Here is a 72,089-nt window from a genome sequence, read left to right on the forward strand (position 1 = left end):
AAGCACAAGAGCATCTCCACGGCATGGTGAAAGGTGGCTACACTGAGCCACAGCGCCAAAAATCGCGCCAGAGAGTATTGTACCGCCGCCTCCACTGGCAGTGATTATTGAGACGTAGCGGCAAGCAGTGCTTGCCGAGAAGTTGTGGTGGACACTGCTTGTCGTGAAATCACAGTGAGATGTGGTAGTGGAGAGTGTTGTCCCATGTTTTATGCAGTTATTTGATGGGAGAGATAGCAGATGTTATTCCAATGGAGATATTGTAATGATCTGAGTGCTTTTCGTCAATATATATGAAGGTAATAAGTATTATGTTGTTTTATTATTTGAGTGTCCTGAAAAGTGTGTCATTACAGGTTCAGTCAACAAAGCATCTGGCGTGTGTTCTTGTATTAGAGTGTAATTCTGGTTTTCTTGCGCAATTATACTATTTCTAATTTTCTTTTATCACGTCAGTATAATTGGTATTTAAAAATTCTTGTCTTGTTGAAGTAGAACCGTGCCAGATGTGCGTTGAGTCATACTACCACATACAGAACAGCTACACTTGTGCTTTGTTGGTTTCGTAGGTTTTATAGTTGCTGGGGACTTAATTAATTAACTGTGTTAACGAAAATTTTCTTACATTCTTTGTTGTCATTCTAAGCAGCCAGATTGCGTACTAAAACTAGTAAGGGCCAGCCGTTTACGAGACTTGCGTAATCGGACTTACAGCTACTAAAAAATATTTGCATTCTTATATCTTTATTTAAATTAAGCCCCCATGCACGTTGTAAATTTAACTCTGAAAATTTCTGTACTATCACGCGATCTCTTTCTTCCTGTTCTCTATCCTGTTCCCTTTGTCTAATCTCTACTGCACTTAATCTATTATTGTGAGAATTCAAAATCGGTTGTACTTCTTCTCTGATTTCTTTCTTTAATTCATCTTTCATATTTTTGAAACATGTCCCTATTCGTGAGTCTAACCGTGTTTCCATTGTTCCCATATCATTTTTTAATTCAGATCCCAAAGTTCCCATCTCAGTTTTAATTGTTCCTATCTCTGTTTTTAATTCAGATCTAAACCGTGTTTCCATTGTTCCCATATCTGCTTTAATTGTTCATATTTGTGATTCTAACCGAGATCCCAAATTTAATATTGCACTCATCAACTGCTCCGTGTTAAGTGGTTCGAAATTCTTTTCGCCCCTAACATTTCCCACATAACTAACTTCCTTCTGCATAGCTGTAAGGCTATCTGCGTTCGATACTACTTCAGAATCCTCTATCGTTAATCTCGTATTCTGTGAATTTTCTGATTGAGAAAAATTTTGAAATGGTTCTGGACTATTTTCCCGACTTATTACATTGTTTTCCACTTCATTATCCATCATACTGTTTTCCTCTGTTGGCGAGTTCGCCATGTTAACAATTTCGTCATTCTCACTATTCATCATTTTTGCCTTTTTCATCGATCGCGTAATCATTTACAAAACATACAAAACTCGTCACTATATGAAAATTACACACAATGACACTTTATCACCAACAATATCAATCACACGAAATGCTTCCTTCAAACACGATTAACGAACAATTGAAGGATGACAATTACCAATCTACACATGCAAAATAGACTACAATTACTAAACTACAAATTACTACTACAATACTACTGTCTACTATTTTTACAATCAGAAGATTCCAAGGGACGATCCGAAGCAGCGGTCGCCACGTGCATGGGGGCTAAATTAAAATTAAATATGAATGCAAATATTTTTTAGTAGCTGTAAGTCCGATTACGCAAGTCTCGTAAACGGCTGGCCCTTACTAGTTTTAGTACGCAATCTGACTGCTTAGAATGACAACAAAGAATGTAAGAAAATTTTCGTTAACACAGTTAATTAATTAAGTCCCCAGCAACTATAAAACCTACGAAACCAACAAAGCACAAGTGTAGCTGTTCTGTATGTGGTAGTATGACTCAACGCACATCTGGCACGGTTCTACTTCAACAAGACAAGAATTTTTAAATACCAATTATACTGACGTGATAAAAGAAAATTAGAAATAGTATAATTGCGCAAGAAAACCAGAATTACACTCTAATACAAGAACACACGCCAGATGCTTTGTTGACTGAACCTGTAATGACACACTTTTCAGGACACTCAAATAATAAAACAACATAATACTTATTACCTTCATATATATTGACGAAAAGCACTCAGATCATTACAATATCTCCATTGGAATAACATCTGCTATCTCTCCCATCAAATAACTGCATAAAACATGCGACAACACTCTCCACTACCACATCTCACTCTGATTTCACGACAAGCAGTGTCCACCACAACTTCTCGGCAAGCACTGCTTGCCGCTACGTCTCAATAATCATTGCCAGTGGAGGCGGCGGAACAATACTCTCTGGCGCGATTTTTGGCGCTGTGGCTCAGTGTAGCCACCTTTCAATGGTTACCTGTTTGCTTCACACGTTTGCAACGAACAGAGCCTCCTGGCTGCAACCATCCCCTGTTGAAAGGTAGACACAAATGGCGCTCTGCTAGCTATGTCACTACGCTATCTATTGGCGGACGACTTTGAAACATTTACCAGTACATCTGGTGCCCCCCCAGTTGGTATATGCCGTCTTACTTTTACTTTAAGTGTGCCACGGGCATTATCGATCATACGCCTGCTATATGAGCCTCTTCCACTTCTGCCTGTCCAATGCGCTGTTTGTCCAGTTGCTGTTCATTCTAGTTGTGTCCTCCCGAACGTTATCCCGCCATCTGATTCTGGGTCTCCCTCTTTATCTCGTTCCATCTATTGTTCTGCTGAATGCCATTCTATGTAGTCTACTCTGTGTCATTCTTGCTATATGGCCTGCCCAATTCAACCTTCTCCTCTCGAGCACTTCGACCATGTTACGGTGTTTGTACAGCCTTCTTAATTTTTCATTTCTTCTTATTCTCCATTCCTTGTTATTTTCGTCGTATACAGGTCCAAAAATCTTCCTTAGTACTTTTCTTTCGAATATTAACATTTTTTCTTCATCTTTCTTTCCAAATATTAATGATTCACATCCATATAACATCACTGGTATAATGCTGGATTAATATAAGCGGATTTTTAAGTTACTGCCAAGTGATCTTTTTCTTAGAATTTTGATGAAATTAAAAAGTGTCTTGTTTGGTTTTGATAAACGGGCATCTATTTCTATAATTTTGATGAAATTAAAAAGTGTCTTGTTTGTTTTTGGTAAACGGGCATCTGTTTCTATATCTGTTTCGTTGTTATTACTACAAAGAGTTCCTAGGTACTTGAAGTGCTCAACAGTCTTGAAACTGAATCCATCTACAGTCAGAGGTGCATCTTTTCTGGTTTTCTTACTTATGGGCAGGTATTCTGACTCTTCTTCATTAACATGTAATCCTGTTTTCTCAGCAATTTTATAGTAATTTTGCGTCATTCTGATTAATTCTCTTTTGGAACTACTTACCAAAATTGTCGTGGTCTTTCCGAGGCTACTAGCCTTTTTCCGGCAGTGTAACTCGGAAAGGCGCAACGTACTGAATTTCCTCTTCAAAATTATTTCTCAGTGCAACCTCGCCAGCAACGCCCTTACACGCTTGTCAGACTGTTTACGATCACCCTGTATATATCTGTTCAACTTTTGTGATCATCCCTTCTATGCGCGCCCATACCTCTTCAACAGGGACGACTACTGTAGCACTCATCAACGCCGAATCTATGGCCTCAGTCTCAGAGAACTTCAAATTCACGTCGTAGTTCCTCAATACGAAGTATGCAGCTTGTGTGAGCACAGAAGAAAAACCAGTGTTCTGCACTTCAACTTCTTCCATAAACGTGGTGATCCTAGAGCGTTCTGCACTTGTCCACTTGTTACGGGGGCCAAGACTCCGAGCTTGGCCACGTAACTCTGGCAGTATCGACGCAGACGTCGCCGCCGCTCCCGCCCGGTAGCGTGATGCCGGGCCGTGTCAGCGCAAGAAAGGCCCGGTGTCTCCTTACAGTATACCCCGACGGAGACAGCTTTACCGAGCGCCATGTCGACATTTCAAGTTAATTAGCTCCCCTTTTTAACGATGTGTTGATTATTTTAGCATATAATTTACAGCTTAATTAATTGAGTGGGTACTTAACGGCAGCTGATAGGCAGATAAAAAGCAGCAGGACTCTTTTTTCCTTCCACCGTGCTCTCTCTTCTCTCTCGCCGTCTCTTGTCTCTAACGAACGACTTCGACAGCGGTCTCTTGTCCCGTACATCGCTTATGAATCCGACATCTTGTCGCGCCTGAAATATGTACTCGGCGGGAAATTATTTCGCAGTCGACTTACCAAGTGTATTTTTTTATTGTTCCTCGGAGCGGTACAGTAGTCGAGGAGACACGGAGCGTAAAACGTTCTGGCAGGCAATTAAAACCCCCGGCTACTGCACCAGAGTAAAATTCTCACTCGTCCCGCCAGTGCAGCGCGTTTCTGTGCGTTGTTTGTTGGCGGCGTGCGAGGTTATCTTTTTCATTTCGGCCCTGTTTATCTGCGGCTGTAATTCATCTCCAAGGCCAAAGGTCTGAGAAGAATCGTTCCCACATGTGGCGCGTTCTGGATCCTCACTGTTAGCGTGCGTGCCTGATTTATGTACTCGTTAATTGGTCTAATATAAATTTACAAGGCAAAAAATTATCTCCGGTTCCTGTTCCAAGCTTTCTTGCGTTCTATCAGCTCTTTATCAGCGCGCTAGCCCCATTATGTATGGCAGTCGCACGAATAGCGCTTAATCTCAACACTGACTTTCCGAGATATCGGGAAAAATGGGGCGTCTGTTTTCTGGGTGTCTAATATTTTTCTCCTGAAATTCTCCGTCATTAATGTACAACGCACCACAGTGATTCAGTTCGTTTTTTGTTGTTTTCATATCTTCGTCGCGCGGAAATTACGACACCGCGTTACGTATTAGGGCAGAAGCCTAACGCATGCAAGAAAAAACTCAGCGAGAGATCGGGTAGTGGATGTTAGTGAAAAAGAGATGTCTTTTTTTTTGCTCGCATTTTGTATTCATGACTTAACATGATTGTGGAGCATAAAGGGACGGCTTTTCCATCATACCAGACCACCACGCTTGTGAATTAGAGATGCTGCCGAGTAAGAACAAGTTTAAAGTGAAATCACGTGCTGCTGAGTGGAAAACCTGTCACCACAGCATAATTATAATAAGGATGCTTCATCTTTATGTAAGTGCAGATGTATTTTCGACAAATGCTGCCTTGCCACTTACAACTGTTCGACTTGTATCTGTTTAGTCATAAGCAAATAATTTTCTTTGTATTTAAACTGTGATCTCCAGCAATATAAACATGTACCTGAATTTACAAACACCTGAGGATGGGCACAAGCCCGAAACCGGTCGTGTGACGAATGAATAATCTTATATTCTGACTGGTAGCCCACATTTTTCTACACTCTATAAAGGTACAGTCGCGGAGTTCAACAGCATCCACTATGGATAAAATTCACTTAAATCATTTTCTGCTCACAATCGCTTCGATCCCGTAGAGAAATTTCTGAACACCTGAAAATCTCTCTCCCTGTCTCTCTCTCTCTCTCTCTCTCTCTCTCTCTCTCTCTCTCTCTATGCGCGCGCGCGCGCGTGTGTGTGTGTGGAGTGTGAGCGTGTGTGTGTCCACTTACGTGACAGTGCATGTGTGTCCATGTTGCAGTTATTCAGCTTAAATACCGATTAAGGAATATTAATCACAATTTAAAGCCATTCTCCTAAATACAATCAACATTTTAATTAAGACGATGTATGGTAATAGCAACCAGTTCACACACTCTGCTTCTTCCACTTCTATTTGCAATCGAATATTAAAGCGTTAATTCTTGTTCTTGGGGGGAATTGTCATACATTTATCTCCATCACATTTCAAGAGAACGCCACTCAATACGCCAACTGAAAATACTGTATAAAACATTCTCAATTTCTCTACCATCGTCCAGGACTGATACTTCCTGGTAGACGATATCATAATGAACAAAGATTAAAGAGCTTATTGGGAATTTTAGTGATGCTGTTACGTCCACTGAAGGGGAACCTAATGAAAATAATCACTGTCCGTCATAATTTACAAAGCTAGTCAAATATTTAACGTTACAGTCAAAATTTGTGACTATTCGCACTCCATCAGCTGTCCATTACAACTTACTGAATTAATCAAACACTGTCTGGGCCAATCAGAATTTGTGATGATTCTCCGTAAGACTCCGTAAAGCAGTCTATGGAGTTGTACTTAGTGGTCTGAGACGTGCGAGTACGATATGGAACACGGTACAGTCTGACTTGTTCACTTATGTAGACCGAAATGTGAGAGACGAAACTCACGTTATGTGACAGCAGAAAATGTGCTAAATTAACTATAGCTCGAACGTTTGAGCTCAAGGTTACACGCACGGATTAAGGAAAGGCTTATCACATATTTATTCTACTTATTTGCGAGAGTAGAACGCAATTAAACGCTCTTCATCCCCAAAAATGTAAACACTAAACAAAGTCATTATAATAAACCCACCATCAGTTCTGGCAAACTACTTCCAACTGGTCGGGAGCTGCGTCGTTGTTTGCCATATGCGAGACGGACGTCATTGACGAGGGGCAGATAAGTTGCACACCTCCTTCCAGATCAAAAAAATGGTTCAAATGGCTCTGAGCACTATGCGACTTAACTTCTGAGGTCATCAGTCGCCTAGAACTTAGAACTAATTAAACCTAACTAACGTAAGGACATCACACACAACCATGCCCGAGGCAGGATTCGAACCTGCGACCGTAGCGGTCGCTCGGTTCCAGACTGTAGCGCCTAGAACCGCACGGCCACTCCGGCCGGCTCCAGATCAATGAAGCTAGTTTTCATACCGCATCGGTTACTCCCTCTCTATTAAATTCTACTAGGCTTACTCTAAAAGAAGTGTATAGCGTGTTTTTAAACAGCCAGTTAACTTTTCATACCTTTGATATTTTTACAGTACATTGATACATTCTTGAGAGACAAAATTTCGTTTTCCTGCTTAATCTCTGTCCCTTTAACTCTTAGTTCGTAACATGTGAAAAAATGGGGTTTAAGGTAACATCCGTCTGGGAGACTAAGATGACCAAATTTTTCAAAAAATTTTTCACTGTAGTGAATAACGAAAATAAATAACAATTTAAAAGCTTGATGAAAAGGTAATACTAATATTTTATTGTCTTTCAATCACAGTTTGCAATACAATACGAAAAAATTATAAAATTAAGTACTAGTTTTTACATAAAATTTTTAAGGGATATTATTCTTTTGCAAAATTCACAAAATTTAATATTTCTGTTTCAAATGAAATAGTTTCTAAACTTGACATGTGTTTTGTCAAATATCTTGATATACACTCCTGGAAATTGAAATAAGAACACCGTGAATTCATTGTCCCAGGAAGGGGAAACTTTATTGACACATTCCTGGGGTCAGATACATCACATGGTCACACTGACAGAACCACAGGCACATAGACACAGGCAACAGAGCATGCACAATGTCGGCACTAGTACAGTGTATATCCACCTTTCGCAGCAATGCACGCTGCTATTCTCCCATGGAGACGATCGTAGAGATGCTGGATGTAGTCCTGTGGAACGGCTTGCCATGCCATTTCCACCTGGCGCCTCAGTTGGACCAGCGTTCGTGCTGGACGTGCAGACCGCGTGAGACGACGCTTCATCCAGTCCCAAACATGCTCAATGGGGGACAGATCCGGAGATCTTGCTGGCCAGGGTAGTTGACTTACACCTTCTAGAGCACGTTGGGTGGCACGGGATACATGCGGACGTGCATTGTCCTGTTGGAACAGCAAGTTCCCTTGCCGGTCTAGGAATGGTAGAACGATGGGTTCGATGACGGTTTGGATGTACCGTGCACTATTCAGTGTCCCCTCGACGATCACCAGTGGTGTATGGCCAGTGTAGGAGATCGCTCCCCACACCATGATGCCGGGTGTTGGCCCTGTGTGCCTCGGTCGTATGCAGTCCTGATTGTGGCGCTCACCTGCACGGCGCCAAACACGCATACGACCATCATTGGCACCAAGGCAGAAGCGACTCTCATCGCTGAAGACGACACGTCTCCATTCGTCCCTCCATTCACGCCTGTCGCGACACCACTGGAGGCGGGCTGCACGATGTTGGGGCGTGAGCGGAAGACGGCCTAACGGTGTGCGGGACCGTAGCCCAGCTTCATGGAGACGGTTGCGAATGGTCCTCGCCGATACCCCAGGAGCAACAGTGTCCCTAATTTGCTGGGAAGTGGCGGTGCGGTCCCCTACGGCACTGCGTAGGATCCTACGGTCTTGGCGTGCATCCGTGCGTCTCTGCGGTCCGGTCCCAGGTCGACGGGCACGTGCACCTTCCGCCGACCACTGGCGACAACATCGATGTACTGTGGAGACCTCACGCCCCACGTGTTGAGCAATTCGGCGGTACGTCCACCCGGCCTCCCGCATGCGCACTATACGCCCTCGCTCAAAGTCCGTCAACTGCACATACGGTTCACGTCCACGCTGTCGCGGCATGCTACCAGTGTTAAAGACTGCGATGGAGCTCCGTATGCCACGGCAAACTGGCTGACACTGACGGCGGCGGTGCACAAATGCTGCGCAGCTAGCGCCATTCGACGGCCAACACCGCGGTTCCTGGTGTGTCCGCTGTGCCGTGCGTGTGATCATTGCTTGTACATCCCTCTCGCAGTGTCCGGAGCAAGTATGGTGGGTCTGACACACCGGTGTCAATGTGTTCTTTTTTCCATTTCCAGGAGTGTATTACAACATCTTGTGGTGATGTTTCAATGGATTTCACGTGTGTTGAGACCAAGCATGAACAGAACTGTACGACAACTGTAGTGACTACCTCCATTTATGATTAAAGAGAATATATAACCTTACTTCGTGCAAAATTTTCGTGACCTTGTTTAAAGCAAAACCGTTCCTTGAATGTAGCATTGTTGAGTTGCCAAAAATCCGATTGAAACCAATCCCGTAACTGTCAAACCGATTAGCACTTATCTATTAGGTCACGATTATTGTACAATAAAGGTTACGCTGCTACATTATTCGACGGCTAACAATAATATAATTAATCGGGGTGTTTCACATCTTTGTCAATGTAAAACGTGCAGACGCAGTATTCTCTCATTCTCATCCATTTCAAATGGCTATTAAAAATTCTTGCTCTGGAACAAAAGAATGGAAAAATGCCAAGCATTCAAAAGAAGAAAGACCATAGCTGATGCCGTGCCGTACTTCATTTCAATGACCACCACGTTAATCAGTTGCAAAACGGAAAGACTTGTTGACGATGTTATCATTTCTTCCTCAAAATCACAGAGAGTTGGCAACATCTGGTCCCTGGAATGGAGTTGTGAACTAAAGAGTCGTCAATACTGAATAGATTTGTTTCTTGAATTTAATTTTGTTATTGTCTTGCAAAAAATGTAAAAGACGTGAGAAATGTTTTTGTTAGTAACAATTTTGCTAGTTAAAATATTACCGCTGTATTTCTGTACTTATATTATCACAAATAAAACGTGGTGCCCAGGTATTAACGGCACTTGAAATAAAAGCTGCCATATTGGTGCAGTTATTGGCAACAGTGAGCTCATTGGCGTGGCTCTTAAATGTTCTTAATAATTAATTGTTTTCTAATTTATCTCATTATTGTTTGCAGTGGCCGGCCGCGGTGGTCTAGCGGTTCTGGCGCTGCAGTCCGGAACCGCGGGACTGCTACGGTCGCAGGTTCGAATCCTGCCTCGGGCATGGGTGTGTGTGATGTCCTTAGGTTAGTTAGGTTTAAGTAGTTCTAAGTTCTAGGGGACTTATGACCTAAGATGTTGAGTCCAATAGTGCTCAGAGCCATTTTTTTGTTTGCAGTGACGGGTGAGCAACATAATTTTGTGATATCAGAATACGTTCTAAAACATTTGGATACAAATAAGTTAGTTGCAAAAGGAAAGAGAGTTGTAAGATTTCTAGTCTATTTTTGATATTCAAGAAACGTGATATGAGCTCAATATTGCCGGCCGAAGTGGCCGTGCGGTTAAAGGCGCTGCAGTCTGGAACCGCAAGACCGCTACGGTCGCAGGTTCGAATCCTGCCTCGGGCATGGATGTTTGTGATGTCCTTAGGTTAGTTAGGTTTAACTAGTTCTAAGTTATAGGGGACTAATGACCTCAGAAGTTGAGTCCCATAGTGCTCAGAGCCATTTTCGAGCTCAATATTATCATTCATGTTACTTTACATCAGTACACTCGACATTTTCTTAACGGAGATTTTCAATAGTCGATATGTTACGCCACAGAGGTTCTCAGAACAGGCAATGTGATCTTTGGTTGCCACCAGCATTGTTGTTGCCGTAGCATTCTATGAAATGGTAGTGAGTGAGTCGGTTGTTGATGATGCCACTGAGCGGTTTCGAAATTGCTTGCCGATTATAGTGATAAAGATACAGGATATGATGAATTTTGGAAACTAGATTTATTAAAGATTAATTTGAAGCGAAGATTCTTAGGTAACGTTGCTGCTGCATTGCTTGCATGCGCATAATTTATGATGCGTTTGGAAAGCGGATTTTTCTTTATCGGTTCGGGTTAGTTGGTAAGGTTATTAGCTCAAGTGACGTACACTCAGAAGTCATATATTTCGCACTCGTTTTCTATTTCAGTAACTGATTTCACGGCAGGGTCATAGTTTTCAATAGGAAGTAATTTTTGTGAAGATGATTGTAATAGCGAAAGAATGAGCTATATTATTGAGAAAATGATTGTCTCCCGTCAATAATTCAGCAGATTTAAATTCTACCACCGGCTTCTCAAGAAAGTTTATTTTCTGATTATGTATGTCATCGTACAGCACTTTGTGGACCACAGTGACTAAAGCATGATGTCCTTAGTATAATTTCAAGTCCTTGCATTGCACTGTGTAAGGCTTTTTTTCTTATTTAGCTGGTTTCCTGTCACTCCGAACAGTACCGAGTTTCCGTTGCCACAGCCGGTGAGCCATGAAAATTAGTTACGGTCAGTTTCACTTTGAAATCAGGCTACACCTAAATCATTCACAGTTAGGCATTGCATTTTAAAACTATCAGTAGGTTCAGTTTAGATAAAGTTTAGTTCCAAATTACATTTGTTACGTAGACAGTCTTATTCTTACAGCAGGTGTGTATCATTCGGTGTCTAGAATTTTATACACTCAGTTTGTATCTTTATAGAAACGTTTTGGTTATTTATTAGTTCAATATGGAGTTTGTAATTTTATGAAGAATTTTTATTCTCTTATTTTTCTGTGTTAGACTTGTAAGTCGCGTAGAGTGACGTCACGCATTGTAGCACTGTTCACTACATTGAACAATATTAAGTTTTAAAGGACAGCTCATTTAGTTTACAGTTTTGATTTTCCAATTAATTTGGTAGAAGCTAAATGCAATACATGTATACTGTTGTACAGTTCCAGATGTTCGGCGACTTTCGTTATCAGATAGCGTTTTCTACATCTACATCTACATCTATACTCCGCGAGCCACCTTACGGTGTGTGGCGGAGGGTACTTATTGTACCACTATCTGATCCCCCCCTTCCCTGTTCCATTCACGAATTGTGCGTGGGAAGAACGACTGCTTGTAAGTCTCCGTATTTGCTCTAATTTCTCGGATCTTTTCGTTGTGATCATTACGCGAGGTATATGTGGGCGGTAGTAATATGTTGCCCATCTCTTCCCGGAATGTGCTCTCTCGTAATTTCGATAATAAACCTCTCCGTATTGCGTAACGCCTTTCTTGAAGTGTCCGCCACTGGAGCTTGTTCAGCATCTCCGTAACGCTCTCGCGCTGACTAAATGTCCCCATGACGAATCGCGCTGCTTTTCGCTGGATCATGTCTATCTCTTCTATTAATCCAACCTGGTAAGGGTCCCATACTGATGAGCAATACTCAAGAATCGGACGAACAAGCGTTTTGTAAGCTACTTCTTTCGTCGATGAGTCACATTTTCTTAGAATTCTTCCTATGAATCTCAACCTGGCGCCTGCTTTTCCCACTATTTGTTTTATGTGATCATTCCACTTCAGATCGCTCCGGATAGTAACTCCTAAGTATTTTACGGTCGTTACCGCTTCCAATGATTTACCACCTATGGCATAATCGTACTGGAATGGATTTCTGCCCCTATGTATGCGCATTATATTACATTTATCTACGTTTAGGGAAAGCTGCCAGCTGTCGCACCATGCATTAATCCTCTGCAGGTCTTCCTGGAGTACGTACGAGTCTTCTGATGTTGCTACTTTCTTGTAGACAACCGTGTCATCTGCAAATAGCCTCACGGAGCTACCGATGTTGTCAACTAAGTCATTTATGTATATTGTAAACAATAAAGGTCCTATCACGCTTCCTTGCGGTACTCCCGAAATTACCTCTACATCTGCAGATTTTGAACCGTTAAGAATGACATGTTGTGTTCTTTCTTCTAGGAAATCCTGAATCCAATCACAAACCTGGTCCGATATTCCGTAAGCTCGTATTTTTTTCACTAAACGTAAGTGCGGAACCGTATCAAATGCCTTCCTGAAGTCCAGGAATACGGCATCAATCTGCTCGCCAGTGTCTACGGCACTGTGAATTTCTTGGGCAAATAGGGCGAGCTGAGTTTCACATGATCTCTGTTTGCGGAATCCATGTTGGTTATGATGAAGGAGATTTGTATTATCTAAGAACGTCATAATACGAGAACACAAAACATGTTCCATTATTCTACAACAGATTGACGTAAGCGAAATAGGCCTATAATTATTCGCATCTGATTTATGACCCTTCTTGAAAATGGGAACGACCTGCGCTTTCTTCCAGTCGCTAGGTACTTTACGTTCTTCCAGCGATCTACGATGAATTGCTGATAGAAAGGGGGCAAGTTCTTTAGCGTAATCACTGTAGAATCTTAAGGGTATCTCGTCTGGTCCGGATGCTTTTCCGCTACTAAGTGATAGCAGTTGTTTTTCAATTCCGATATCGTTTATTTCAATATTTTCCATTTTGGCGTCCGTGCGACGGCTGAAGTCAGGGACCGTGTTACGATTTTCCGCAGTGAAACAGTTTCGGAACACTGAATTCAGTATTTCTGCCTTTCTTCGGTCGTCCTCTGTTTCGGTGCCATCGTGGTCAACGAGTGACTGAATAGGGGATTTAGATCCGCTTACCGATTTTACATATGACCAAAACTTTTTAGGGTTCTTGTTTAGATTGTTTGCCAATGTTTTATGTTCGAATTCGTTGAATGCTTCTCTCATTGCTCTCTTTACGCTCTTTTTCGCTTCGTTCAGCTTTTCCTTATCAGCTATGATTCGACTACTCTTAAACCTATGATGAAGCTTGCTTTGTTTCCGTAGTACCTTTCGTACATGATTGTTATACCACGGTGGATCTTTCCCCTCGCTTTGGACCTTAGTCGGTACGAACTTATCTAAGGCGTACTGGACGATGTTTCTGAATTTTTTCCATTTTTGTTCCACATCCTCTTCCTCAGAAATGAACGTTTGATGGTGGTCACTCAGATATTCTGCGATTTGTGCCCTATCACTCTTGTTAAGCAAATATATTTTCCTTCCTTTCTTGGCATTTCTTATTACACTTGTAGTCATTGATGCAACCACTGACTTATGATCACTGATACCCTCTTCTACATTCACGGAGTCGAAAAGTTCCGGTCTATTTGTTGCTATGAGGTCTAAAACGTTAGCTTCACGAGTTGGTTCTCTAACTATCTGCTCGAAGTAATTCTCGGACAAGGCAGTCAGGATAATGTCACAAGAGTCTCTGTCCCTGGCTCCAGTTCTGATTGTGTGACTATCCCATTCTATACCTGGTAGATTGAAGTCTCCCCCTATTACAATAGTATGATCACGAAACTTCTTCACGACGTTCTGCAGGTTCTCTCTGAGGCGCTCAACTACTACGGTTGCTGATGCAGGTGGTCTATAGAAGCGTCCGACTATCATATCTGACCCACCTTTGATACTTAGCTTAACCCAGATTATTTCAGATTCGCATTCGCTAATAACTTCACTGGATATTATTGAATTCTTTACTGCCATAAATACTCCTCCACCATTGGCGTTTATCCTATCCTTGCGGTATATATTCCATTCTGTGTCTAGGATTTCGTTACTGTTCACTTCCGGTTTTAACCAACTTTCCGTTCCTAATACTATATGCGCACTATTTCCTTCAATAAGAGATACTAATTCAGGAACCTTGCCCTGGATACTCCTGCAGTTTACCAATATTACGTTAACTTTTCCTGTTTTTGGTCTCTGAGGACGGACGTTCTTTATCAACGATGATAATGTCCTCTCTGGTAAGCCGTCAGGTATTTTATCGTTTCGCCCAAGGGGGGGTCCCTCTAACCTAAAAAAACCCCGTGTGCACGCCACATGTACTCTGCTACCCTAGTAGCTGCTTCCGGTGTGTAGTGCACGCCTGACCTGTCTAGGGGGGCCCTACAGTTCTCCACCCAATAACGGAGGTCGATGAATTTGCAACCATTATAGTCGCAGAGTCGTCTGAGCCTCTGGTTTAGACCCTCCACACGGCTCCAAACCAGAGGACCGCGATCGACTCTGGGCACTATGCTGCAGATATTAAGCTCAGCTTGCACTCCGCGTGCGATGCTGGTTGTCTTCACCAAATCAGCCAGCCGCCGGAAGGAACCAAGGATGGCCTCAGAACCCAAGCGGCAGGTGTCATTCGTTCCGACATGTGCTACTATCTGCAGCCGGTCACACCCAGTGCGTTCAATAGCTGCCGGAAGGGCCTCCTCCACATTACGGACGAGACCCCCCGGCAAGCACACCGAGTGCACCCTGGCATTCTTCCCCGACCTACCCGCTATTTTCCTGAGGGGCTCCATAACCCGCCTAACGTTGGAGCTCCCTATAACTAATAGGCCCGCCCTCTGTGACTGTCGGGACCTTGCCGGAGAATCGGCCACTGGCCCAACAGGCGAGGCATCCTGTGGTGGCTCGGAAACGATGTCATCACCACTAGGAAGCACCCCGTACCTGTTGGAAAGGGGTAAGGCAGCTGCCACGCGGCCAGATCCCACCTTCGCCTTTCGGCCAGGCACGCGCGAGCCCACCACTGTCCGCCATTCACCCTGGAGTGATGGCTGACCGGTAAGATGCTCACTGCCGGAAGACGCAGCGACATCAGGGGTTCCATGTGATTCCAAGGCCACCGAAGTAGGCATAGGTCTCACCACAGTTGCCCCAACGCCACTACGAGCCGACGCCTGCGCCTCGAGCTCGATGAGCCTAACAGACAAAGCCTCCACCTGCCCCCGAAGAGTGGCCAATTCTCCTTGCGTCCGCTCACAACAACCACAGTCCCTACACATGACTATGTTTACCCTACCCTATACGGTGACAAATTCCCAAGATAATCTTCTGATGAGCTACTCTGATAATCAAGAAACACTCACTGAAATACGAGACGCGAAAACTACGCTAGGTTTTCCCAGAAAAACTATTTAAAAGCTAAGCGCAGCAAATAAGTACAAAAACGCTTTATACAAACAGTACTCGCTGCTGCTGGTGCTCTCGCTCTGGCTGTCACAAGACAACTCAATCGTAATCATACCACCTACATTTTTTCTGGACAGCAAGATACACGAAGTTGAAAATGCTAAACCAGTCCAGTGCAGGATTATTTCACAACAAATAAACATTTGATTCAGAAAAATTACAGTGATTTTTGATAGTCCAGACTAATGTGAAGTTCGGCCTTAAGGGGGGGTAAGACGTCAAACGGGCCAACTTGGAGCAGGAGAGGCACCGCAGGAAATTTTAATTTCCACTGTCTATACTTTTACAAATAAATTCATAAAATCTTAACAGCATGACCAGGAAGGATTCAGGATTCATACTCATAGCAGTGGAAGCTCAAAAACGTAAATAAACACTTTTTGTTTTGCATGTGAAATTTCATTATTTTTTCACTTACTACTAGCTGCATTTGTTGCTTTAGGTACACTTTTCTTCCTAAGTAAGAGAGATTCTTCGGTTACTTTTGCACAGCATACAAACCATAGTTACAGGTGTATGAAACTCTAGAAGTTATTTAATTTGTGAAAAAATGAATGAACTGTTACATTTTAAACATCATGTTTAGAAAAAAATTCAAGTTTTATAGTTAATTATCTCAATTTTTTACACAGTTTTTAATAGATTTGGGAAATTCTAGAGTTTCATACACCTGTAATTACTGTTTGTATGCTATGAAAAATTCATCGAAAAATCTCTCTTACCTAGGAAGAAAAGTGTACCTATAGCAACAAATGCAGCCTGTAATAAGTGAAAAAATGATGAAATTTCACATGTAAAAAAGGTGTTTTGCTACGTTTTTGAACTTCCACTGCGATGAGTGTGAGTCCTAAATCTTTCCTGGTCATGGTGAAAAGGTTTTATGAATTTATTTGTAAAAGTATAGACAGTAGAAATTACAATATCCTGTGGTGACTCTCCTGCTCCAAGTCGGCCCGTTGGACGTCCTACTCCCCTTAAAACGTTCGACGTATCTACTAGCTCTATAGGGTTGCTACTAATTTGGATATGAAGAATAAGGAAAATTTTTCATGCTGATATTTAATGGCGAGGATTGTACGTTGAGCAAAACGGATCCGTTAAGCTAACAACACGAACTGCAGTTGAACGTACGCAGCTAGAGACGGAGACAGGTTTGATTAATAAGACGGCCGCTGTGGAGGAGGCGGCAGGTGAGCGTGTCCTGTCTATCAGGAGGGTCCCCGGTGTGGCGGAGGCGCGAGGTGCGTGCGCCGTCGCCGGCTCCACGGTTTAATTAAGCCGGCCGCGACAGTTGTGGCGGGTGCGCCGGCAGCTGGGTGGTCAGCTGCCATGTAGAGTGGACTAGAGTAGAGCGGACTGTGTGTGTGTGTGTGTGTGGGGGAGGCGGGAGGAGCGCTCGCCTACCTCGGGGGAGGCGCCACGGCCACGGAGGGACACGGAGGAGGGGGAGGGGGGGGGGAGGTTGCGTCGCGGCGCCGGCGCGCTGCCGTTACAATTAATTAGGCCGACATCGGCGGCGTGCTAGCCGGTAGCCAGGCAGGCCTCATTAGGCAGCGCTCCCACCTAATTGGGATGAAGCGCTACACCAGGCCGGGCAGGCCAGAGACCGGTCCGCTCCTCCACTCCTTGTGCTGCCGCAGACCTACACACACACACACACACGTGGTTCAGCACTAACATAGTCACGAAGATGGGACCACGGGTCTGCGGCTTGATAAACAAAGTAAGAGCCTACGGAATATCAGGCCGGCTGTGTGGCTGGATTGAAGAGTTTTTAGCAAACAGGACACAGCATGTTGTTATCAACGGAGAGACGTCTACAGACATTAAAGTAACCTCTGGCGTGCCACAGGGGAGTGTTATGGGACCATTGCTTTTCACAATATATATAAATGACCTAGTAGATAGTGTCGGAAGTTCCATGCGGCTTTTCGCGGATGATGCTGTAGTATACAGAGAAGTTGCAGCATTAGAAAATTGTAGCGAAATGCAGGAAGATCTGCAGCGGATAGGCACTTGGTGCAGGGAGTGGCAACTGACCCTTAACATAGACAAATGTAATGTATTGCGAATACATAGAAAGAACGATCCTTTATTGTATGATTATATGATAGCGGAACAAACACTGGTAGCAGTTACTTCTGTAAAATATCTGGGAGTATGCGTGCGGAACAATTTGAAGTGGAATGATCATATAAAATTAATTGTTGGTAAGGCGGGTACCAGGTTGAGATTCATTGGGAGAGTCCTTAGAAAATGTAGTCCATCAACAAAGGACGTGGCTTATAAAACACTCGTTCGACCTATACTTGAGTATTGCTCATCAGTGTGGGATCCGTACCAGATCGGGTTGTCGGAGGAGATAGAGAAGATCCAAAGAAGAGCGGCGCGTTTCGTCACAGGGTTATTTGGTAACCGTGATAGCGTTACGGAGATGTTTAACAAACTCAAGTGGCAGACTCTGCAAGAGAGGCGCTCTGCATCGCGGTGTAGCTTGCTCGCCAGGTTTCGAGAGGGTGCGTTTCTGGATGAGGTATCGAATATATTGCTTCCCCCTACTTATACCTCCCGAGGAGATCACGAATGTAAAATTAGAGAGATTAGAGCGCGCACAGAGGCTTTCAGACAGTCGTTCTTCCCGCGAACCATACGCGACTGGAACAGGAAAGGGAGGTAATGACAGTGGCACGTAAAGTGCCCTCCGCCACACACCGTTGGGTGGCTTGCGGAGTATAAATGTAGATGTAGATGTAGATGTACACTACTGGCCATTAAAATTGCTACACCAAGAAGAAAAGCAGATGATAAACGGGTATTCGTTGGACAAGTATATTATACTACAACTGACATGTCATTACATTTTCACGCAATTTGGGTGCATAAATCCTGAGAAATCAGTACCCAGAACAACCACCTCTGGCCGTGATAACGGCCTTGATACGCCTGGGCATTGAGTCAAACAGAGCTTGGATGGCGTGTACAGGTACAGCTGCCCACGCAGCTTCAACGCGATACCACAGTTGAAGAGTAGTGACTGGCGTATTGTGACGAGCCAGTTGCTCGGCCACCATTGGCCAGACGTTTGCAATTGGTGAGAGCTCTGGAGAATGTGCTGGCCAGGGCAGCAGCCGAACATTTTCTGTATCCAGAAAGGCCCGTACAGGACCTGCAACATGCGGTAGTGCAGTATCCTGCTGAAATGTAGCGTTTCGCAGGGATCGAATGAAGGGTAGAGCCACGGGTCGTAACACATCTGAAATGTAACGTCCACTGTTAAAAGTGCCGTCAATGCTAACAAGAAGCGACCGAGACGTGTAACCAATGCCACCCCATACCATCACGTCAGGTGATACGCCAGTTTGGCGATGACGAATACACGCTACCAATGTGCGTTCACCGCGATGTCGCCAAACACGATCATCATGATGCTGTAAACAGAACCTGGATTCATCCGAAAAAATGACGTTTTGCCATTCGTGCACCAGGTTCGTCGTTGAGCACACCATCGCAGGCGCTCCTGTCTGTGGTGCAGCGTCAAGGGTAACCGCAGCCATGGTCTCCGAGCTGATAGTCCATGCTGCCTCAAACGTTGTCGAACTGTTCGTTTCGATGGTTGTTGTCTTGCAAACGTCCCCATCTGTTGGCTGCACGATCCGAGACAGCCATGCGAATAAGATGCCTGTCATCTCGACTGCTTGTGATACGAGGCCGTTGGGGTCCAGCACGGCGTTCCGTATTACCCTCCTGAACCCACCGATTCCATATTCTGCTAACAGTCATTGGATCTCGACGACCGCGAGCAGCAATGTCGCGACACGATAAACCGCAATCGCGATAGGCTACAATCCGACCTTTCTCAAAGTCGGAAACGTGGTGGTATGCATTTTCCTCCTTACACGAGGCATCACAACAATGTTTCACCAGGCAACGCCGGTCAACTGCTGTCTGTGTATGAGAAATCGGTTGGAAACTTTCCTCATGCATGTCAGCACATTGTAGGTGTCTCCACCTGGGTTAACCTTGTGTGAATACTCTGAAGAGCTAATCATTTGCATATCACAGTATCTTCTTCCTGTCGGGTAATTTCGCGTCTGTAGCACTTAATCTTCGTGGTGCAGCATTTTAATGGCCAGTAGTGTATTAGTCACAGGCACAGCTCCTGCAGCAAGCGCGGTCACATATGTCTCCTGGTCCCTGAGAACTTTTTCTAGCATACTCATCATCTCCATAGCTAAGCTGTTAGGATGTCCTACTGCCGTGCGGAGTATCTGTGCTCGATTAGACTCTCTGTTAAGTACACGACGGAAAAAATAGCAATACCAAGAAGGAACTGTGCGACATAAACGAAAGTTAGTAGGCGTGTTTCTATACCTGAAAGATGGTGTCTATTCAAATTTTACGACAGTGGCGTAAGACTGCGCCGCTGTGAGCATGAAAATCAGGTTTACCTTAAGTACGTGCCGTAACAGCGTTAGCGTTAGTTGCCTTTGAGACAGGGCGTGGTGAGCTGATGTAAGTCAAGAATGGCTTCAAGGCGACAAACATACCATTTTCGTCACCCCACTGAGTTTGAATGAGGTCGTGTAATAGGGCCACGAGAGGCTGGGTGTTCCTTCTGCGATACTGTAGGAAGACTTGGCAGTAATGTAACCATTGTACATGACTGCTGACAGCGGTGGTCACGAGAATGTACTGTCGCAAGAAACAAGGGCTGCTGGTGGCCACGTGGCACAAGAGAGAGGGAAGACCATAGTTGTAGCAGTAGTGGACGCCAGGAGATCCCGAGGAAGATCCCAGCAGAGGAGTCGAAGCGTCGATCATTTTAGAAGAAATATGACACGGCCTAATAACCCAGAAGATTTTAACTTCAGTGACAACGGCCACGAAAGCCTGCTGACTTACATGACACCGTAGCGTTCGGCATATGACTCTGTCGCACTGCATCTGCAGCAGTAATTTGACCAGTGTTCGCAAATGACGCCCCGTAGCGTGCATGCCAATGACCCCAAATCGCCACCATTTGCGAGTTCAGCGAGACCTCGTTGGAGGGCAGGGTGTTGGAAATTTGTGGTTAGGTGTTATGGGACCAAACTGCTGAGGTCATCGGTCCCTAAGCCTACATACACACCACTTAAACTTACTTAATGCCACCCCGCGCGGCGAGGTCTGTTGTGTTTACGCAGAAATAATCTTTAGAATGTTATCTTTAATTACCAATATTCACTTTTCCACATAATCACCAGCCAATTGGATATATTTCTGCCAACGATGAACAAGTTTTCTGAAGCCGTCACGGAAGAAGTCGACGCTCTGTTTCTCTCAAAATCTTCATCAGAAGCATAAATGTCCCCGCAGATCGTCTTTCATTATCGGGGCAGATAGAAGTCAGACGGTGCTAAATCTGGACTGTATGGAGGATGCCGTACGGTGGCGAGATTCGGTCTCTGAAGTTCTGCTGTGGTGGCACGTGAAGTGTGTGGTTTGCATTGTCATGTTGCAGGAAAACATTTCCCTTTTCCTTTCGGACCCTTGTCGTTTCAGAGTTCGCAGCGTTGTGATGCAACGCTTTTTGTATTTATTGTAGTTCCGCGACCAAGGAAATCAACATGGATAGCACCATATGCGTCCCAGAACACTTTGGCCATGATTTTTCCAGCCGAGGGCTACGTCTTGAATTTCTTTTCCTGCGGCGAGTCTTTGTGTCGATAATCCATAGTACTCACATCAACACAATCACCATATACAGCTTTCATTCTCTGATGAATCTTGTTTGGGGTGACACCTTCTGCTGGCAGGAATTCAATGACTGTACGTTGCTTAAATCGCATTGACCGACCGTCTGCGCAGGGTTGCATACTTTACACTGTAACAATACAACCGTTCAATGCTAAGGCTTCCCGCCAACTGGAGCTGTAGAGAAGAGACTACGGAACAAGCCAATTCCTGCCGCATACCAATGCTGCCAACTGTTGAAGAGTTACGAATGTGGAGGCATTACTTTTCAGTCAACCCTCTTATGTTTGTATTTCACATTCTGGCGGTTACACCAGCATTTCACATTACAGTGGCTCATCTCGTGCTTACATTAACCAGTGATCTTGCAATGTTAATCACTTAAATATGTTACCTAGAAGCTTTAATCCTGTAATTTCATTACTTTACATCAATGATTTTTTGGGGTTGCGATTTTTTCCGTAGTTGGAGAGAGGAATGGGACATGATACAGTCTGCCGCCAGCGAACAACTTACGAGGGTACTTCCATCAGAAATGCACGATATTCTTTTTTCAAAAATACAAATTTAGTTCTACATCTTTGCTGTTCACTGAGGTCATGGAAACATTCTTCCGGCTTGTATTCAACTTTAATTCAGCTTATTACCGCAAGCCGCCTTGTCGCAGGATTCCAACAACATACGAGACACTGCACGTCATGTTCGTCTGAAGCGTGCTGTTATGGGGAGAGTGCTAATGCAGCATTTGTGGCTGCTCTACGAGCGGAAAACCTTGTGAAAGAGAGACCTATGGGTCATCAGTATTCCATTGCAATTCTAGCGTATGGCGTCTGATACTAAAAGTCTAATTAATATTGGCTTCCCCTATGCAAAATGGAACTCATTGTGTATCAAATCTTCTACTATAAAAAAGGCATATACCTTCCAAATAATAATCAAGTTTTCGAGCTTGAAATAATGGGGAAGGAAGTGTTCAGCAAATGTTTAAGAGGAAGTAGTGTTAATCAGCAACCTTTTGCGGTTAAAATCAAAGTAAGTTGTGTAAATGTCTTTATTCTAATTTTGTGATATGAGAATGTTGTACACATGACGTCAGTAAGCGGCATGTGTAGTATCAAATTTGTTTCTGGTAGGCTGTGCCAGGAAGGTGATCCAAGATGAATTTGAGTGTATGGCAGACATGTCGGGACGCTATAAGCATATTGCTGCATTCTGGTGCTTCATTAACAGTGAAAGGGATTTTTCTAAGACAACCGTTTCGCGACAGTGGAAAAATACATGTTCTCATTGCAGCTAGTACTACGAACGCGAAACGGTTGAAGAAATGTTTCACAACAAAAAGCGAACACAATCTGTTTAATTTGCAGGAACAGATCGAGTGGTACAGAATAAATTTGGAACTAACCGACATTGTTGTCCCATGACAATTAAAAAACATTGCGAGAGCAGCAAAACTAACGCCTAATTTCATTTTCATTAAAAAGAGAAGAAACGTATCGTCTTCACTTAATGTGAAGTTTGGGTGAACACAAGGTAACAATGAAAGTAAATTAGGAAACGCTTTTGATTTTTTACCAACTGCGGCATTTAGGTTTTCTTCATTACTTTTTACAGGCATGTAATTTTGAAATATGTTACTAACTCAACTACAGCACCACAACCAGTCTTTACACAGCACTCACATTGTTTATTCATATCGGTTGCAATTGCAGTTTTGTTTGACCTTTCGCCTCACAGTTACCTTTTACGCTTCAAAAGAGTATTTTATGTTATTATGAGGATTTAAATTACTGTAGTGCCTCTTGGTACTTGCTTGAGATGTTTTGGATGCAAAAATAATTATATCGTAGTAGTTCCCTACAGATTCTTCTTTCCTGCTGTGTCTCCCTTTTGTTCTTTTGTATCTAGCAGTGATATCTGTTGAAACTTCCAGCCAAGATAATTTTAGTGTAATGTGCGATCTTGGTACATATCCTGGGCTGCAGGTTCTGCTGAAATGTCAATTACAAACGCGAGAATGTTTTGCAAGAGTCCATTGCTTACCACCAGCTGTATTCCTCTTCAGTGTCGTGACCCAAGTTTTCTGTCTAGTTGGGAATTGGTTTTTATTTGGAAAGGAGAACAACTTCGTTTCAGGAGGAGAGATGATGTATGTGAAATTACGATCAGTGACAGAAAAATTATAATTTGTTCATGGTAAACAAATGTACCATAGTTGTGAAATACTTTTATTGACCGAAGTCTTACACGACACAAGCTGCTATACACTGCCACGGTTTCAGGGTCTAAGCTCCATCTCCAGGTGTACCTGAAATCTGAAGTAAAACAACAGTTGTACCCTACTCCATTAAACAGTGAAGAATTTTTTTTTAAAAAAAGCTTAAATATTAACATTTAGAAGCTAAAAAATCGGAAGGGATGATAAAAAAATTTGCCTATCTAGTAGTAGTAGGTTATTATGTCCATGCCCAAACAAATAGCAGGCAGAGATCCATCTAGACATCTGTCGTCGGTGGACCATCAAATTACGTCCCAAATTAGGCTGCAAAGAACAACTTGCAATCGCGCCTTGGAAAAATGCCTCTTGTCCCAAAATTGCCACCGGGAGCGTATGATGTTTATATAAATAAGGCCACTATGGGACGTTAGGAGGAAGTCACGCCCTTTTCGTGCTGCCATCCATGAACAGAATTGCAGAGGGTGTTTTCCAACAGGGTAACGCTCTCTCATAGCCAATTGTTGTAACCTTACACGCTCTAAGAAATGTCGAAATGTTGCCTTGGCCTGCTCGATCACTAGATCTGTCTCCAGTCGAGACATTGGACGACCATTCCAGTGTCATCCACAAACAGCGTACTGGTCGACCAAGGGCAACAGGCATGGAACTCCATCCCACAAACTGACGTCCAGCACGTGTAAAAACAATGTGCGCACGTTTGCATGCTTGCACACTGCGCCATAATCATTTCATCTGATTTTTTAGTTTCTAAATGTTAATTTTTAATTTTTTTTAAATTTATTATTTGTTTAATGGGGTAGGTTACAACGGCTGTCTTACTTCAGATCTCAGATATGCGTCATCAGCGGGCTAAGACTCCGAAACAGCGGTAGTGTATAGCTATTTCTGTCGTGTAAGAGTTTGGGCAACAAAGGTATTTTACAACTGTGGCCGATTTGTTTACCATGAGCATGTAAGTTGTGGATATTACACAAATAAAAATCTATACGATTACAGTTACCCTTCCTAGGGCCTGAAGCTCTACACTAGGTCATCCGTACAGCAGTACGCTGCTTCATGCGTAACCCTTAACTCCAAGTCTGCAGCAAGGCTACCCGCCAGAATGTAGCACTTGCAGTTATAAGTAGGAGTCACGAACACTGTTGCAGAAACAACGAATGATGGCGGTCGAATTTAGACTTGTTCTGCGCACCTACGTCACGCTTTCTCCTACAACCAATGACCGTTCAGTAGTGTTCTCTGCGTTCTGCTGTAAATGTCGTAGCCATTGCGAGTATTTGTTGCGACTTGTAACTGCTGATGGTGCTGACAAGCAACAAATTCACAAGCAAGCGAGAGACATAAGTCGCAGTATACACGCTTTCTTCAAGCGGAGAGCACGTGTATGTGCTTATCGCAACCGTCAATTGCAACCGGCAACAATGCAAACTCCGCCCTTGTCTCGAGCTTCTCGGAGCGCCATCGTTCGTGGACCGGACTATAGTACGCTCCACACAGATCTGCTGTTTTGTGAGACGGAGACACTGACAAATATTCACAAGGGATTGAAGAAGGTGTGCGGGGATGACGCTGTTGATCGCAGGTACAGTTAGTCATTCGGCAACCAGATTATCTGGTCGAAGTGGGCACACCAGTACTCGAGGCCAGTCGCACAACGGCAGTCCGAGCACAGCAAGCGCTCCTCACAATTTGCAGCGCATTCGAAGTTTGATTTTAGCTGACAAACGCGTTGAATGAAATGTCAATCCGAGTGGGAGTTGTAGAGGCGAGTATGTGCCGAATACTGAGACACTGGAAGCTGAAAGACCTTTTCACGAGGTGAATCGCGAGTAGGATTACAAGGTGTCCCGCCTTAGCCGGACATGTCCGGCTTCTTCGGATAAGTAGAAGTCCGGCCAGTCTGGCTTCTTAGTGATGGAGAGAACCCACAGCCAAGGCTCGTTACAAGGTAGTGACGTAAGCGCGAATAATAAAGAGGAAGAAGGTTATATGCCGTAGGGATAAGCAGATATACCCACCAATGCTGTTCGTAGACGAACGAACCTAACAGCGAGGAAAATTAAAACGAAATGTGGGAATGAGCCGATGCCAATCGCTCCGCCCCTTCGCGGTCGTGCATCGTTCGTACCTGCGTTGCGACACACAAGTGGATAACGATGAGCTTTATCCGGAACCATTGAAATTAGTAGACTATTACTCTGCATTTATCGCAGCCCACAATGCCACCGCACGTCGAAATGGTGTTCTCTTTCACAAACACCTAATCGGCAAAGGAAGGAAATAAACTGCAAACCGACACAATCACAAAGTTTTTGTTGCTGTTGTTGTGCGCCGGCCGCAGTGACCGAGAAGTTCTAGGCACTTCAGTCTGGAACTGCGGGACCGCTGCGGTCGTAGGTTCGAATCCTGCCTCGGGCATGGATGTGTGTGATGTCCTTAGGGTAGTTAGGTTTAAGTAGTTCTAAGTTCTAGGGGACTGATGACCTCAGAAGTTAAGTCGCATAGTGCTCAGAGCCAGCCAGTTTTGAAATGGATGATGAAACGGGGTTGCATAGCTTTGAACCGAAGACGAAAAGGCGTTCGATGGAAGAGAATCATGCATATTCGCCGAAGGGGAAGCTCAAAACTGCGTCTTCAGCAGGAAAAGTGATGGTTACTGCGTTTTTCTTTTTTTCTTTTAATTCAGAAGCACTGTAGCATGTGTACATGACGCCACGCGGAACAATTATTAGTTCTGACGCGTGTGTGTAAAACCTTAAGAGAATTCATGCTCAAATGTGTCACGTTTGACAAAATCGGCAAAAAAGACGGTGTTTTGCTGTTGGTTGATAACCTCCCGCCGTATGTCAGTGAGAAAACCACCTCCGATATCACGAAGCTTTGGACAACACCCATCATGTAGTCCTGATCTGGCGCCGTGTGACTATAATTTTTTTGGTAAACTGATGGAGTGACTTCGCGGAATGAGATATGAACATAATGACTGCCTTATTAACGCTGCCAAGCAGTGGCTCAAACGTAGCGGTCTGTCTTCTACCACGCAGGTTCAAAAATGGTTCAAATGGCTGTGAGCACTATGGGACTTAACATCTGTGGTCATCAGTCCCCTAGAACTTAGAACTACTTAAACCTAACTAACCTAAGGACATCATACACATCCATGCCCGAGGCAGGATTCGAACCTGCGTCCGTAGCGGTCACGCGGTTCCAGACTGAAGCGCCTAGAACCGCACGGCCACACCGGCCGGCTACCATGCAGGTATACAGGCCTTATTACGTAAACTGAAGGTGGAAGGGGAGAAAATAAACGAATGGTGAGGAACAACTGATGTCAGCTGTATCGGGACTTTATGCGGAATCAGGGGCGACGCGTGAAAATGTGTGCCGCACTGGGATTCGAACTCGGGATCTCTTACTGCCTAGTAAGGTAACTGTGCTAACCACTGCCCCACCTGGACACAGTGTTCGTCGCCATTGCGTGGAATACACTCCTGGAAATGGAAAAAAGAACACATTGACACCGGTGTGTCAGACCCACCATACTTGCTCCGGACACTGCGAGAGGGCTGTACAAGCAATGATCACACGCACGGCACAGCGGACACACCAGGAACCGCGGTGTTGGCCGTCGAATGGCGCTAGCTGCGCAGCATTTGTGCACCGCCGCCGTCAGTGTCTGCCAGTTTGCCGTGGCATACGGAGCTCCATCGCAGTCTTTAACACTGGTAGCATGCCGCGACAGCGTGGACGTGAACCGTATGTGCAGTTGACGGACTTTGAGCGAGGGCGTATAGTGGGCATGCGGGAGGCCGGGTGGACGTACCGCCGAATTGCTCAACACGTGGGGCGTGAGGTCTCCACAGTACATCGATGTTGTCGCCAATGGTCGGCGGAAGGTGCACGTGCCCGTCGACATGGGACCGGACCGCAGCGACGCACGGATGCACGCCAAGACCGTAGGATCCTACGCAGTGCCGTAGGGGACCGCACCGCCACTTCCCAGCAAATTTGGGACACTGTTGCTCCTGGGGTATCGGCGAGGACCATTCGCAACCGTCTCCATGAAGCTGGGCTACGGTCCCGCACACCGTTAGGCCGTCTTCCGCTCACGCCCCAACATCGTGCAGCCCGCCTCCAGTGGTGTCGCGACAGGCGTGAATGGAGGGACGAATGGAGACGTGTCGTCTTCAGCGATGAGAGTCGCTTCTGCCTTGGTGCCAATGATGGTCGTATGCGTGTTTGGCGCCGTGCAGGTGAGCGCCACAATCAGGACTGCATACGACCGAGGCACACAGGGCCAACACCCGGCATCATGGTGTGGGGAGCGATCTCCTAAACTGGCCGTACACCACTGGTGATCGTCGAGGGGACACTGAATAGTGCACGGTACATCCAAACCGTCATCGAACCCATCGTTCTACCATTCCTAGACCGGCAAGGGAACTTGCTGTTCCAACAGGACAATGCACGTCCGCATGTATCCCGTGCCACCCAACGTGCTCTAGAAGGTGTAAGTCAACTACCCTGGCCAGCAAGATCTCCGGATCTGTCCCCCATTGAGCATGTTTGGGACTGGATGAAGCGTCGTCTCACGCGGTCTGCACGTCCAGCACGAACGCTGGTCCAGCTGAGGCGCCAGGTGGAAATGGCATGGCAAGCCGTTCCACAGGACTACATCCAGCATCTCTACGATCGTCTCCATGGGAGAATAGGAGCCTGCATTGCTGCGAAAGGTGGATATACACTGTACTAGTGCCGACATTGTGCATGCTCTGTTGCCTGTGTCTATGTGCCTGTGGTTCTGTCAGTGTGATCATGTGATGTATCTGACCCCAGGAATGTGTCAATAAAGTTTCCCCTTCCTGGGACAATGAATTCACGGTGTTCTTATTTCAATTTCCAGGAGTGTATATTGGCACGCCTCTTGGCCGACCCATATTCCCACCTAGCTCTACGTATCCTCTGTCCCCGTCCGTGTCCTCCACGCTCCCCACTCTGCCATTCCCGCAGGAGGTCGAACGTAATTGTGCATCCGCAGTGAAGGTGGTGGATAAATTGTCCATTGAGGGGAAATGATTATATGAATGCGTGGTGTCTGTCCTTTCTGACCTCCAGTACGGATGAACAATTACATTCGACCTCCTGTGGGAATCTCAAGGTACCAAGAATGCAGGACATGGAAGAAGACTGTAGATAGGTGCCGCTAGGTGGAAATGTGGGTCGGACGAGAGGCGCGGTGAGATAGTCCGCGTAATTGCGATAAACACAGTATCTGGCGGGAGGGGGGTGGGGGGCGCAATGGTTAATGCAACTGCCTAACAAGCAAGAAATGCGTGATCCGAATCGGACATGTACGAAAGGACAGGCACCAGACATATATATAAATATAGGCCTAGTTCCACGGTGGCGTAAGGCAGTTTAACCCTCAGTTGGTAACATCCATCTGCATTTTTAGTTGGATCTGATATTTCAGCCATGCTTCATTCGTGAGTTGAAATTGCTACTGTGTGGACGTCATTGTCTCATTTCCACGATACTATTGTTTTACTCGCACACAAGTGTCAGTCATATCGTCTCACAGTCGTATATTACTGTAGAGGTAAGATTTTTAGTCCGGCTGACATAAGGATATTACTCTAACCGAGTAAGCTTTTTTGTGTTATACTCTTTACTTTTCAAATATCTGATTACTTGTAGATGGCTACTAGTGGAGTGGTACCAAAGATACCAAAGAGCAAAAGAATGGGGCATACGGCTTTAGAGCATTTTGAAGAAAGCAATGATGATTATCATTCAGACGATTCTTATGTTCCTGAGGAAGATCACGTATCAGATTCAGACCATGACAGTGATACTGAAACAGATGTTAATGATATTCTCTGCACGTCCGAGAATGAACAAGAAGGTATTGACTCTCTTCAGAGTAGGGAAAATGATGACACCGAAACTGACACAATTTATCATGGCAAGATGAACTGTTTGTTTGCATGTACGTAATTATCAAACACAATAGACATGACCGTCATATCGACACTCCATGTTTATAATCCCTTCCTGGTAAAAACAGTTGTCACAAATCTGTACTGATTAGTTTGATCACAACGTCACTATAGCCAGCACACTCTTACCACTCAAATGCATCTCACAAGAATACCACTCGCTGGGCGCACTCGGTGCTTGACTATCGATTTTCTGTCTATTCTCTATCTGTGCGTCAAAATACGCTTATTACTGAGAGAGGGATCCCTTACAAATATTTCAGCAGCATCTTTAAAATCAAAGAAGTTAGTTATAAACATTGGAATTAAATTGAATGGGTTCACAGCCTTAGCTGACTCAACACTCTTCTGTAAACCCTGCAGAACAAACGGAAACATTGCTTGACTCAAAGACCATGTACATTATAGTAATGAATGTTTTAAGCATTTTCTCCCGGATATGGCGCTTGGGAAGAAGTCTAGGTACACACAACAGATTATCGCGACCACAACAGCACTGGAAACACGTTTCTTGACAAAATTGCGTTTGTAACGTTTGACATTTCTATTCGTCACACGATTAAATTCATATCTGGATTGGGAGCATACGGAATGTAGAATTTACTACGAGACTGCCACATTTACAGTAACAACGGCTTTAACGAGATCAGGCTGGCGTCCAAGTCAATTTGGATGACAGTTACAGGTACGTCATTCCATGCTGCTTCAGCTCTATGGCTTGGTTCATAAATTATAGTGGCTAATGGCCGCCGACCGGTTACAGTCGTAAAACCTCTGTAGTTCAGGATAGCACGGGCAACAAATAGCAAATCCCGGCAAAAAAGTGACACAGGTTGACAAACGGCAATTTTCGATTCGTTACTGAAAAATACGTGCGAAGACCCCAACGTACACAGAAAACGTCACATCTCTACTTCGCAAATTGTCCATTTCAGGGCAGTTGTCTCAGTTTTCTTGTAGACTACTTCAAGATACGCCACAGCAAGATCAGTATCGCTTTAGCGCTGCTAGTGGCGGGGTAGGCATCGGTCGTTCAAGAAGAACGGCACATTCTGAGGTCTGACTCTCTTCACGTATGACGTAAGTGTAATGTAACTTGTAATATCATTGATTGTTACAATGTATGTGTTTATACAGACTCTGTATCTTACATTAGAATTTCTTTGAGACACGCATGCATCTCTGAAGGACTAGACGCCGTGTTGAAGATTATAGCTGTTGCAAATAATACTAAACTTCGTGAGTTTTAGCATACAAGAAAAAATGGAAATTTCCGGTATAAAGAAAGCTCTTATTGAATCCCTTTTCCAGTGCCAGGAATTCGTAGACTACACAGTCCCATTTATGACTCTGTTTTCGTAAATTGTGTTTCTTAAATTCTATTAATTTTCATAAATTATAATTTTGTATTTTGTATTTTTCTAATCAAACAATTTCAACTTGTTTTTCATTTTATATTCTAATTTCAGCACTATATTTACCTGCTGGAGATTCCAATGACGTATTATATTACATTAATTGAATATATATATATAGTTTTGCAACTTTTCCACCTCAAGTAATATGTATGGAAAATGAAGGAAAGAATGGGTTCCAGTGAGGTTATCTCGATACTACTACATTTCATAAACAACATGCGACACTCAGCACTGACGAAGGAGCTGGTTTTAATAAGTGACAGTTGTCCTGGGGGAAAACAAAAATATAACGCTTTACTTCCTCTTCTGAGTGGTGCACATTGTCGAAGTTTTTTAAAGAGTTACATATCTTGCCGGCCGCGGTGGTCTAGCGGTTCTCGCGCTGCAGTCCGGAACCGCGGGACTGCTACGGTCGCAGGTTCGAATCCTGCCTCGGGCATGGGTGTGTGTGATGTCCTTAGGTTAGTTAGGTTTAAGTAGTTCTAAGTTCTAGGGGACTTATGGCCTAAGTTGTTGAGTCCCATAGTGCTCAGAGCCATTTGAACCAAGTTACATATCTTCTCCCCGTTCGTGGTCATAGCTACCTACCAAATGACCAGGAACTTTCACTTACTTGTGCTCAACACAGGAAGGCTACCACCGTCAGAGTTCCCGACACCTGGGGTGAAAGGATTCTGAAGAACTGAACGGTTCCATCTCCATTTTTTGAGATATTCATCCGACATGATTTCAAGATTTTAAAAAATAAACAGCCAGTTAGTTTTTAAAAATCCCAAATCCAGCAATCACGCTTTAGGGTGTTCGATCTATATAGTCTGACTTTAAAAACAAAGCTGTATATTTGCAAGACGGGTACCATGGTACATGGAGCCATTACATCATCACAGCTCCGGATTTCAATGTCAATGCTCCCGACACAATGAACTTACCAGGAGCTTTTACATCCCATTCTGGAGTGAAACCTGCAAAGGCTGAAGACTTATTAGAACTTGCGGAATACCTCGAAAACCGTGCAAGCGAAGTGAACTACTCAAGACTGTTTGGCAGAGCTGCATCGGCGGATTCACCTGCAGCAAGTTGTGACTGTGAAACAAGCAATGGTGACAATAGTGATTGAAGTGAAGATTAATGTTTTGAGATGTCATTGGAGACTGTATTCCACGTTTTTCGCCATATATCTTCAATAAATAGTTCTTTAACTAACGCAAGTCATAAGACATTACTTCAGTAAGACAGTAACATTTATGTGGTATGTAGCGACAATATTTTATGCATTATATTAGTGGCGTATTCATTGAATTCTGTAAAAACCCCACTAATCCAATTCATTTCCCTTCCCCACACCCAAAGAATATAATTTGGTATAACTCAATTTGTTCTGATAGCATTCCTGATGCCTACAGAATATTCAGAGAAAACAAAAACGAATTTGCTGTTTATGAGACGAAGTTACATGGCTTTTATCGTTTTCTCAACACTGTGATTTTATTACTAGTGATTTTCGCCGGCAGCCCCTCATTAGTATATCATAGCTCCCCATGCCAAAGTTGGCTTTTGTTTCACGGTGACTGTAATATGTTGCAGTTTTAATGGCCAGCAGTGTAGTTACTTTCCGAAAAACGGTATAACATCCCAAAGCTCACTCTTCAGAATTTATGTTTCTTGCTTCCCAGAAGACTGTTCTAAGTGAGTAAGGTAACATTTATGTCTGTCCTGTATTGCTGCTATAGGCTAGTAATGACTGGAAGAGAGAAAAATATGTACATGTTACGAGAGTTCCTCATGTCAGAGAAATTATCTAATCTGAATGTGTCGCGTAGACTACTCTGACACGAGTGAAGAATGCAGTAAAGTTGTTATAAGTCGGCAAATGAAGGTATCATTTCTCATTTTGTCACCTCAGGCGCTGTTCACCACTACTGGCAACGCCCTAGATCATTTTTTCATTTTCTTCATTTTTTTCATTTTTTTCAATCAACAATTTTTCAGTGTTTTTGTATTCTCTGTTTATCTGATCCCATCGAGAGAGATGGCACATTAGTCAAACTCTGGGAGGTCTCATAAAGAACGGGCGAAACTTACGTCTTACGTATTTACAGAGCTGACAAATTGACAAACGACCTACGTTTCCCATCGGAATTATTAGATATTAAATTCTAAACGGGATTCCATTTTTGAGATCCGGGAAACCATTAGGCACATTAATGTGAACACTGCCTATGTTCGACGTCGATGTGCAATAATCAGTCATAGAGGGGAGGTGAAGGGTATATAAATAGTGTCGCGGGGATGCGGACATTGTAATGCGAAAACGGAGCGATTTACCTGACGTCCTAAAGGGCGTGATCATTGCCTTTAGGGCCAAAGTTGGAAGCATTTCCAAAACGGTTTCTGAGAACCGTTCGCGTGCCACAGCGATTTAGGGACGGGGTGTTCAAAAAGTCTCTCCGCAGTGCTGTATGACTGTTAGCCGCGCGTGCCGTATGCCGCAATGAATATACCGAAATGAAAGTCAGTGACATACAAGTTATTAATTTACTGAATGTTCATTTTTACTTACAAATTTTCACATTAAATGTTGATAGTAACCCCCCCCCCCTGTTGTTGAATACACAATTCAATTCGTCTAATCATGTTTCCAAACACAAGCTGTAACATTTCTTCTGCAACAGAAGCAGTGAAAGTGGATAATGCAGTTTTCAGTTCTTCGATGGAGTTTTGACGGTATTTATAGACAGTTGCTTTCACTGCACCCCAGAAGAAAAAGTCAGGTGGTGTTAGGTCAGGCAATCGTGGAGGCCAAAGTCCCTGTGAAATTATGCGATCACCAAAATATCAGCGAGCAGTGACATTGGAACGCGAGCTGTATGCGCGGTTGCGCCATCATGTTGAAAATAATCGTTCAGTGTTTCATTTAACACAAGCTTTCCTATGAATGGACACAGAATATCACTGCAGTATCGTTCTGCGTTTATTGTTTCGTTGAAAAATATGGGACCCACATTTGACGTCTAGAAATTGCAATCCAAACACCTGTTTTCACAGAATGAAGTGGTTCCTCATTAATACACAGTGGATTTACAGCACTACACATACGAGAATTTTGCGAGCTCATGAACCCGGATAAATGAAACCACGCTTCATCAGTGAAAAACGTTTCATTAAGAATATCCCTTCCATTTTGTTGAACGAAATTTTTGAACCATTGACAATAATGCAGTCTCTTGCCATGATCAGTATTTTTCACTTCTTGCGCGACTGTCACTTTGTAATGGGAAAAGTTCCAATTTTTCCTTTACAGAAGTGTGGGCCGTTCCGACACTAACATCGATTTCGCGGGCGAGTTTTCTTGAGACTTAACTTCTGAGGTCGTCAGTCCCCTTGAGCTTAGACCTACTTAAACCTAACTAACCTAAGGGCATCAAACACATCCATGCCCAATACAGGATTCGAACCTGCGACCGTATCGGTCGCGCGGTTCCAGACTGTAGCGCCTAGAACCGCTCGACCATTCTAGCCGGCGTTTATCCTCAGACAAAACGCTAGGGCGACCACTTCTCGGTGCATCTGTCACTGAACCCGTACTTCGAAATTTGTTAATCAAGTTTCGTACAGTATCGCGATGTGGGAGTGTTGCTCCGGGAATAATGACTTACATGTTTTACGAACTAAAACTGTGTATTTACTGCCAGCTTTGAGCACTTGTTCGATTAAAAACACACGTTCTTCAATGTTTAGCATTTTATGAGTGACAAAAACGAAACAAACGAACAAAGGAACTAAGCTTAAACGTTCAGGTCAACACGTAACGACACACACCAACGATATTGCTGACGCTGGCTGAGGTAAACGAAACAGAGGAATGTTGGGAAAGTCCACTTGAAGGGAAGTAACCCAGGCAGGCGAACAATCATACGGTTCGCGCGGCTAACAATCGTACGACACTGCGGAGAGACTTTTTGAACACCCCGTATATCGTGCACGTTAAATGGTGCTATCCAAAACCAGCGCCGAGGCAACTGTGGTGGACCACGGACCGTACATGAAAAGACCGAACGACGGCTGCGGAAATGTGTACGGGCGAATAAACGTGCAACTGTTCAGCAACTGACCGCTAAGATGAACCAAGGGGATAGTTTCCTCAACGACCGTTCAGTGAACGTTACTGCAAATGGGCCTCTGCAGCAAGTGGCTGGTTCATGCACGTACCCTGGTTGCTGCTCATCGCCGACGAAGGCAGACATTTGCGCGCCAATACCGTAAATGGACCAGCGCTGAATGGCGACAGGTGGCTTTTTCAGATGAATCACGTTTTATGCTCCATCGTACAATGGCCGTTGACGTGTATGACGTAGAACATCTGAAAGCAAACGTGTCCAGGTAGAGGAGGAAACGTTGTTTTCTAGGGAGTGTTTTCGTGGGATTCCCAGTGTGATTTCGTCATTCCAGAAGGCACAATGGGGCAACACAAGTATGCATCTATCACAGGTACCATGTCCAACATACATGCAGTTTGTTTTCTCCTCGGCACCGTGGCATCTACCAGCTGGACAGTGTAACGCGTTACACAGCTCGCAGTGATGTGTGTGGTTTCTGCAGCCCCAGGATAAGTTTACCGTACTCCCTTGGCCACCAAACTCCGCCGATTTAAACCTAATCGAGAATCTGTAGGTCCACTTCTATCTGGCTGTTCGCTCCATGGAGCCTCAACCATGAAACTCAGCGGTGCTGGCCACGGCGCTGGAATCGGTTCAACGTTACTGTCGGTACCTTCCAGAACCTCACTGACTCTCTTCCTCCATGCCCGAGCTGTAAAAGGTGGTTATTCAGGTTTCTGGCAGGTGGCCACATTAACGTGACTGAACCGTGTATTTGGGGCACCAAAATGTGCGATTTCTGGTACTAATTAAGCAAGCAGCTGTGCGCAGCTGTGCGTGTGAGGTAAGTTGTCTTCGATAATAGACCACATTGGAAGTGGGATGTGATATGTGTGTTACAACGAAAATTCGTGCTTGTTAACACAATGCGCTGACATACTGGAGCTGAAAAAAACATGTTGGCGACACGTGTGCGATAGTGAAGACGGGTGCACTGGTGCCTGCTGTAAAACTAGTTTTTACTAATTAATGCCCAGATATTTACTTAGCAGATGTTTCTCTCTCTCTTTAAATTAGCAGACATGTTTACCCACGGTGATCCATTCGCACCATAAGAGTGTACGGACTGAATACACATCTGACACGGAAACAGGACATTTACTGCTCTTTTTCTTGGTTATGGCACTGAAATTATTGGGACAGTCATTTCCGCCGACTGTTACCGCACGTTCATTTCCTGACGCCGAAGCTCATTTGGATTCATTACAAAAGTGAAAACGTTTAGGAGCAACTTAATGCTTCAGCTACGGTACAACTACTGTATAATACCTCCATATTGTACAATGATGTCCAAAAGTTACGGATGAATGTAACTTCCTCATGACGTGTCACTGCAAAGTAACAAACCTCGATGTAAGAACTGATACAGTATAGTGGAATGGAAATGAAGTCCCATGCTCCTTGGCAGAGCGTAGGAGAACGATGCGGGAGACCCGCATCACCGTACTAGGCAGAGTCCTAATGGGGGTGGTTTGCCATCGCTTTCCTCCTACCGTAATGGGGATGAATGATCATGATGAAGACAACACAACAACACCCAGTCGTCTCGGGGAAGGTGAAAAATCCCTGACTCCGCCGAGAATCGAACCTGGGACCCCGTGCTCGGGAAGCGTGAACGCTACCGCGAGATCACGAGCTGCGGACGTACAGTGTAGAAGAGAAGGTAAATGACAGAAATACGTAACGAAACGAACATAAATGACATTTATATTAAAGGACAAAATTTACACTGGCGCCACCACGATTCATGACGGTTCCTGCACGCGGTTCTTAATGGTCTGTGTGATCACCACGGTGGCCATTCTTACTCTCCAAAGTGTCCCTATGCTAACCGCTGGTCACGAGATTGGCGAGGAGTTCCTTTTCACTCCTCCACCATCGCAATTTACATCTGCTGGATGGTCGTTGGTGCATGTGGGCGTGCTGAAATACGTATCACCAACGCATCCCATACGTGCTCAATTGGATGTGAGTCGTGGCGAGGGCGGAGGGGGGGGGGGGGGCGGACGATCAGGTCAGTCCTTTCGCCGAATATCCTCTCTTTCCAAGAGTCCGTAAACCTGCGCAGTTCGAAGCGGTTGTCGTCTCTAGAAATGAAGACAGGGCCGAATGCACCGCTGAAAAGACACTCACAGCGAAAGAGAACAGAGTCACCACAAAATATCTGTGTCCATAGGTTTGGAGGTCAGTATGCCCACGCAACATTACGCCTCTCCATTCTCTGACACCTGGGCAAAAAAACGATCTTGTTCGACAACGTTCGATATGCGGGTGTCGCGGAAAACAAGTGTACCTGTCGCGGGGTAAAGAGACCACCTTCATGCAGAGGTCGAGCCTCTGTGGAGCGAGAGACTGCGAACCTTGCAGTCCCGTTAAATGTGGTTGCAATTGGACCCACGTTTTGCCGTTGGTCCATTACTGCCTGTCGCACAAACTGCTGTTGTAGATGTCGTGGTCAACAACCAACTCTCCTTCGGGCAGCAGCGCCTGTGATCCAGTACGAAACAATGCTGTGAGCAATACCAAACTCCTAGGCAGTTTCCCGACGATTCTTCCAGATGTTGTCTCCGGGCCATGTTGTCACCATGCCGCACCGAAAGTGCTGATTGACACGCGCTGTTTTCTCCAGTTCCTTCAGCTGCCTCTGGGCCAGTGATTTTTGGCGCTATATTCGCGCTGACATCACGCAATGTGATGTACAAGTTTCTATGTCCGACTGGGAAACTTCTGGCAACATGCTCCCGCACTTACAATCATTTCTACAGCGTAGTTAATAAGTTTTGTTACTTTATCTATTTTGTTCAAAAAATGGCTCTAAGCACTATGGGACATCTGAGGTCATCAGTCCCCTAGACTTAGAACTACTTAAACCTAACTAACCTGAGGACATCACACACATCCATGCCCGAGGCAGGATTCGAACCTGCGACCGTAGCAGCAGCGCGGTTCCGGACTGAAGCGCCTACAACCGCTCGGCCACAACGACCGGCATCTATTTTGTCCTTAAGTTTTGCAGAGTAGTGTATTTATAAGTCTACAAACGAGCAACGAAAAGAATCCAAATTATTTAATGAACTACTATTTTACCCCGGACCAAAGCGATGTTGATGGACATTAGGTGCCATTTGAATGTAGTGCATTAATTAGTATATGTTTTTTGTGTAGTTGGGTCTGCAGCATGAAACACGTCTAACATGACATTTTACACTGAATATTCCAAGTTAGCTGCTGATAACATTATTATGCTTCTTACAACAGGCCTATTTCTGCAGTATTGTCATTACACTAGGCAAATTTCTTTTACTTTTGCGATATTTGTATATTGAGTTCATTGTGCATGTATAGTTACGGCTAGGTGAGCAATGTTGCATCATTGTCGAAACCCTTTGTCAATTTTCGCCCTTTTTTCAAGATGGTAGAATAAAGTCACGTAGTAATTTGACAGTTAGTTGACAGTCAAGGAAAGAGCTGTCAAGGAAAGTTAAGGAAAGACAAACCTACATTTCAATATTTTTTCGATAAATATTGAAATCTTTTTTTTTTTTTACAGATTTATTTCTGTCACTGTGTGACCATCTTCAGTCACTGTGTGACGGAAATAAGTCTGTAAAACAAAGGATTTTCTTATTTACGACCGATGTTGCCATTTATTCAAAATATATTGACAATAACACGGTCGTGTTGCACATTTATACCAACGGAATCAGACATAAAAAAACCTACATTTGTAGCGTTTGTAGACTTGCTGGAATCTTTTAACAATGTCTGGAATAATCTATTTGAAAATAATAAGGCAGCAGGAGTAAAATACTGGGAATCGAAACGCTATTCACAACTTGTACCGAAATCAAATGACAGTTAATAGGAGTATGAAATGGTTAATTGAGAAGGGAGTGAGACAGGGTTGTAGCCTTCTTCAACCTGTACACTGAACAAGTAGTATAGGAAACCAAAGAAAAATTTGAATTAGCAATTTAAGTTCAGGGAGAAGAAATAAAAACTTTGAGGTTTGCTGCTGACATTGTACTTCTGTCAGAGACAGCAAAGGACGTGGGAGAGATTTTGAACAGAATGGACAGTGTCTTGAAAGGAGGATATAAGATGAGCATTAGCAAAAGCAAAAGCAAAACAAGGATAATGGAATGTAGTCGAATGAAATCAAGTACTGCTAAGGCAATCTGATTAGGAAACGAGAAACTTAAAGTAGTAGATGAGTGTTGCCGTTTGGGCAGCAAAATAACTGACGATGGCTGATGTAGAGAGGTATAAAATGTTGACTGGCAACGGCAGAAGAAAACACTTCTGAGGAAGAGAAATTAATTAACATCGAATATAGATTTAAGTGTATGAAGTCTTTCTGAAGGTATTTGTCTGGAGTGTAGCCATGCATAGAAGCTTTCGAAATGTGCTGCTGTAGAAGGATGTTGAAGATTATATGGGTCGATTACGTAACCAATGAGGAGGTACTGAATAGAATTGAGCAGATAAGAAATCTGTGCCCCAACTTGACCTAAAGAAGGGATCGGTTAACACGGCATCTTCTGAGACATTAAGGTATCACCAGTTTAGTACTGGAAGGAAGTGCATGAATATCGTAGAGGGAGATCAAGAGATGAATGCAGTAAACAGATTCAGAAGGGTGTATGTTGCAGTAGTTATTCGGAGATGAAGAGGTTTGCACAGGATAGAGTAGCATGAAGAGCTGCATCAAATTAGTGTCCATATTAGTCTTAAACATCTCATAGGAACTTTCCTGGCTATATTACATCTTATTAGCTTTGAGACACATTTTCAAACTGAATCATCTGCACCTGATGAGGATTACTGTCTGTCAGTACGTGGATATATCATCAGGCATTAAATGAGTGGCATCACGAACTCGGCAACTTGTAGTGTCTTAAGTCTGTAACAGAAGGTGCAGACACTCTCCTTCACAAGTTCCAGAAACAGAAAACCTACCTTTCATGTGTAACGAGCCTCTTGACTGGTCTGTCGGAGTCGACCACGTTTACCTCTTCTGTGCCAACTTCTTCACCTCTCACTATCACCTACACTCAATGTCGTATAATAATATTTTAATGCATGTATTTACATCTCTTGACTTCCACCATAAATTTTGCTCTCCACAGTCCCTCAAGTAGATGGAAGTTAACACATTTCCTATCATCGCATCTCTTCTAGTTAGTCTTTCACGTATTTCCTCCCTCAGTAATTCTGCAGACAACATCCTCATCTCTTACTTTAACATTCCACTTAATTCTCTGAAAGCCTTCAGTAAAATCACATCCCAGGGTTTTTGAATTTCTTTTTCTCCAGTTACCTCAAAGTTTAAGATTCCCTTCCCTACTATGCTAAGCTGCAAATATGTTTTCTCATAAATGTCTTTCTCAAATTAAGGTCTCTTTTTGATACTAGAAGATTTCTTTTGGCATGAAATGCTCTCCGACTATGCTAGCGTGCTCCATATGTCCACGTTTCTTCAGTCGTGCGTCGTTTTTCTTCCAAGATATCATAATATCTTTACACGGACTGCTACACTGATCCCTGCAACGTTTGGATTTTCTGCCAATCTGTAAGAGACGTACAAAAGTATGTCACTAGTTAATGCAAATTACGCTTTAACAAGACCGATTGGCGTATCACACTTGATCAAAATCGTACAAGGAAGTATTTTCGGGGCAAGAACAAAAACATCAAGTTAATATTGATGAATTAACGAACAAATACAAACATGTCTTTCAATATTTTTTAAAGTGTGTTAACGTAGCCATACACAAAAACATCTGCTGGTGAAACTTCAGCATTTCGAAATAAATACTGGAAACATGAGCGGCAGAAAAACAGATCAGTGCGGAGGATTCTCTAAATCTATTTATAAATAAAAATTCAGCCTGCATTTGTTTGTACTCGCAAAACTCGAAAACTAGTCGCTCGATTGGCTTACATTTTGAAATGTTGCAATCGAATGTGCACGCGTTTTCATATAGCATTTTTAATACATGTAATATATAAATAAATGAATATATAGTATACAGAGTTACCGAAAACCTCGAAAAGTTCTTGACCGATTTGCTTCAGATTTTTACATACTCTAATGAACATTCGGACGGATATAGGCTACATTTTTTAAATATATATAACATATAAATATAGATGTGATACTTAGAGTGGAAATATTTCCATAAAAATTTCGAAACATTCTTGAGGACTGACAAAATTTTACGCGATGCTCTATTAAACATGCAGTTGGACGTAGGCGATACATTTTTTTAAACAACAAGGTACAGGTTTTCTGGTAAAATCGACTGCGAAAAAGAAAATGCTCCGCTGCAAAGATTGCGGGTTTTCCTTTTCTCGCAGCCAGTTTTGACACCGATAATGGGGTATGTAAAACAATGAACAAATTGTTTCTCCTATATGTAATCTTACTCATCTCATATATTTTTAGACGTAAATTGTATACATAACAATGTGCTGGTTTGTTTTCTTCCTAGGAGACGTTGTCAACAGAAGACAGGGCCGTTGTTTTCATGGGCTGTGCGCTTATGGTTACAATGCTACTATGGAATCTGCATTTGCGATAACAATAAACATGGCTCAAGGTCAGAGGGGGGGGGGGGGGGGAGGGACAAGAGGAGATGGACAGAGTAGTGGGAGGAAATGGACATAATATTCGAGTATAAACTGGCGTGTTTTGATATTTTATATTAAATTTTTCGTTCTTGAATCTGTACCTCAATATTGTAGGATAACTAGAGAAAAATACAGCTAACCGTACGGAAGATAAATTGCTTATCGTATGTGATGAATGCAGTCGTATCGGAGCTCAGTTCTGGTTTTACCTGTTCCCCTGTTGTCGTTCCAAAAGCGTGATCTCAACATTGCAGCTGCAGCCTTTAGCGATTACTTGTAATGCGTTAGCAATCTGGACGTGAAAGATATTTGCTTTATTTGCTAGCAGAGGCTTGTTTTAGCAGTACAGCAAGACCTTTATTTTCCGTTATTCGCATTACTTTCTCGATTTAGGTTACTGGGAGCACACCATCTCAGGGTTTCATTCGTACCACAGGAAGTGAACTGCTTGAATCAAGGACTGCATGCAGATAGTTAGTGAAAATTGAAAGGAACTCTGTATCATTGACGTAACTACTGACAAGGTATTGCAACAAATAGTTGAATTAATGGGTGACGCTATTAATCGAGAATCGCCCGTTAAACCTGTCGAACTACTACGCTGTTGTATTAAACAGCATATTATCGTTCCAAGGAAATAGTATTTCGGAAAGCGCTTGTTGAGCAATACATGGAAGTGTTAAGTTCATATGCGGCCAGTTTTCAGTCTACATGGAGGAAGAGCTCATTGTTAACTAATGCAGTTGCAATGATATCCGAGTTTCTGTCAAACCACGAACGTATATGCAGTTTTGTAAAAACTGCTGTTCTCATTTAGAAAAATGAGTATCCACAGCGTACTCATCACGAAGAAACAGATCAAGAGGCAACACTTGGTGACGGTAATGTTGAAATAAACATCCAGTGGTTAATTTAAGTTTATCCTGTAAATAAACAAATGCACAGGGTTATTACAAATGATTGAAGCGATTTCACAGCTCTACAATAACTTTATTATTTGAGATATTTTCACAATGCTTTGCACACACATACAAAAACTCAAAAAGTTTTTTTAGGCATTCACAAATGTTCGATATGTGCCCCTTTAGTGATTCGGCAGACATCAAGCCGATAATCAAGTTCCTCCCACACTCGGCGCAGCATGTCCCCATCAATGAGTTCGAAAGCATTGTTGATGCGAGCTCGCAGCTCTGGCACGTTTCTTGGTAGAGGACGTTTAAACACTGAATCTTTCACATCACTATGCGTGAAACTTGCCCGCACGCGTTCAACCGTTTCTTCGCTCACTGCAGGCCGACCCGTTGATTTCCCCTTGCAGAAGCTTTAAATTGCGCATACCATCGCCGAATGGAGTTAGCAGTTGGTGGATCTTTCGTCCTGAAGTGTCGTTGCACTGTTATGACTGACTGATGTGAGTGCATTTCAAGCACAACATACGCTTTCTCGGCTCCTGTCGCCATTTTGTCTCACTGCGCTCTCGAGCGCTCTGGCGGCAGAAACCTGAAGTGCGGCTTCAGCCGAACAAAACTTTACGAGTTTTTCTACGTATCTGTAGTGTGTCGTGACCATATGTCAATGAATGGAGCTACAGTGAATTTATGAAATCGCTTCAATCATTTGTAATAGCCCTGTATGTTTACTCTGATTCTAAGGATAAATGTTCGCCTATTCATGCAAGGCATCATCATTGGTCTATAATATATAGAAAATTATTTAAATATACTTTTTAGATATTTTGTTAGATTATTGGTACTTACTTGCACAACATCTAGCTTAACTAACTGTTTACATATTCGAGGGTCGATCAATAAATAATACTCCACATTTTTTGTTTTTTTTGTTTTTTTTTATAAAGAAACCCATTAATACACATAGACAAACGTCCTTGTTGGTGCTTCAGATTTCATGTTTGTTATTTGTGCCGGTGAGGTTTCGAACCGTTCTGGCAGAGGGCAGAGCCGTAGTACAGCGTCAAAGTGGCGTCTACATACGACTCACTCTACAAGCAGCGTACTTTTATTGTAAGCTTGTGTGCAGAAAAAGAAACGGTAGTGGAAATCCAAAAACGTTCGTGTGCAGTGTATGGCGATGCTACAGTTAATAGGAGTACAGTTGGACGATGGGTAAAGGAAGTTACAGCCCCAGTAAATGCAGAAACAGAGCTCCATGTTCAGCCACGCTCGGGACGTCCTGTCACAGCCACTGCTCCAGACATGCTGAATCGTGCGGATGCCTTTATTCGTACCGACCGGCTCATCGTAACTCGACAATTGGCTCTACAGTTGTCGGTCAGCTTAGGAAGTGCGTCTGCAATGATCGAGACTCTCGGATATTCAAAGAGGTGCTCGCGATGGGTTCCACGAATGCTCACAGCTGACCACAAGATTCAAAGAAAGGCCATTTCATCTGAATTGTTGGAGGGTTTTGAGGCCGACAGAGAGGCCTTTCTGTTAGGGATTGTTACGTGGGGCGAAAGCTGGGTGCACCACTTTGAGCCGGAAACAAAAGGCAGTCCATGGAGTGGCATCGTCCTCATTCACCACGACAGAAGAAATTCAAGACAACCCCCTCTGCTGGAAAAGTCGTGGTGGCCGTCTTCTGGGATTATGATGGCGTCATTGTCATGGATGTGATCCCTAGAGGATCAACCGTCAATTCAGAGGCACACGTGAAGACTCTGAATAACCCCATGAACCGTTTCCGACGTGTTAGATCAGATAAGAGTCCAGCAGAAATCTTGCTCCAACATTGTAGTGCACGCTCACACACAAATCTGATAACCTGGGAACAGATCTCCAAACTGGGTTGGACATCATTGCCTCATCCAACCTACAGTCCAGACCTGGCACCCTCAGACTTCCATCTCTTTGGGCCGCTTGAAAACTCTCTATAGGGAACACACTTTGAAGATAACGCGAGTGTATGTTGTAACGGAACATATTAAAGGCTTTACTTTACCGAAGTATGCGATACCCTCCAAATTCAACCAGTTTAACGAGTATTTATGATTATAGCAAAGGTATTGTGTATGTCAACAATGATTGCATAACATGTCTCCATAAACAGTCAACCCATTAAATTATACTGAGTAACTGACCCACACAAAAGTTAATATCACTTGATCACTGATACAGCAAATGTCATCATGTAAAAACACTGAGTTCATCGTAAATAATTAATATGAAGTACGAAAAATAGTGGACAACTTAGGTGTTTTGGATCTCCTTAAATAAAAATCACCCAGTGAAACCTATTTGTTCACTAGGAGCGTTTTCACTCAGTATTCACGTAAGCAATCCTATTTTAGACGAAAACCAATGTAATTCTTAATAATTCATGTTATTTACTTATTTATGCAAATTAGAGAAGTCAATTGACAAACTTCTAAAAAACGGCTTTTTTGTAACAGAAAATTATTCTGTCAAGTCAACAAATCTGTCTGTCATTTTAATAACATGTTAAATTATGTCACTCGATGCAAATTAATAACTTTTCTGCACAAATTATGATAACAGATGTACATGTGACTTACAAACTATATCTCTTTTTAGTAGTTCTTTGACAATGTTATAAATACGAGCAGCAAGAAGGGTCAGAAAGGCAGTCGGAATGTCACTTTGGTAAAGTGTGTTTGTGTGTTATTGTTTGAGGTGGATAAACAATGCAAAGAACATGTAACGGAAGTACTACTTTGTGTTGAGTCATGGTCTTTGGTGGACAGTGGAATTAAGATGGCCACCAGAATAATAAATATTTGAAGTTTACATATTTGTTGGTTTCGCTCGTTCTTTATCATCAAAAGCACATAAAAAACACGGGACCTCATGTTTTTAACCCTAGACAACCAGATGTAGAGCCAGCATCAGCATCGAGAGACAGCAACGATCCAGCAAGTAGCAGCGATTACTACAACACAATGCATTTTAATGGCGCCAACCTAACATCAAGTGCTAACAAGCTCCGTAAATGGGAGTGAAATAGTGCGATTATAGCAATTAGCAATATCTACGACTAGGCGACCATTACAATGTCATGCAGTGAAAACATGGCTACCCGTACAGGACAAGAACTTTTACCAGCAGGTTATACACGCCCTTCCACAACGTTGGCGTATGGCCGTAGAACGTGATGGAGACTACGTAGAAAAATAGGACATGGACATGACACGTTGATGTATATTGTCAGCAAATTCTGACTCTTAACAGTAAATATGTTCTGAGAAAAGAAAGTGTGGGACATTACTTATTGAACGGCCCTTGTTTGTTGTCGTGATTTATCACTTACTTATACGTAAATGTAATGTATTGACTGCAAGAAAATATAAGGGCACTGAAGAGTGAATGTATTCAATCTACTAATGTAGAAGCCGGCCGGAGTGGCCGTGCGGTTCTAGGCGCTACAGTCTGGAGCCGAGCGACCGCTACGGTCGCAGGTTCGAATCCTGCCTCGGGCATGGATGTGTGTGACGTCCTTAGGTTATTTAGGTTTAATTAGTACTAAGTTCTAGGCGACTGATGACCTCAGAAGTTAAGTCGCATAGTGCTCAGAGCCATTTGAACCTTTTTTTTTTTTTTACTAATGTAGAACATCAAATAACATAAAAACACCAGAACGCTAGGACAAAAACAGACATGGTAGTCTTATGCCACAATCACAAAAGGAAGGGAATGATCACTCTCCAAGAAGAGAATTCACACAGGGTAAAAATTAAAATATGCTCAATGACAAGGAAATCAAAAACAGAAGGACAATACTCTCACTGATTCCTAGTGTATCTAAAAATACTTATTTAATAGAAGTTCAACAAAAAAGTAATAAAGGTAACGTACACACATACACACAGAGAGAGAGACAGAGAGAGAGAGAGAGAGAGAGAGAGAGAGAGAGAGAGAGAGAGAGGAGAGGAGAGGTGAGAGAGAGAGAAAGAGAGAGGGGAGAGAGAGAGAGAGAGAGAGAGAGACAGACACACAGACTGAGAGAGACAGAGAGTGCCGCTACCATCAACCTCCATACCCAATACTTAACTTCGTTTTCACCCTCTACAGTTCCCTTGTCCCTCAGTCAACTACATATTAACTGATCAAGGCCATGAGCAGTGTGGAACAAGAAAGGTTGCCTGTGGTGAAATGAAAAATGTGACCTACATCTAATGGAAATGCGTACTGTGTGGAAAAAAAAGGTTCAAATGGCTCTGAGCGCTATGGGATTTAGCATCTGAGGTCATCAGTCCCCTAGAACTTAGAAAAACTTAACCCTAACTACCCTAAGGACATCACACACATCCATTCCCGAGGCAGGATTCGAACCTGCGACCGTGGCGGTCGCGCGGTTCCAAACTGAAGCGCCTAGAAACGCTCGGCCACGAGCGGCCGGCTACTGTGTGCATCTAACGCCAAGAGAAGAATCAATCGAAAAGCGAATAGACTAGAAAAACTAAAGTAAATGATAATGACAGTCATATACTTGTAAATCGTTAGATAATCTAGATGTCGTTGAAGGAAACACTACAGATCTAACAAAATGTGTATTATTGAATAATTTTTTAAATTCTGTTCACTACTTATGATGCATAGAATAAACAGGCGAGACACGTTTGGTAGAAACAATAAACATTAGTTACAAAATACTGGGAATTTTCAAGATTAACGCAATTGAAACACCAACGAAATGGGTGTAAATATTAGCAATGTCCTGTTTCATGTTCACAGTTGCCTGAAGAAATGGTCACAAATTAACGTATGAAAATTACCCCCACTGCAGAACAACTTAAGTACTGAACTAAACTGTCCACACACTCTGAGGTAAATGATGAACTAAAATTTGTACCCCGGCTGGGATTCGAACCCGAGTCTCCAGCTCTCTAGGGATACGCGTTACCACTTTTTTAATCTCATTTTGTTCGTTATTCTTCGTTCTAATTGTTCGGGGCGAACGTTCCATGAATTTTGTTCATGTTCATCGTTGATCCATTAACTCAGTTTTTTATTACAGAGGGCCGCTAACCCTCTGACCAAACACGCTGAGCTACAGTGCCTGGGTGTGTGTGTTTGTGTAATATAAACACAGTGCCGCCTGGCAAACTATAAGCGCTAAATAATGTCTACACTGTTGCCAACGAATCTAAGCACTCAGAACGCTGGAGGAATAAGACGACCGTTACTGGAGAATACTTACCCCTAAACTGTTACGCATATTTCCTGACGAAATCTGCACACATTTGCTGTATTATTTAAAACGACACGCTATTGAGGAGGAAAAACTCATGTGGTTAATGAAAGCGCCGCCATACACGCAGTAGTCGAGTAGCGTCGACGGCTGCTTGCACAGGCAGAACTGTTTTCATCGCGCGTGGTTTCGATGCGGAACCTGTGTCTTTTTCGGCTCACAATAGAGTCTTGACTAATCCGTATTATTCCGTTTTAGGACACAGTTATGACGGATCGGCGTAGCGAGCGCGTTATTATACCTGTTCTTCTGCAAATAAGGTGGTGAAGGTTAATAACTCGGTGTACGTGTATTTCTGTACATCACGGACTCAGTGTCTGAAGAATCCTGGCAACCATCACGGGAGGCTCTCAGCCGAGGCTGCGAAACCTGTAACCCTTTACCATTTTACGTGAAACTCGCTTTCCCGGTGTCGGCGCATACATGCGATATTGCAGTGCACGTGTTATTCCAAATTACGATGCGAAGTTCCTTAGGACATGCACCCAGGTCTGAAGCGACTTTCAATCGTAATTCGTAATAATACACGCACTGTAATATCGTATAACTGCAATAAGTCGCCTTTTGTGATTCTCAGTTTTTATTTACCGTGACCAGTTTAGATTCATCTAGCAATTCTTCATCAGATGCTGAAAATTTAATGGATGTTTGAAGCATTATGGGGGTCGTGTAGTTGTGGTAAGATATAAAAACGAAACAAGTAGGCACTGAATGTGGCGAGAATCACATCGTGAGATCGTTTAAAGGCATTACTCACAGTAATTAGCATCCGTTGATTTATTCCTAGTGCACACATTAATCTGAAAAACACAAAGTATGTTTCTCAATAACGTTAAATCTATAGCATTACACGCAATTTGCCACAGGTGGCCTTAAAGAATGCAAATAGATCAGAGATCTTGACTAAACTTACGTTCAAAGAATTTGTGCCGGGCCAGGAACTTTCGTTAGAAAACAACCAAATTGCACATTTGTGGGCGTAAGTACACTGACACGAAGGCTTATGTAGTCTGTGTGGTCACTAGAATTCGAGGAGTCCACAGCCGAGCGAGTAACCGCTTAGATTCAAAAACACAAAGCCTTCGAAGCGAATCTCCCAGCCAACACCTAATTTTTTTGTTTCATTCCCACTCAATTCTAACAGATTTGTTATCACTGCGCAAATTATCAGTATTTAATGATTCATTTATTACTTCCATCATATTTATTGTGAAAAAGGAGAAAAAGGTTCATAATAAGACTGGAAATAAAAAAAGGATATCCGAGCACTTTCAATCAAATGATTACGGTAATTTTATTTGTATTGTTGTACCTACATAAAATTTTTTGACAAGTATAATGTGTAACCTATGGAGCACTGCATAAGCAAGGATGATACTGAACATAGGAACATGTAAAACAATAATTATAGCGACATACAGAAACTGTAATGTGCATTACTTTTTTAATGTACCTATTGCAGAAGAAATTTAGTTTAGATCAATAAACGATTCTCGGTCATTACTCGATTTCGTGATGTACTAAGCATACCTGTTGCTACAATTACATAGGAATGAAAACAAGAAATAAAAGACAACCGGCAGAGAGATTCGATCCACAGGCATCACTCTTATGAAATTAAGTGCTTACTCACCCTATTGCAGAATCCTCTAAATTTTTGCGACCATAAGAGGTATATAAGCACGTTTAAAATTTTGAAATTCGATTCTCTCAAGAACGCCTCAGAGTGGTGTCTTCCTGTTTATGTGTGGAAGTTCCAGTCGTGCCCTACTACACACATTGTAAATATGAATCAGATTGGTGAGGGAAACTTCGTACAGTCCCCTTGTAAGCTCATTTGTATATTCATTAGCAATAATCAACGATTATCTAGCAAAAAGAAACATGTCAAAGTAATTTCAGTACTAAAACTGTAGAAGAAATATATCTTAAACTCTTAGTTTGCTAGACTTTGTAAATAGCACACGTGAGTTTTGCAGTTTAAATACATGTTACTTTTGTATTAATGGATTTAAATCAATACGTATACTTAATGTCACAAATGTGCTATGCAAGTGTTGAGCAAAGAAAGTATATGCCTAATCATAGGTTCCGTAAAAATGAAATGATCGTATGGCATTGTTGGCCGGGAGGCCCCATGCGGGGAAGTTCGGCCGCCGCATTGCAAGTCCTTTTTAGTTGACGCCACTTCAGCGAATTGCGAGACAATGATGAGGAAGACACAACACCCAGTCATCACGAGGTAGCGAAAATCCCAGACACTGCCGGGACTCGAACCCGGGACCCCGTGCGCAGGACGCGAGAACGCTGCCGCAAGTCCACGAGCTGCGGGCATAGGTTCCGTAGACATAACTTTAGTGACGCTCTTTGCTTTATTTACATTCTGTAAAGCACATAGGAGTTGCTACGTGTGGCAAAGTTGGTGCAGTGCTATAGATTTAGTGTTACTAGAAAGCTTCCCTTATTTAGTATTGGAGGGCAGCGTGGAGGGTAAAAATCGTAGAAGGGGACCTAGAGATGAATGCACAAGCAGATTCAGAAGGATGTAGGCTGCAGTACGTACTGAGAGATGAAGCAGCTTTCACAGGATAGAATAGCATACAGAGCTGCATCAAACCAGTCTCAGGACTGAAGACAACAACAACAACAACATGTTTTCCTGAGTAATTTGAGCACCAGAAATATACCGACGGATGCTAATTACTGTGAGTGAATGCCTTTAAATCTATCTCATGATGTAAATACACTCCTGGAAATGGAAAAAAGAACACATTGACACCGGTGTGTCAGACCCACCATACTTGCTCTGGAGACTGCGAGACGGCTGTACAAGCAATGATCACACGCACGGCACAGCGGACACACCAGGAACCGCGGTGTTGGCCGTCGAATGGCGCTAGCTGCGCAGCATTTGTGCACCGCCGCCGTCAGTGTCAGCCAGTTTGCCGTGGCATACGGAGCTCCATCGCAGTCTTTAACACTGGTAGCATGCCGCGACAGCGTGGACGTGAACCGTATGTGCAGTTGACGGACTTTGAGCGAGGGCGTATAGTGGGCATGCGGGAGGCCGGGTGGACGTACCGCCGAATTGCTCAACACGTGGGGCGTGAGGTCTCCACAGTACATCGATGTTGTCGCCAGTGGTCGGCGGAAGGTGCACGTGCCCGTCGACCTGGGACCGGACCGCAGCGACGCACGGATGCACGCCAAGACCGTAGGATCCTACGCTGTGCCGTAGGGGACCGCACCGCCACTTCCCAGCAAATTAGGGACACTGTTGCTCCTGGGGTATCGGCGAGGACCATTCGCAACCGTCTCCATGAAGCTGGGCTACGGTCCCGCACACCGTTAGGCCGTCTTCCGCTCACGCCCCAACATCGTGCAGCCCGCCTCCAGTGGTGTCGCGACAGGCGTGAATGGAGGGACGAATGGAGACTTGTCGTCTTCAGCGATGAGAGTCGCTTCTGCCTTGGTGCCAATGATGGTCGTATGCGTGTTTGGTGCCGTGCAGGTGAGCGCCACAATCAGGACTGCATCCTGCCGAGCCACACAGGGCCAACACCCGGCATCATGGTGTGGGGAGCGATCTCCTACACTGGCCGTACACCACTGGTGATCGTCGAGGGGACACTGAATAGTGCACGGTACATCCAAACCGTCATCGAACCCATCGTTCTACCATTCCTAGACCGGCAAGGGAACTTGCTGTTCCAACAGGACAATGCACGTCCGCATGTATCCCGTGCCACCCAACGTGCTCTAGAAGGTGTAAGTCAACTACCCTGGCCAGCAAGATCTCCGGATCTGTCCCCCATTGAGCATGTTTGGGACTGGATGAAGCGTCGTCTCACGCGGTCTGCACGTCCAGCACGAACGCTGGTCCAACTGAGGCGCCAGGTGGAAATGGCATGGCAAGCCGTTCCACAGGACTACATCCAGCATCTCTACGATCGTCTCCATGGGAGAATAGCAGCCTGCATTGCTGCGAAAGGTGGATATACACTGTACTAGTGCCGATATTGTGCATGCTCTGTTGCCTGTGTCTATGTGCCTGTGGTTCTGTCAGTGTGATCATGTGATGTATCTGACCCCAGGAATGTGTCAATAAAGTTTCCCCTTCCTGGGACAATGAATTCACGGTGTTCTTATTTCAATTTCCAGGAGTGTAGTTGTCGCCACATTTAGTGCTTACTTGTTACGTTTTTAAATCTTACCACAGCTGCACGATCCTCACAATGCTCCAAACATTCATTTAATGTAAACCATCTCATGAAGAATCGCTAGGCGATTCGAAACCACTCATGATAAATAAAAATTGAAGAATAGCAAAAGGTAACTGGCTGCCGGAAGGAAGAAGGAGTCTACGGGCGCTCAACGACGAGGTTATTGGTTCAAATGGCTCTGAGCACTATGGGACTCAACATCTGAGGTCATCAGTCCCCTAGAACTTAGAACTACTTAAACATAACTAACCTAAGGATACCACACACACCCATGCCGGAGGCAGGATTCGAACCTGCGACCGTAGCGGCCGCGCGGTTCCAGACTGAAGCGCCTAGAACCGCTCCGCCACACCGGCCGGCCCGAGGTTATCGGCATGACTGGTTTCAGTTATTACTGGAAACCTTTATTCATCACAGTCGCAGTGTTCCACATCCATAGTCGATAAAAGTTTTACACAGCAATAGCTACTGCGTTCATATAAGAGCAAAACACAATAGAAAGTGAGGGTCGGGTTCTTTCTACATTTCATGAGGCACTGGGCACTGGGCTGCAAGAATGCAGACGGTTAACGAACTTGCAGTGTAGGAAGAAGAAGCTGAAGGATATGAACCCGTGTTCCTTTGCCTTAGAAGTGGTAATCACAAAAATCACTGTTTTAAATGCCATATGTTCCAAATGCCAAGGCGAACGCCAGTCCTTCAGTCATGATATCCACATCATCATGGCGAACAAAATTCTGTTTTTGGCTCCCAGTTTTACAATTTGCAAACACCCCGTGTATGTATCAGAGAAACAACTAGCAAGATCAAACTGGTTGTTGCTAATTTAGATTCTGGGAAACATTCAAGCTTCATTCGGTAGTCATTAATGGAATACTTGCAAATAAACATTATATAAGCTAAATCAGATACGAATGAACTTGATGAGTCTAGGCCGGAAGAGGGAGCGTTGTGGTGTGGGGAATGATTTTGTGGCAATCCATGAGTGGCCTTGTCAGTCTGGAAGGCACAATGGATCAGCACAAGTATCTATCGATCCTTGAGGACCATGGCTACAAGTAGATCCAGTTTGGTTTTCCTCGGCACAATGAAATCCAGTGAATGCACCAAATCCATGATGAGAAAATCACCACCAAAATATCACTGACCCACCTCCAGCGTGGGTCTGAATTTGCACACATCCACGATGATGTGCGTCATTTGGCCTTCGATGCACTCGACGACGTATGTCATTTGAATATAGGCAAAAACATGATTAGCCAGACCACACTACATTCCGCCAGTCAGATACTGTCCACGTTCGATGTTGTTTAGCCCATTCAAGACGTGCAGCTTTATGTGCCTGTGTAAGCCCCTCACACTTATGGAACAAGATTTGTTTTGAAACGATATGACGTTTTAACAAGGTTCACGTTCATTACAGGTATCGAAAGCTATAATAGGTTTCCTCATTAGTCAATAGCGTAACACCTAAGACACTCGTCTTCAACAGAGGAGACTAAACTAGTGGACCCACAAACGGATGGAACTGATCATTATCGGAAAGCTGCTATCTTTCAACAACCGATTAGTATATGACCTTCACCTGGTCCTTCTTCGCACAATTTTCTAATACGTCAGTAGTGGAAATGGAGCTGGAATATCGCTAATATAATAATTGTCCACTTCATTCAAGATGCTACCGATAAGAAACTTGACAAGACGGTACATAGCGTTTGTTATCTGGAAACGACTGGGTTAACAAGTTCCAGAACTAACACTGCCGTTCAAGGCAACACTGCTTTCTCACAAGTGTAAAAATCTTACAACATTGACGACTAGCGCAGAATATATCTTTACCTCGAAACAAGAATGTTTTCCTTTGCAGCAGTCAGAGTGGAAAACGTCTTCGTTATTTGCTACGTAGACTTCAAATGGACGCACAAATGAAGACTGTTTACCGTACAAGCAAGTCAACTATATCAAGAAGGGCCAGGTTAAGATCTGTACTGGAGTTGATAATAATGAATTACAGTAAGTATTCTCTAGCATCGTCCCTTATAAACAAGAGAGCATCCATTGGTGATATTGCGAAAAGTGTGACAGATTGTGATCAAATAGTAACCACTTACCATGGACTAAACGCACTCATTAGGGAAATGAGATTTCCACTTTCTAAATCGACGACTAATTAGACCGTTCCGAAGAGAACATTGTAAGCAGAAAGTTACGACATCCTTTGGGGCCCATAGTAGTATTACAAGGAGGAATCGGAAATTGATGTTACAAAGCCTGCAGTTAAACACGTACACTTAATTTCATAAAAACAACACAGCCAGTTAATAGTACTCACACTAGGTTATATTTTGACATAGTCTCCCTATCGGTTTAGGCACTTGGTGCTTCATGGAATGAGTTTGAATATACCCTCCCGGTAAAAATTATGTCCTTGTTTCTTCAGCCACGTTGTCGCAAAGTGTTTCAGCTCCTTTTCTCAGGCGAATCGCCGTTCTCCTAGGTACTCCTCCAAGTGACGAAACGGGTGAAAGTTGGTTGGAGCGACATCCGAGATGTAGGGAGTGTGGTGTCACCGCCAGACACCACACTTGCTAGGTGGTAGCCTTTAAATCGGCCGCGGTCCGTTTGTATACGTCGGACCCGCGTGTCGCCACTATCAGTGATTGCAGACCGAGCGCCGCCACACGGCAGGTCTAGAGAGACTTCCTAGCCCCAGTTGTACAACCGACTTTGCTAGCGATGGTTCACTGACAAAATACGCTCTCAATTGCCGAGACGATAGTTAGCATAGCCTTCAGCTACGTCATTTGCTACGACCTAGCAAGACGCCATTACCAGTTACTATTGATACTGAGTCATGTACAGTCAGGAGCGACGCTCATCATTTATGGATTAAAATTAAGTATTCCACCAGCTACGTCCGTTTTTCTAAAGTCTAATCTCCTTGTTCTGTTCCAGACCTCACGCCAGCCTGCGTGAGCTAAAACGCGTGCCTTTTCGGCTTCCTCTAGTACCCGGTGTTGGCTCTCCTGCCAACCCACAACAGGGAGCTTGGTCAATGATGTCCCAGAGAAACTACTTCAATAGTTGTATGGGATGGCGCGTTGTTGTGGACTCTTGAAAGAGTACCTAGGAGGTCGACTATCCGCTTCAGACGAGGACGTGAAATACTTCGCAACAACGTGGCTCAACAGGAAAGGACAGTATTTTTTCGGGTATTCAGACTCATTCTACGAAGACGATAAGTGCCTGAACCGATATGGAGACGATGTCGAAAACAACCTAATGCATCTACTATTAATTGCATGTATTAGTTGTACGAAATTAAATTTATGCGTTTCATTGCAGGCTACGAAACCTCAGTTTCCGATCACTCATCTACTAGTAATATTCCTACCCATACCACTCGTAGTCAAGCCAGTGACTTCTCCATAATAAAATGGATGAAATTGATTCTAATATTACAACACTGATATTTAGGATCACGAACATTATCTTATTTTCATCTGAAAATGGCCTAAGAGGCCGACAGCCGATTCGTGAACATTTATATTTTGCAGAATATCAGAAGCGTTAAGTAGTGGTAACAGCTATGCCCACTGTGATTCACTTCGACCTTTCCATTGGAATTGCCTACACGCAGAGGCAGAGGCTGTGACATCATCAGTGACATCGTCTCCCTTATCAGTGACACCATCTTGTCAGTGGCATGCCACGCCCCTTTCCCCTCTCCTTCCCACTCCTTATCTCCAATCAATCATAAAGCAGTATTAAACATCCGAGACATCGGAAATATGTCAGTGGAAATTAAAAATCGTGACCTTCCCTCCATATCTCCAACCAGTCACAGTGCAATACTGATCTCCAGCCAGTCACAGTGCAGTATGAAAATTTATAGAGTCCAATGAAAAATCCAAGATGGTGGAAACATCTCAATTACGTTTGTGGAAAATTTAAAACCCTTTCTCCTCCCCCATTCTTATCTCCAGCCAATAATAGAGCAGTATTAAAAATCCAAGATGACTGAATTACATAAATTTTGCTTTACGCCCTCTCCACTTTTCAATCAGAGTACAGTATTAGAAAATAGCCCACTTGTGCTAGTGGGAGAATAAAAAGAACCTCTCTACCATCCCTCTCTCCAGCGAATCCCAACGTACTATTAAAAAAAAATCCCCAAGATCATGGAAACCAACCAACTGTGCTTTATAGCCCACTCGCCTACTCTCTATCTCTAATCTTAGTGTAGTATTAAAATGATGTGTAAAAACAGTGTCAAATTACAATATTTCTGATGTACAAATCATGTCATGCATCTTCCTCCTGTCTCCCTCTCCGTATCTCCAGCCAATCAACATGACGGAAACAGACCAGTTGTGTGCCTTATATCCGCCTCTCCCTGTCCTATTTCTAACCAATGAGAGTTTAGTACTTAAAAGATATGCCAGGTGCGTAGTAAAAATTCCAATCGAATTTATTTACGTACACACACACACACCTAATGTAACATGAAAGTGAAGTCAGTGTCAAAGGTATACACTATTTACCTACACACACGAGAACAGTGCTCTGGCGTAACATTTAAAATGACTCCAAGGCTAAAGATATGCACTGTATACACATACATCCCTCAGCATTTAGTTACCTCAAATTCTATACTTGTTACAAACATGTGATCTCTAGTAGTCATTTCCTGTCTCACACACATACCGAAAACTGTATCAAATTACATTATAATTATAATACAGGATGTCTGGACTTGAGGTAGACACAAACAAATCTTTATAATGAAAGAATCCATTTTATGTTGTGGGCTACATACGCAATAGATAGAGACGTTGTCCAAGAAGTAATCCTCACTATTCCATGAAATGCTCTAGTCACATGGCGCAAGCACTCCATTGACAGCGCAAAACTATCTCGACATGCTGGCGAACTCTACAGTTCCACAGCACCTCCCTGCGTCTTTCCCTCGCAGGATGGTTCTCCACCCCATTATCATAGGGATTTTACACGATGTCTCCATGAGCGGTTCCTGAATGTTGGATCAGAAGAAGGTTGTAACGGAACTGAAATGATGGTGGGCTGACAGTAATTTGGAGCCCGCGCGTCTGAAACGGGCGCGCTTGTGTGAGACTGCCAGGGAGTGCACCCTGATGCCATCTATTGGCGAAACTGGGAATTAGCGCTGTCAGACAATGCACTAAGCTCTCAGAGTCAAATGTATTCTTTTTCTTGGTAATTATAAGTTATTACTGTATAATTTAATGTTGTAAAACGCTAGTAGTAAATTATTATGACTGGTATGGACTCCAGGGTAGTAAATATAAATATTCTTAAATACTAAATGATTTCGGTAAAAAGGTGGTAGGGGAACGCCCCCACTCTTGGTGATACGAGCGTAGCTAGGGGTAGCTGGAGACACAGGGACTGAACAAGAAATGGCCTGGGGAGTGTTGACGTGATCGGACGGGCGTAACTGTGCTCACGTAAAAGTGATTGTGCAACAGCGAAGAGGCGAATATCGTCGCCGTTTGTGGAGTAGAACGCGACAAATGGTTGTCGAAGCCGCCTCTATGCCATTGGGGCTGATTGTAAGAGTTCCTGCGCCCAGAATTTATGGCGGACGTGCAGTAGCTTATACGAGTGCTACAGCTCGTAGTTCCAGCCGCCATTAAGGGCATGAGGCGTGAAGAGCTGCGTTAGCCACGTGCATCTCACCACCAGCACCGACACGTCTACCCAAGGCAAGACTGCTTGCAATTGTTAAGTCGAACTTTGTATACATGTAAAAGGAGAATACCAGTTTTCTTTTATGCAAGTGCAGAGGACAGAATATAGTAATGAGTAAAATTACGACGCATGTTGTTCATTGTAAAGTGTAGTAACCTCAAACATAGTATAGTGAAATCAGACTGAGGCCACCATCGCCTCTTTCATTTACAATTCTTTTGGTTGTAGAATACTTTAGCGTATAAGAATGTTGAAAAGAGCAATGGTCACACCAGAATGAGTCGCCTATTTACAGTTACTTAAATTTTTCTGAGCAACCTTGCATGGGGGCGTAATTAAATGAAATGCAAATACTTTTTAATTTTCTGTCGCTGTATGTCCGATTACGCAAGTCTCGTAAACGGCCGGCCCTGACAACTAATTGTTACGCTATCTGACTGCATAGAATGACAACAAAAAATGAAATGAAAATTTCAGTTAATACAATTAATTAATTAAGTCCCCAGCAACTATAAAACCTACGAAACCAAAGCACAAGTATAACTGTTCTGTGTGTGGGAGTGTGACTCAGTGTACACATCTGGCACGGTTCTTCTTCAACAAGACAAGAAATTTCAAATACCATTTATACTGACGTCATAAAAAAAAATTAGAAATACTATAATTGCTCAAGAAACCAGAATTACACTCTAATACAAGAACACACGCCAGATGCTTTGTTGACTGAACCTGTAATGGCACATTATTCAGGACACACAAATAATAAGAAAATAAAGAACAGTAGTTAGTTACCTTAATTTATATTGACGAAAAGCACTCAGGTCATTACAATATCTCCATTGGAACAACATCTGCTATCTCTCCCATCACATAGCTGCATAAAACATCGAACAAACACTCACTACTACCCCATCTCATTCCAACTTCAGATACAACCAGTGTCCACCACAACTGCTCGGCAAGAACTGCCTGCCGCTACCTCTCAACACGCACTGCCAGTGGAGGCGGCGAAACAATACTCTCTGGCGCTGTGGCTCAGTGTAGCCACCTTTCATATGCCCTTCCTCCACGGGCTAGAATTTGATGGTATTTTTGCCAGCATTGGTGGTGAAAATACCACCAAATTCGTCAAAAAAAATACAGACAAAAATAAAAGATCATATTAATACATAAATATCATATAACTAGATAAAATTTTGGCTTTGCACTGACCTTTCAATAGCCTAATATATAAAATACACTAAGCAATACAAATTCTTTCATACATGTGACTTTACATAATAGTTTACAGAAATATCATGTGGTTAAACAATTCAATCGATAACGTCAGCAATGACGAATATGAGCAGGTAAGAGTCTTATAACTTTTCACAAACAGTAATACACAAAAAATCAGTTAATACAAATATTCACAACAAGTAGTTCACAGTTCCAGCAGTAGCACCCAGCACTGTTGAATAGGTGCTGACAGCAACAAGTGACATCATCTCAGTAGAAGCAGTCCATCAGTGGCACCCAGCATTGTGGAACAGGTGCAGACTCCAACGGGTGACATCATTTCAGTAGAAGCAGTTCATCAGTGGCACCCAGCATTGTGGAGTAGGTTCAGACTCCAACAGGTGACATCATTTCAGTAGAAGCAGTCCATCAATGGCACCCAGCATTGTGGAACAGGTGCAGACTCCAACAGGTGACATTATTTCAATAGATGCAGTCCATCAGTGGCACCCAGCATTGTGGAACAGGTGCAGACTCCAACGGGTGACATCATTTCAGTAGAAGCAGTTCATCAGTGGCACCCAGCATTGTGGAGTAGGTTCAGACTCCAACAGGTGACATCATTTCAGTAGAAGCAGTTCATCAGTGGCACCCAGCATTGTGGAACAGGTGCAGACTCCAACAGGTGACATTATTTCAATAGATGCAGTCCATCAGTGGCACCCAGCATTGTGGAGTAGGTTCAGACTCCAACAGGTGACATCATTTCAGTAGAAGCAGTCCATCAGTGGCATCCAGCAATGTTGAACAGGTGCTACAGCAACAAGTGACACCATTTCAGTAGAAGCAGTCCATCAGTGGCACCCAGCCATGTTGAGTAGGTGCAGACAGCAAGAAGTAACATCATTTCAGTAGAAGCAGTTCCGTTCGTGGTACCCAGCAATGTTGAAGAGGTACACACAGCAACAAGTCACATTTCTCAGTAGAAGCAGTTCATCAATGGCACCCAGCATTGTTGAGTAGGTGCAGACACCGACAGATGACATCCTTTCCATAGAAGTAGCTCCATCTGTGGCACCCAGCATTGTGGAGTAGGTGCAGACTCCAACAGGTGACATCATTTCAATAAAAGCAGTTCATCATATTCACTATCACTGATCACACAGTTCATTAGCAGAAATTAAACATGTCCTAGTGGCACCAATCATGTAGAAAAAGTACAAGTAACAGTCCATAATTTCACCATCACTAATCAGACAGTTCAAGCATGAACAATAGTTTGAATGCACATACAAATGCTTTTACAATGCTCTTACACTAAACATACAAATCATAACAAACACACAAATGATATCAGATAATTGTCATATTACTATTACAAGTACACAAACATCAGTAAACCTATAATATTTATGGGTGTCAGTGCAAGCCACTACAAACAAATAAAATAATATTTAGGAGATAGGTGGGTAGGATTAGGAATGGAAAACACACAAAACACACTCACTCATCTTTCATCCACATTAAGTACTACTGTGTAATTGTATAGTGTTAACTGTCTGAATCCACTTCTGTCAAATTTCATGTTCATCATGTGTATCAAGTAGTAGTGACAGCAATGTATAACAGTCAATAATTGTTAAGTCAACGTCATAGTCATCATGTCAAGACCAATGTTTGCCAAGCCAGATCAAAATGTATGGTTGCTGAACAACTGTCAGTGTGCCAAGATATGCAATGCTTCCTCTCTCCAAAAAAAAAGTACATACTGCTTAGTGATTTAACAAAGTGTGTGTAGACAATCTTCCTTCCATTTTAGTATTCTAGTCTGCTATCTTCATCCTCCTTGTTCCATATAGACCAACAAAAAAAAAAAAAAAAAATATGCACCTCACTTACTTTACCTCTTATCCACCAAAACTCCAATCAACTTCATATAATCTCAATACCTCAAAAATACCTCTTCAATACGTCAATACATGTAAACCTTATTACCAATATCATTTCACTTCCATAACAACTCTTTCCTCAAGTCAGTCTCCTCGATCGAGTACAGATAAAATCCTAATGCAAACCTCCTCATCCCATACAATCCGAAGACACACTGTCAACACACCACCTCTGTGTAATCCATCTGACCAAAATATTCTACTCATTATGAATTAGAAACAAAGAATGCATACATGACCTCTAACAGACTTAGTTCGAATAACTCTCAGTAATTAAGTACGATTACGGAGTGTGAATGATGCTAATATTTCACAGTGTGTACACCACTTCAAGAATTATGGCAAACAGAAGCAAACATGTGGAGTATTTCTTGTGTCAAGTGTCACTTCCTATTTCAATTGCTCACGAAAAACGCAGTGTAATAACTGTGTTGGTATGTCATGTCGTTAGCTTCCTTCGTATTGGCATACATTTATACAGCTTTCATATAACCTCCAGCTCATGTGACTTCTGTGATGTTTCTTGTACTAAAGTCGCTCGTCGAATTACTACAGTTCATTTTCTTATGTTAAAATATAAAGCACTGAGCGTAAGCAAAACAAGCAATAGCGAGTAAATATACCAGTAGAGAACAGAATGTCAACAAGTGGATGCAGCACAAATCTTACAACGAGGCTCTGCCAAGCGAACAATCTGTAACTAGTACCATAGTGTAACCTAAACTCTATGTTTGTACACTGTACATCAGCATTGCTATATACCAAATTAAAGTATAGTTATGACAACAAGCAGAAATGTGTAAATGTGCAATCCATACGCATAGCAGTAACCATATATCTTACGTACTAAACAGGTCATTAGCATCGTATCTTAATAAGTAAACATGAAGGCACAAGCAGATAAATCACAAAGTATAACTTACATACCTAACCACATCAGCACAATTAATCAGGTGACAATTATAATTTAAATAAATAGGCACAGCAGGCACATAATAAAAAATATGACATCAGTGAAAAAGCAGTGCAGCCAAGCGATGCATAATATACACAAGTTACAACACAATTCATGGATAATCATTGTCAAAATCAGTTAACGTACGCAAGCACGTCGCTTCACAAGCAAATTCATAGAACATGTAATTAGCACAAAGTATGAATCACGTAATCGCGCAGCAAATTACGTCTAAGGTACGTACCTAGGTGGAAATATGTTACCTGAAAAATAAATTCAATTAATAATTACCTTTTTAGTTTATTACTTTCTTCTTCGAAATGACATTTTTCCTGAAATTTTCTCGATAGCAAGTCGTCTTAACGTCGGACACGCACAGAATTTACCTGAAGTTCTTAAATATTTTATAGAACCGTATCCTGAAAAATACTGAATGTTAATAACAGAATTCATCAAGTCACTATAGCTTTATACTGAATTTAGTCGGAGAAATTAGACTGTGTATTTATTTACGGCTGTCAGCTGTAGGCGCGTGACGTAGGAAGTGATTGTTTGCGGTCAACGACTGCCTTGTGCGGCACGCAGACTTGACTGTTGCTTTGAGTATATGCCGCCGCCAAAACACAGCGCGGTATCCTTGTACTCTCCGTGTGTTTACATACAACTGTTAGTTTCTCAAAAGTATGTCATTCTACAAAAAATTTTTCAAAAGTATATCATTCCACAAAAATTTTAACGTTAGATATATGATGTATTCCTTTAGAGCGTCGTGATTTAAGAGTTTCTACTTCAACAGTGTTATCATGTATAATTTTGCGAACTCTATATGGACCGTTATAAAGCAGAAAAAATTTGCGACACAAGCCTTTTCCTTTGTGAGACAATCGATGAGACTTAATTAACACCTTCTGACCAACTGACAAGATTTTTGAACGACCAGGACGCTTAGCTGATTTCTCTCTTCTAGCAGCCGCAGATGCAATATTTCGTAGAGCCAGGTTGACAACTTCAGAATGCCGCAGTTTCCGTGAAGGCGGAAAAGGAACGATTTCAGAAATGCGATTTGTCGGTGCTTTGTTTTTTAATATCAGTATAGGTGGTAAAGAAGTTGAGTCATTAGGAAGTTCATTCAGAATGTTTTGAAAAATATGAAGATACTGATCCCAAGTTCTGTGATTCTGATGACAATACAGACGACACAATTTATTGATTTCCTTCATCCATCTCTCTGAAGCGTTAGATTGAGGGTGAAAAAGTGAGATGAAGATTGGTTTAATTTTACGACGCTGTAGAGTACGAAGCCAAATTTTAGAACGAAACTGTGATCCATTATCTGATATAACCTTATCGACATGACCCACTTCTTTAAGAAAATGTTTGATGAAAGCATTAGATACTGAACGAGCTGTTGCTTTGCGTAACGGTGTAAAACACACATATTTTGATGTCAACTCCACTGCTACGAAAATGTACGCAAAACCATTAGTAGATCGAACCACTGGACCGAACAAATCAACTGCAGCCATGTCCTTTAATTTTGCTGGAATGATAGGAAACAACGGTGCTCTGTGAGAAACTGTCGGCGGCTTAGCCTTTTGACATAATTTGCATTTGGCAAGAACAGATCGAATACGTTTTTCCATATTACTGAAGTAGCAATTTTCTCGTAATTTATGAAAGCATTTTCTGGGACCAAAGTGTGCATAACTGAAATGCGTATACCAAATCAGCTTATTAACCCACTCATCAGGAATACAAACTAACCAAACAGAGTTGTCGACCGATTTTCGTTTAAAAAGAATGTCATTGCGAACTAAATAATGCTGTCTAATCGCTACGCTTTCCTTTCTCTTGCACTTCTCCTTAATGTCCTTCCAGATTGGATCCTTATTTTGCTCCTTAGCAATGTCCTGGAGCGAAGACGAAATAAAGTTCTCAAACGCAACACCTTTAATATACATCAAACAATAATTGTTTTCCTTGCAGTCCTCTTCAGCACTTTGTTTCAAACCCATAGGTGCACGCGATAAAGCATCAGCAACAATATTTGAAGAACCCTGTATGTAAACAATACTAAAATCAAATTCCTGTAGGTACAACGCCCATCGTGACAATCTGCCATGAGTTAATTTTGTCGACATAAGAAACTCCAGAGCTCGATGATCGGTGTAAACCTTAGTATGTCTGCCAAACAAAAATGTGCGAAATTTTGTAAAAGCCCAAACAACAGCCAAAGCTTCAAGTTCCGTAATCGAATAATTCTTTTCTGATTTCGAGAGAACACGACTTCCAAATGCAATAGTCTTTTGTACTACAACGCCGTTTTCTTCTATCTCTTGAAATAAATGTGCACCTAGGCCTTTGTATGATGAGTCCGTCGCCAAACAAAAATCTTTAGATAAATCCGGGTGTGAAAGAAGTGGAGCAGCAACTAAAGCATCACGAAGTTGTTCAAATTCTGACTGAGCTTCCTCATCCCAACACCAATTAGATTTCTTTCCGGATAGTTCACATAAACGAGGTGTGGCCAAATCGTCCAATCTAACAAAGCGTCTAAGAAAATTACAGACACCAAGAAAACTACGAACATCACGTTTTGTGGTAGGAACAGCATAATTACGAATAGCGTCTAATTTTTCTGGATCAGGAAGAATACCTTCTGTAGAAATAATGTGACCGAGAAATTTCACCTGAGAACGACCAAATTCAGATTTTTCTAAGTTCACTGTAATGCCAACTCTTGCAAAGATACGTAACAATGAATCCAAAATTTTGTTGTGCTCACTCCAAGAACGTTTAGCAATAAGAATGTCGTCGACATAAGAAGTAATATTGTCACGAAGATAAACAGGTAAAATTTCATTTAAGCTACGAATGAATGCTGCTGAAGATACAGTAAGTCCAAACGGTAATTTCCGAAACTGGTAACAGTTACCAAAGGCTAAAAAGGCAGTATATTTTCTACAATCAGGGTGGAGTTCTATTTGCCAAAAACTTGCGCGCATATCAATCGTGGATAAAACTTTAATTCCATGGAAATGTTGAAGAAGTTCATCTAAATTTTGTGGGCGGTCAGTTTCAGGAATGATGATATTATTTATCTGTCTGGAATCCAGAACCAAACGAATTGACCCATCCTTTTTAAGAACAACGTGTAATGGGCTGGTATAAGGACTGACTGCAGGCTCAATAATGCCCTGATCTAACATGTACTGAAGTTCATTCTTAACCTTGTCTCTGTAAGCCAAAGGAATAGCGTAAGTTTTCCCCCGAAATGGTGTGTGTTCTTTTACTTTAAATAAATATTGTAAGCCTTGTATAGTTCCCGTGTGATGACTAAACACTGTAGCATGTGAAGTCAAAATTTGGTGCAGCTCTTCTCTTGCAACGTCATCTGGCACTTCAGCTTTCTTAACCTTTTCATTAATCAGTTCTTCGCTATTAATTATATCATCCATCGCGTCTCTGTATCTATTGTCATTGTCATGAATAAACACATTGTCGTCATAATGCTCAACGAAAACATCAGAAGTAAGAAACCTTAAACATTTTGTATCTGACTCAGATCTTGTTAAACACTCGAAAAATTTCAAACATTTCGGCATTCCGGCAACAGTCAAATTCACACTTCCCTCTTTAAAGTTCAAAATTGCCTTATGTGCGTTAAGAAAATCCATACCTAATATAATTTGTGTACTGAGTAATGGAACAATAATAAAATTAGCAGAAAATTCGTATCCTTGACAATTGAAATTTAGGTTGGTCTGTTGTTTAACTTCTACACCTTTTCCAGAAATCGCTCCTCGAATTGTAGTTTTAGAAATAGGTAACACAGGACAGGCAATAGTTCTTTCACATATACGAAAAACTGATTCACTAATGACATTCAATGGGCTCCCAGAATCTAAAACTGCAGTGAACTTATTCTTACCCACACATACTTCAATAACAGGATGTAAAAATGCGTCTACATTATTTTCCTTTTCGTCTAACAGAATGTCTCTCATGTCTTCTAGGCGTACGTAGTGTAAAGTCGTAGTGTCATTACTTTCTGAACCGTCTATATTGCTGCCAGAAGCCGAAGCTGCTAGTCATTGTCGATTGTTTGCGTCACGTCTTTGATTATTCGCGTCATTTCGCGGATCCATTTCTACGATTTGCACTTGTCTCTCTGAAGTTCTGTCACGTGGAGGATGCCAATTAGGTCCCTCCTGTCTGTTAGATACAAATTCTTGGTTGTGTCTGTTATTAAAATTTCTGTTTTCCTGTCTGTCTGCATAACTACTTCTTGTGTAATTTCGACTGTCACTTCTGAAATTATTGTTGTATCTACTACCCGGATTATTTCTGTAGTAAGAATTTCTATTACTGTTTGAATAATTTCTGTCTTGATAATATCGATTACTGTTTCCGTATGATTGATCATTCCGGTACGAATTACCGTTATTATAATTGTCTGTGTAATTTCTGTTAGAACGTCTGTTATTGTCATAAGGCTGGTATCTATTGTCCTGTCTGTTTCGTCTGTCATTCTCAAAATTATCGCTATAACGTCCGTTCCGATCACTATCCCTTTTCTCTGAAAATCTATCATAATTATTGTTACTGAAAAAATTACAGGTAGTCCCGTCGTCATTGTCGTACTCGAGTTCTTGTAGCAAAGTCTTAAAAGTCTCAATGTCGTCTTTACATCTTCCGGCTAAAGCAATTTGTCTTATGGATTGTGGCAGCTTGGTTAAACAAATGCGAATTAATTCAGTGGGCTATAAGGGTTGGAAAGGAACTGATTCTTTCGAATCATGTCTTCAAAATATTCCGCTGGCGTGCGGAATTCAGACTGTTTGAAATTACGCTGCATGATAAGACTGTGTTTGACTCTGTCTTGCGTGTTCTCGGACCAATATGCCGATAGAAATGCATGATAAAAATCATTCAGATTACTACAATCTCTAATGAGTGCGCGCATCCGCGTCGCCGGTTCGTTTTCTAAATACCCACACATAAATTCCAGTTTGTGACTTAGTGGCCAATTTGGTGGAAGTGCGTACATAAATTGATCTAACCATGAACATGGATGTATGTCATTCTTAGAATTACGGAAGATCTTAAATTTCCGAACAGTCAAAAAGTGTTTATAGTCAAAGTTTTCGCCTCGTGGCGACAAAGACCTACCGCGTCTGTCCCAGTCCCAATGCCGATTATTGTCAAGTTCGCGCGCCTGGCGCTCTCTTGTTGCATCCCGTAAATGAAACAAATTATTTTCTTCAAACCCCTCTGGTATCTGTGATTCTAAATTTCTTTTGCCGTCTTTTCCTACGATTTCGCCTTCAATTTGTTTGACTTGCTTTTTTAATGCCTCAAATTCCCTTTTCACGAGTTCATTAAATTTTCCCTGATTTTCAACATGTTTATTTATGCTCTGGTACTCTTCGGTTTCTGAAAATGGCAATGGAGCTGTGTCATCTGAATCTCTGTCCCCATTCAAACTAAGATTTGTCAATTTATCTGAAATCTCCTCCACTCTTTCCGATAAGTCACCTATTTGTTCTTTTTGTTTATTTACGTCTTCCGTAAGTGTCGCGACTCGAGTTTCAGTATTAACGCATTTAGTAGTTAACTGTTCATACTGTTGTGTTAGGTTATTTAATCTGTCATTTGGTACGGATTCCTCGATTCTCTCAAATATTTCTTCCTTATCTTTTGCACGTTGTAAATTTAACTCTGAAAATTTCTGTACTATCACGCGATCTCTTTCCTCCTGTTCTCTATCCTGTTCCCTTTGTCTAATCTCTACTGTAATTAATCTATTATTGTGAGAATTCAAAATCGGTTGTACTTCTTCTCTGATTTCTTTCTTTAATTCATCTTTCATATTTTTGAAACATGTCCCTATTCGTGAATCTAACCGTGTTTCCATTGTTTCCATCTCTGTTTCTAGCCGTGTTGCCACCGTTTTCAATTCAGATCCTAACTGTGATCCCAATGAGTCTAACCGTGTTTCCATTGTTCCCATTTGTGATCCCAGAGAGTCTAACCGTATTTTCATTGTTTCCCTATCTGTTTTTAATTCAGATCGTAACTGTGATCCCACTGTTTCCATATCTGTTTTTAATTCAGATCTAAACTGAGTTTGCATTGTTCCCATCTCTGTTTTAAATTCAGATCGAAAATTTAATATTACACTCATCAACTGCTCCATATTAACTTGTTCGAAATTATTTTCGCCCCTAACATTTCCCACAAAACCAACTTCCTTCTGCATAGCTGTAAGGCTATCTCTGTTCGATACTACTTCAGAATCTTCTGTCGTTAATCTCGAATTCTGTTGTGAATTTTCTGATTGAGAAAAATTTTGAAATGGTTCCGGACTATTTTCTCGACTTATTACATTGTTTTCCACTTCATTACTCATCACACTGTTCTCCTGTGTTGGCGAGTTCGCCATGTTAACAATTTCGTTGTTCTCACTATTCATCATTTTTGCCTTTTTCATCGATCGCGTAATCATTTACAAAATATACAAAACTCGTCACTATACGAAATTTATACACAATGACACTTTATCACCAACAATATCAATCACAAGAAATGCTTCCTTCAAACACGATTGACGAACAATTGAAATAATTGCACTAAATTGTCAAACGCGTATACAAGACAACAAAAAAAAAAAATTTTGAAAAATACCATTAGAAGAATGACAATTACAAAATCTACACATGCAATCTAGACTACAATTACTAAACTACAAATTGCTACAACAATACTACTGTCTACTATTTTTGCAATCAGAAGAATTCCAAGGGACGATCCGAAGCAGCGGTCGCCACGTGCATGGGGGCGTAATTAAATGAAATGCAAATACTTTTTAATTTTCTGTCGCTGTATGTCCGATTACGCAAGTCTCGTAAACGGCCGGCCCTGACAACTAATTGTTACGCTATCTGACTGCGTAGAATGACAACAAAAAATGAAATGAAAATTTCAGTTAATACAATTAATTAATTAAGTCCCCAGCAACTATAAAACCTACGAAACCAAAGCACAAGTATAACTGTTCTGTGTGTGGGAGTGTGACTCAACGTACACATCTGGCACGGTTCTTCTTCAACAAGACAAGAAATTTCAAATACCATTTATACTGACGTCATAAAAAAAATTAGAAATACTATAATTGCTCAAGAAACCAGAATTACACTCTAATACAAGAACACACGCCAGATGCTTTGTTGACTGAACCTGTAATGGCACATTATTCAGGACACACAAATAATAAGAAAATAAAGAACAGTAGTTAGTTACCTTAATTTATATTGACGAAAAGCACTCAGGTCATTACAATATCTCCATTGGAACAACATCTGCTATCTCTCCCATCACATAGCTGCATAAAACATCGAACAAACACTCACTACTACCCCATCTCATTCCAACTTCAGATACAACCAGTGTCCACCACAACTGCTCGGCAAGAACTGCCTGCCGCTACCTCTCAACACGCACTGCCAGTGGAGGCGGCGAAACAATACTCTCTGGCGCTGTGGCTCAGTGTAGCCACCTTTCAACCTTTCAAGTAAAGTCACTTCACTAATTCTGTATCAATGGTCCAAAGAGTAATATCCAAAATCATTAAATAAGTTGAAGGATAGAATTTTGTTAAACGAAGTTGCATAACCTGTCTTGGTAGTAATTACCAAGCCACCTCACAGAAATTGAGAGAGTCTTTGCTTTGTAGAATCATCTAGAATGATCAGAAATAGTAATATTCAGAATTAAGTTTAAATTCAACTCAAGCCATTTCACTTTGAAACGAGCCCAAAAATTGATTTATTCTTTTGCTCCTTCAGAGCTGGCGACCGTAGTTATAAGTATTTTCAGGAGGATTCGACGGTAAGTCTGCTGCTCTCGTCGTGCTGATAGGATTATCCACTGCTGCCAGCAGTGGTGATTGGATACATAAGCTCACTACTAAGTTAAGTGGGTCAGGTAGGCAGTGTTACCGTGTGAACTGTAGGGCACTGTAGGCCGTGGATCGAACCCGTTCAATCATCACAGCTCTTAGGGAAATAGTCCGGTTAGGAGTGTACTATTCATTAGGTAAATTCTGGCGAGTAACGGTCAAAAATGTATACGCAAGTGAATTTAGCAAGGTCCACGTAGCACCTAGTTAATGTGGTGCAATGGCGAGGGTAGGAGTGGAGTAAAAGTGAGCTGAGCTTGTGGCAGCTGTGCTGGGTTCAAATATTAACTACGTGAATTCACTACTGCCTCTTACCATTGGGACTGAGCTATTTACAGTTAAAATACGTAGCAGTAAGCGCAAAGGCGTGACAGCTACAAGTCCGTATTGGTTTTATACATACGGAATTGGGAAGAGGGTCATTCCGTCAGTGGAGGGGGTTAAAACAACCAAGTCAGTGGAGAACATACCCCATTTACTGATGGAAAGATTCAGCGGTTCGGTCGCAAGGTTCATATTGTCTGGTCCCTCTCGGTCTCTCGATCCGACCCCTCCGGATTTCATTGCATGGGGGTTTATCAAGGACATTGTAGACAGAGTAAGGATTCGAGACCTGGTAGATTTGTGACAACGAATCTACGCTGAAGTACAGGCCATAACACGTGTCATGTTTATGATAATGTGGCGAGAAATGAACTACCATTTCGATATATGTTGAGCTACAGAAGGTGCTCACATTGAACAATAGAAAAACGCATAAAAGTATTTGACCTCCTGTGTACAACATTCGACAAATAAAGTTACAATCCTTAATAGTCACTGAAATATAAACAAATGTTTTCGTAAACCTCTAGCCTAGACACTCTGCATGTTACAAAGGAAATGAAAAAAAGGAATATACAAAAAATAATATTAATTTTTATCTAAAAAATTTTGCAGAGGACCTTCACAATTTATAATGTGTCATGCAGGCAGGCATATTCTGTCTATTGGTTTACTTAAAAATGATTTTGCCGACGTACCCAAGCGTCCAGCATAGCTTTCTCTCATCGCTCCACATCATCTCCGTCATCATCATCATCATCATCATCATCATCATCATCATCATCCACGCCGCCTTTTTCTGCTTTTTTAGACCCATCTCCTTCCTCTAAGAATGTCTCATTCTCCCGTCAGAATAACTCTTCCAGTCTCTCTAGCAGCTGAGAAACAGGTCTAAACGCACTTTCAAGTAGAGAGTCAGCTTCAGCTTGCCTTTTTACAGCAAGGCCAACTTCCTGCAAATATTTCATGGAGATATCAATACTTGACTTCTAAGACTAATCTTTCCTTCAATCGAATTGAGAGAAATGTTGACATTTCGAGTGTACAGTCACAGCTTAACCGATTACAAGCAACTACTGCTGAAGTGTAGCACATGATCTGAAATAGAAATGTAGATATCAAAATTAATACGATTTTGCCCTACAGAAAGTACAATGTGGGACTAGTACCAGCCTGTTTTATTGAACTATCCTCCAGGGGGAAGAGGGAGGGGGAAGGAAAATTTGATCAGAGACTGGATGTGGAGAGGGAGAGAGAGAGAGATAGAGAGAAAGAGAGAGAGAGAGAGAGAGACAGAGAGAGTAGGAGAAGGAGGAGGAGATGAGAGACAGACAGAATGAGGAGGAGGAGATGAAGGGACAGACAGAATAAGGAGATACACAGGTATAGGTGGAAGGATGAGGTGGACAGACAGAGAGACAAAGAGGTGGACACAGAGAGGGAGGAGGAGTTGAGTTCAATATATGTGTCAAACTCATGTTTTGGCAAAGATTTGGGGAAAAGGCTATTGTATGGATTCTATCACATCAGTAATGAGGTGATATTCGACCAGTGAACAACAAAAAGAGGAAGAAGACCACAGCTCATAGAACTTAAAATACATGCCTACTTACGCTGTTGGCTGAGAATAAAGCTGATGGAGAGGTTAACAGAGGTGATGTTGGAGTCAGTCTA

This window comes from Schistocerca cancellata, chromosome 3 (genome assembly GCF_023864275.1).
Source record: "Schistocerca cancellata isolate TAMUIC-IGC-003103 chromosome 3, iqSchCanc2.1, whole genome shotgun sequence".
Lineage (NCBI taxonomy): Eukaryota > Metazoa > Arthropoda > Insecta > Orthoptera > Acrididae > Schistocerca > Schistocerca cancellata.